The sequence below is a fragment of the Haliotis cracherodii genome, unplaced genomic scaffold (genome assembly GCF_022045235.1).
Source record: "Haliotis cracherodii isolate W230 unplaced genomic scaffold, xgHalCrac1.p SCAF_7, whole genome shotgun sequence".
In the NCBI taxonomy this organism is placed as follows: Eukaryota; Metazoa; Mollusca; class Gastropoda; order Lepetellida; family Haliotidae; genus Haliotis; species Haliotis cracherodii.
In genome coordinates this window covers 41,197,554-41,269,642 of record NW_027266330.1, presented here as the reverse complement: position 1 = coordinate 41,269,642, position 72,089 = coordinate 41,197,554, and the positions used below count along the sequence as shown (strand labels likewise).

The following is a 72,089-nucleotide window of genomic DNA, read 5'->3' as shown; positions in this document are numbered from 1 at the left end:
ACGTGTTCCTCCCCGTGTTGTGTTGAACTTTCAAGTGTATTCAAAATACTGCCAGGGCTCGAGTTGGGGATTAGCTATAATGGGAGCCAGTTTTGAAACAATCAAGTCGCAGAATAACAGCAACATATGTTATATTTGAAAATGTACGGTAACTTGTACAGAGTAATTCTCCGAGGGATGTAATATCTTACTGGGATACATACGGTACAGGTTATACCTGATGTTTAGTAAATATTTGACTAAGATTATGTTTCCTATCAATACAGACCTCGACAAGAAATTTTAATAATCGAATACGGAATACTTAAACATCATACACCTTGCACTCTCTTTCAAATAAAACTAAAGTATCATTCTGTGTTAATTGTCCATCCTATACCAGTATATCACGTCTGATTTAGAATTACCATAAAGTTGTATTTTCTGTAAATGTAAAGACACATTTAGAAGATTGTGTTTCTTGTAAGTTAATCATACCATGCATTATGACCTTGCTTCCTATACACCCACAATGGTCATAATGCATGGTGTTGTACAACATCATTAACTTACAAGAAACATAATCTGGTCTACTTTCTACTGGTTACCAGGAATATCAGAGGCCAAGCAAATGGTCGAGTCCAGTTAATCCCCACGTTCGCGTTATCTTCATGCTACAACCTTCCACGCGTACATTGTTGACATCAACACCTCGTGTGACCCTTTGTATATTTCGCCCTGTATAGAAAAGACATGGGAAACCAGTTTGTTTTAATTTTGTGGAATGAATAAAGTGTATAACGTATACTTATTGTAGTCATAGTTGCACCTTGTCCAGACACACTCACTGTGCCTGCAGCACACTTGATTCAAGAACTAACGCTACTGTTAATCCCAATCAATCAATCAATCAGTCAGTCAGTCAGTCAGTCAGTCAGTCAGTCAGCCAGCCAGCCAGCCAGCCACACTCACTCACTCACTCACTCACTCACTCACTCAATTGCGTGGTTGTAGGGTTTCCTGTTTTGCTGTTTTGTTGTTCTGGATTTAACACCAAACGCGAACCTGACGGCGCTGTAGGGGGATTCACTCATTCCAGGAATGGTGTCTGGGAATTTCGGTCTGGAGACTTTTGCATGAGAACAATACCTGCCGGGAAAGTGAGAAAACCTTGGGAAGATATTTCATATAGTTTTTGCATATTGTATATTGCATATATTCCATCAACATAATGGTTTTATCTGTTTTCATACTGTGTCCCGGTGAGTGGTTATTAACATAACGTATTCAGAAATCCGATGGTTTGAAGGGAAATGAACTATTCTGTTTATAATAATTCATAATGATCAGTGATGTGTGACTGGCGAGGGCAGTGGGGCTTGACGTGCAGCTGTTTGTAGATCAGAGACGCCCTCGCGGAGCTGGGGTTGACACAAAGGACACGTCTCCTGTTTGGCCATACACTACCCGCTGATCAGTGGAGTGTCCGAGGTAGGGATCGTTGTCTTTTACATAGAGAGGAAGTGCACAGGGATTACGGCTGGATACTATTCGATGTGACTTGACCCATATATAGTTAGTCAACTCATTTCTTTGTGCTCTGTTCGCTCTTTCAGATAGTCTATTCTCCCATGTGTAAATTAGCCACATTGTGATATTTCTCAGAGCAAATTCATGTTGCTATTATTTACATAGAAAGGCACGTTATTAACACGAGTTGTATAAATATATATTCATTATCAGATATGTACACAAGTGAGATGTTTTTCGATACAACAGATGTAAAGTATGAATAATCTAATACTTTTTTCAAATTTAAGATATATTCACAGAACATTTGACATGCTTTCCAAAGTACGCTGGTTCATTATTCCAGATTGTGTTGCAACGGACCCTTGTATTAGTGTTAACATCTCATTCTTTTCCAGAAGTTAAATTTTATCATAGCTTTCAACATAAATGCCACTCAAAGAAGTTTCAAAATCCAGTTTGTCAAAGATGGTGGAGGAGAATTCGTTTCGATAATTGATAAAATAAGTGTAAAAGTTCCTCTCTATTATAATCAGAGGTATGTCTGCCACATTCAGGACATTCTTCAGATGTAATGAGGAGATTTTTGGTAGAATGTCTCTGGCAAAGTTCATTTTCTGAATTTTATTTGTACACATTGTTACCGTAGTCATCGAAGTTACCGCCTTTGAATGTAGTCCGATATGTTTAAATAATCTGTGAAAGAAAATAAGCAATTTCTTTCGTGTAAAGGCGAGGAGATACAATCATCACTGTTACCCGTTCAGCTCGACGATCGGCGATTTATCCGATCCTGAAGTTGTTCACTCACCATCGATCATCAGAAGAAAAGAACACCAGTAGAGGATGAAAACACTCAGAGAATGAAAACACATCTGAATCTGGAACTTAAAAAACACAAAGATGAGAAAATTGTTGAATTCCAATGTATATCGATTGACCCGTCACCGACCCAATCCCGAGCACGAGATACACGCCTGAAACAACAACTACAACACACGCCACAACACAGGGGCCGTCATTACCGAGTTGAAGGCAACCCACGTGGCGGTGTTTACAAAACAATTTAAGGACCACGTGACTACGACAGGTCGCCCTCAACCAATCAGCACAGAGGATTCTCCAGCAGAGGTCACTCCGGGGGACACGACAACAAAGTAGTACGAATCGATATTAGGTGAAGTGTGGGTTTTGGAATTTTCTTGGTCAAGTTCTAAAAAACCTACACTGCGGTCAACATGTTTACTATCATGTGACATTGATATCACTGAACTGGCAGAGACACACATCACCTCGACAAACGAAATAAACTAAGATGGTTATTCGTGGTTTGGTAACAATGAAACTTTGCCCCATGCAAATTCGAAGTGTGTATCTGGTGGAATCTTTTTAATGAAATATACTTTATTAGATAATTTTAACGTCGGGTATTCGGCCAATTTGTATGAAGATATTTCATGTTTGAAATTAATCCTCAAGGGATTAAAAGCCTGTCTTTGTTATCTGGCCCCTGAAAATTCCACGCGCCACGCAAATGCAAACAACTTTTTCAACACACTTCTGCTACATATTTACCATTACTATCAACCTGGCGTAACTTTTACATGTGGTGACCTTAATAGTAGATGTGGAAACGTTACAGATTGTGTGGAAGGTGTTGACTTTTTTACCGAAATATGTTGTGTTAGAAAGTGTTATTAACTATCTAACAGACTTCCTTATCAGTGCCATCTGTTGTGTATTGAATGGAAGAATAATAACGACGATACTATATGACTATACTTATGTGTCGTCTAGGGGTCTGTCGGGAGTAGACTATTGTGTGTGTCCATATGAACAAGTAATGGGCTTCTCCGACTTTATAGTTACACGCCCCGACTCTTTCGTGGAGGCGACAGATTCTTTTGGCTTGACAAGTGCCGCATCTGTGCTGAAGCTAGACCACTCTGTTCTGCCTGGACAACTAAGCTGTGTATTGCCAACAGCGATACCATATTGCCATGTGACAGCATTGAGAACATTGCCATCACTAAATGTGACACGTCTAAGTCGCCGACAAACTTTCTGTCATCAGAGTCATGTTAGAAATTTTAAGTTTGGCACTAAACAATTTATCTCACACAACCAAAGAACAACGTGATATAAACAGCCTATATATGACATAGTCACAGATACAGTTCGAGCCGAGATGGAGCACAATGTACCTACAAGAAAATTCACCAAAACATCACTACACGATCAGAGACGAAAAGACATAGAGTAAAGAAAGGGTGGTGGAATGATAAACTTTCTACACTTTGGAATGACGTGTGAAGCTGAAGATGTATGGTGTAAGAGTAGGGGCCCATGTAGACACGGGTTGAAACATGTGTATGTATCAAAACGAAAGACAGGCGCAGAGGGCAAAATGTGACCACACAAGGCGTACTGCAGGAGCTGGATGATAGGTGCGATTCAAACAAACCTGATGTTTGGAAGAGAATATGTCGAGTAGGCGTTAGCTGTGACAGGATAAAAACAATCTCTATGGTAGTGACGTCACGGAGGTGTTGGAGACCTGGCGAACAGCTTATAGTGACCTTCTAACTTGTGCTAGTGCTAACTCAGACCAGTCAGTCCCACACAGTGAACACGAAGGGGACAGTGAATTTAATACCCAAATAACTCTGGAGGAAGTGAGATGTGCTGTGATTCAAGCAACATTGGGAAAATCACCGGGTTTTGATAATGTACCTGCAGGTGTTTTTAAAAATGACACTTGTTTTAACTTCCTACATAGACTGTTTTCTGCGTGTTTTGAGATTGGTGACGTACCCTCCAGCTGGACTGAGGGTATTATAAATCCTATCCCTGAATCCGGTGCAGGGGACACCAGCAGCCCCTGTCGTACCGGGGTAAAACCTTGAAACGTAAATTCTCCCTACGTGTTTGGATACAGGGACACAGGAACGGTTCACCACCCTTGTATATGAGACTTAAAAAGTAGTTTCGTGTTTGAAAAAAATTAAAGAATAGATAAAAGTATCAAAACATATTTAGGGTCTCGAAAATTCTTTATCGTACATTTGGATATGATTATATACAAAATCAACTTTAACAAAAAATATTCTTGAAAACTAGGAGACCGCTGTTGGAAGCGAAAAAATACATGCTGGTCAAACTCACTCTCCTACCCAGGGTTCCATGCGGCCGGCAGCCAGCCACAGGCCAGCGCCATGGGACGATTCGTCACATCTTTCACAGTCCATTTAAGATATTGCATATGCTTTTCATCCGTTTCATGTTTGACAAGTCTACATATTTTCATAAACAAATGTCACAGAATGAATACGGTTCATTAAGAAAGTATCTTAATATGTGAAAGTCTACTTGTTTTGCGTAGTTATCCTTTGTTTACATTGGTTGTACGGCTCGACGTGCTGTCATCGAAGCCCAACAGAAATGCCACATTGTGATATGCGCAGTTGTAGTAGCATATCTATAAAATTATGTAACGCAATATGCAAAGCGCCCCCGAATACTTGCATTAGTCCGCTTTGCGAAACGAACAGTCTGAATTGACGAGTTAAATGAGACATTTACAGTTCTTAACGAAGCATTTTCGAGAGAATAACAAATGGCAAGAAGTGATATTAACTCCATAAATAACCATCTGTCATTTTTTGTCTTGTCAATGTGGAATTAACGTAAAAGGGACGTTTGTGTACGGGCTCGACACAGGCGATAAAGGGAGACAATTTAAGGGAGGTAACTCTTGTATGACAAAAGTTCCGTTGAAGTGTTATGTTCGCTGCAGTGAAATATCAGGAGTTATGTTCATTGCAGTGAAATATCAAGGGTTATGTTCAGTGCAATGAAAATATCACTTTTCTCAACTTCAGAAAACTCAGTCTTTCACACTGACGTATATAATAATTAATAAACAGTGCCAAATTTTGCACTGAAGCTTATTGATTTAATATTTAAGGCTTGCCTTTAACAGAACACTTACAGATTATAGAGTTCATGTCAAACTTTGTGATCTTAATCTAGCTCATTTAAGAAAAAACACATAAACGCTGATTATCATATTCCTTTAAATAGAGCTGATGTTAGTTGTAGTGGTTATGTACAATGAAATTGTCGCAAGCAGGAAGTTAAACTGGAAGGGGGTGGGGGTGGGGGGGGTGGGGGGGTGGGGGTAAAAACTAAGTACCATTTACTTTTAAATATGAAGTTGGTTGTGAATTTTATGTAAATTGTAACATGTTTCGTCCATATAGGAGGGCACTGACCCTTTTAAAATGCAGTGTAGCTCCTCTAAAAGTTGAAACTGGCAGATATGATGGATGTCCTTTATGTGAAAGAATCTGTTTCTATTGTAAAGATTTTATTGAAGATGAATGTCCCTTTTTACTGCATTTCCACTACACTATGTTGAACATTTTAACCTTTTTAAGAAGTGTGCTCATTTTGAAGAAGGTTTAATGTCCTTTAACGATAAAGGTTAGGTTTCTACTGTTATACCCTGAACTGTCTTTTTTAACTGCCAAAACAGCCATAATATCCTCAAAAAGACGTGCTACCAATTTGTTTATCCCCACTTGGTATGAATTTCAATGTTATTGTTAACGGGTTTATCTAATACCCATTGTTTGTAGTTTTTTTTCTTTTATGCGTAACACAGTCTCCCGTAATCTGCATGGAAAACCTAAACTGTCATGTTACACCTGTCCACGTTTTATATATCAAAAGTTGAGATGAGGTTTCAATAAAATATCTGTCTGTCTGTCTGTCTGTCAGATAATACCCAATCAGTTGCACAATGAGTAGCAGTGTTCAGAGCAGCTTGTAGACCTGTAGGTGTGGCGCTCATCAAGGTAGTGTCAGGATTTTGGAGATGTGCTTTTCCGGGAACGATATTTCCTGTGGTAATCGTTTTTCCCCTACAAACAAAGAGCACACAACTTGAAGGGGTGATTTAACGGAAAGTATTCGATGGTATTAGAGCTTGATGATATATGTGTCCAAACTTCAACCTGCTACTTTGTTAGAAGCAGATCAAATTTTAAAAAAACAACATACATTGTGCTTCTAATAAAATAATCATCCTGATGTAAGGTTGTTTCCTAACAGCGCACGATGTAATGCACCCCGTCACTGGACAGCAACACTCGTATTCCCCTTGATGTGGTCGGTTAAAGGCCATGCATGAGTTACACGTATAAACAATCTCAGGTTCTTCTTAGGACTGGATTCAAATTGACAAGGCAGTGCAGATGATTGTCTCTGAAAATAAAAAAAATCGGTAAAAGAATATCAATAATATATAACGGAAGAAATGTATCATTGTCATGTGTTATGCCTCTCCAACTTCTTCACACCCCACCTTCTTCCAACACACTGTTCAATAGCTACCCAACACACTCCCCACCCTCTTCCAACACACTGTTCCATAGCTACCCAACACACTCCCCACCCTCCCCCAACACAATAGCTACCCAACACACTCCCCACCCTCTTCCACCACACTGTTCCATAGCTACCCAACACGCTCCCCACCCTCCCCCAACACAATAGCTACCCAACACACTCCCCACCCTCTTCCACCACACTGTTCCATAGCTACCCAACACACTCCCCACCCTCCCCCAACACAATAGCTACCCAACACACTCCCCACCCTCTTCCACCACACTGTTCCATAGCTACCCAACACGCTCCCCACCCTCCCCCAACACAATAGCTACCCAACACACTCCCCACCCTCCCCCAACACACTGTTCCAAAGCCACCAAAAACGCTCCCACCCTCTTCCAACACACTGTTCCATAGCTACCCAACACTCTCCCAACCCTCTTCCAACACACTATTCCATATCCACTGGAACACGCTCCCCACTCTCTCCCAACACACTATTCCATAGCTACCCAACACGCTCACCACCCTCTCCCAACACACTATTCCATAGCTACCCAACAAGCTCCCAACCCTCTTCCAACACACTATTCCATAGCTACCCAACACGCTCCCCACCCTCTCCCAACACACTATTCCATAGCTACCCAACAAGCTCCCCACCCTCTTCCAACACACTATTCCATAGCTACCCAACACGCTCCCCACCCTCTCCCAACACAATAGCTACCCAACACGCTCCCTACCTTCTCCCAACACAATAGCTACCCAACACTCTCCCAACCCTCTTCCAACACACTATTCCATAGCTACCCAACACTCTCCAGAACCTCTCCCAACACGCTATTCCATAGCTACCCAACACGCTCCCCACCCTCTCCCAACACAATAGCTACCCAACACGCTCCCCACCCTCTCCCAACACAATAGCTACCCAACACGCTCCCCACCCTCTCCCAACACAATAGCTACCCAACACGCTCCCCACCCTCTCCCAACACAATAGCTACCCAACACGCTCCCCACCCTCTCCCAACACAATAGCTACCCAACACGCTCCCCACCCTCTCCCAACACAATAGCTACCCAACACGCTCCCTACCTTCTCCCAACACAATAGCTACCCAACACTCTCCCAACCCTCTTCCAACACACTATTCCATAGCTACCCAACACTCTCCAGAACCTCTCCCAACACGCTATTCCATAGCTACCCAACACGCTCCCCACCCTCTCCCAACACAATAGCTACCCAACACGCTCCCTACCTTCTCCAAACACAATAGCTACCCAACACGCTCCCCACCCTCTCCCAACACAATAGCTACCCAACACGCTCCCCACCCTCTCCCAACACAATAGCTACCCAACACGCTCCCCACCCTCTTCCAAAACACTATTCCATTGGTACCCAACACGCTCCCCACCATCTCCCAACACACTATTCCATAGCTACCCAACACGCTCCCTACCTTCTCCCAACACAATAGGTACCCAACACGCTCCCCACCCTCTTCCAACACACTATTCCATAGCTACCCAACACGCTCCCCTCCCTCTCCCAACACACTATTCCATAGTTACCCAACACGCTCCCTACCTTCTCCCAACACAATAGGTACCCAACACGCTCCCCACCCTCTTCCAACACACTATTCCATAGCTACCCAACACGCTCCCCTCCCTCTCCCAACACACTATTCCATAGTTACCCAACACGCTCCCTACCTTCTCCCAACACAATAGGTACCCAACACGCTCCCCACCCTCTTCCAACACACTATTCCATAGCTACCCAACACGCTCCCCTCCCTCTCCCAACACACTATTCCATAGTTACCCAACACGCTCCCTACCTTCTCCCAACACAATAGGTACCCAACACGCTCCCCACCCTCTTCCAACACACTATTCCATAGCTACCCAACACGCTCCCCTCCCTCTCCCAACACACTATTCCATAGTTACCCAACACGCTCCCTACCTTCTCCCAACACAATAGGTACCCAACACGCTCCCCACCCTCTTCCAACACACTATTCCATAGCTACCCAACACTCTCCTCACCCTAGTCCACCACACTGTTCCATAGCTACCCAACACACTCCCCACCCTCCCCCAACACAATAGCTACCCAACACACTCCCCACCCTCTTCCACCACACTGTTCCATAGCTACCCAACACGCTCCCCACCCTCCCCCAACACAATAGCTACCCAACACACTCCCCACCCTCTTCCAACACACTGTTCCATAGCTACCCAACACACTCCCAACCCTCCCCCAACACAATAGGTACCCAACACGCTCCCCTCCCTCTCCCAACACACTATTCCATAGCTACCCAACACGCTCCCCACCCTCCCCCAACACAATAGCTACCCAACACACTCCCCACCCTCTTCCACCACACTGTTCCATAGCTACCCAACACGCTCCCCACCCTCCCCCAACACAATAGCTACCCAACACACTCCCCACCCTCCCCCAACACACTGTTCCAAAGCCACCAAAAACGCTCCCACCCTCTTCCAACACACTGTTCCATAGCTACCCAACACTCTCCCAACCCTCTTCCAACACACTATTCCATATCCACTGGAACACGCTCCCCACTCTCTCCCAACACACTATTCCATAGCTACCCAACACGCTCACCACCCTCTCCCAACACACTATTCCATAGCTACCCAACAAGCTCCCGACCCTCTTCCAACACACTATTCCATAGCTACCCAACACGCTCCCCACCCTCTCCCAACACACTATTCCATAGCTACCCAACAAGCTCCCCACCCTCTTCCAACACACTATTCCATAGCTACCCAACACGCTCCCCACCCTCTTCCAACACACTATTCCATAGCTACCCAACACGCTCCCCACCCTCTCCCAACACAATAGCTACCCAACACGCTCCCTACCTTCTCCCAACACAATAGCTACCCAACACTCTCCTAACCCTCTTCCAACACACTGTTCCATAGCTACCCAACACTCTCCAGAACCTCTCCCAACACGCTATTCCATAGCTACCCAACACGCTCCCCACCCTCTCCCAACACAATAGCTACCCAACACGCTCCCCACCCTCTCCCAACACAATAGCTACCCAACACGCTCCCCACCCTCTCCCAACACAATAGCTACCCAACACGCTCCCCACCCTCTCCCAACACAATAGCTACCCAACACGCTCCCCACCTTCTCCCAACACAATAGCTACCCAACACGCTCACCACCCTCTTCCAAAACACTATTCCATTGGTACCCAACACGCTCCCCACCATCTCCCAACACACTATTCCATAGCTACCCAACACGCTCCCTACCTTCTCCCAACACAATAGCTACCCAACACGCTCACCACCCTCTTCCAAAACACTATTCCATTGGTACCCAACACGCTCCCCACCATCTCCCAACACACTATTCCATAGCTACCCAACACGCTCCCTACCTTCTCCCAACACAATAGGTACCCAACACGCTCCCCACCCTCTTCCAACACACTATTCCATAGCTACCCAACACGCTCCCCTCCCTCTCCCAACACACTATTCCATAGTTACCCAACACGCTCCCTACCTTCTCCCAACACAATAGGTACCCAACACGCTCCCCACCCTCTTCCAACACACTATTCCATAGCTACCCAACACGCTCCCCTCCCTCTCCCAACACACTATTCCATAGCTACCCAACACACTCCCCACCCTCTCCCAACACACTATTCCATATCTACCCAACACGCTCCCCACCCTCTTCCAACACACTATTCCATAGCTTCCCAACACGCTCCCCACCATCTCCCAACACACTATTCAATAGCTACCCAAAACACTCCCCTCCCTCTCCAAACACACTGTTCCATAGTTACCCAAAACACTCCCCTCCCTCTCCCAACACACTATTCCATAGTTACCCAACACGCTCCCCTCCCTCTCCCAACACACTATTCCATAGCTACCCAACACGCTCACCACCATCTCCCAACACACTATTCCATAGCTACCCAACACGCTCCCCACCATCTCCCAACACACTATTCCATAGCTACCCAACACGCTTACCACCCTCTTCCAATACACTATTCCATACCTACCCAACACGCTCACCACCCTACTCCATAATTACCCTAAAATGCTCACCACCCTAACAAAACAAGCTCAATAAACACGCCGAACCACATTGCCCTGCTGACATATTGACACCCTACAGAACATTTTATAAGGTTAGGCTGGTATTGTATTGTGATGTATTGCCACCCTACAGACTATTGCCTTAGGGTAGGCTGGTGTTTTTACTGTGATGTAATGCCACCCTACAGACTATTGTCTTAGGGTAGGCTGGTGTTGTATTGTGATGTAATGCCGCCCGACAGACTATTGTCTTAGGGTAGGCTGGTGTTGTATTGTGATGTAATGCCACCCTACAGACTACTGTCTTAGGGTAGGCTGGTGTTGTATTGTGATGTAATGCCACCCTACAGACTATTGTCTTAGGGTAGGCTGGTGTTGTATTGTGACACATCAGCTCCACGTTTATCCTGCTAAATTGTAAATCTTACGTTTTTAAAAACTGTGCCTTATACGGTTTTGACCTCGTATTTCTGTCATCTGTAAATCCTGTTTTCGCGAAGAAGTCATGCTTCTACAATTCCTGTTTTCAGATGTCAACTAACGGGAGTATCGACCGTGGTTATGCATGGGTGATTCTGAGCGTCAGCTGGCTACAGGTGGTCATCGCGGGCATGTTGTACTATTCTACCGGCGTCATCATGACAGCTGTATTGGAGGAAATGGAAGAGGGAGTCGTAAAGACGTCGTGGGTTGGGTCCACGTTGTTAGGAACTGTGATGCTGACGGGTAAATACGTTTTTGGAGTGTAGAAAAATTCACAAAGGAACACTTCCACGACTTTAAGTCACGTTGATTTTGCAAAATAGTTTACACATTTCACACACAATGACTTACGTGGTATATATGCTGACACAGACACTACCGTCTTCCCCTTGAACGGCATGTTCTTATCTTTACAGGACCAGTCACAAGTTCACTTGTAAATTTGCTGGGTTGTCGCCTCTCGTCCATCATTGGTGGAATATTGATTCTGGCCGGCATGGTTAGCGCCTCTTTCGCCAACTCTATCAACATGCTCATTGCATCCTATGGCGTCGTTGTTGGTGAGATATTGGTGTCAAACATAAATTACAAGATTCAAAGTAAAAAATATTTTTAATACAGCATACAGATTCACTGAACAGGAGACTTACTAGTGTGATGCCTTGATTTGTTAACTCTCATTTCAGGTCTTGGGATGAGTTTCATGGAGACAGCAGCCATTGTAATCACCGGTCATTACTTCGTCAAATATCGCCCTCTAGCGGCCGGGATTCAGACGTCCGGTGCAGGGTGGGGAATGCTGATTGGCGCACCACTAGTGCGTCTTCTGTTGGACACTTTCGGTTTAAGTGGAATGTTTCTTATACTGGGCAGTGTTGGAGCCAATTCATGTGTGTGTGGAATGCTCATGCGACCATCGCCATTCGAAAATCAGAGATCATCAACAAGTGAAAACATTTTGCAGGAGGAAGACAACACAAATAGGCGAATAGTAAGCTGCTTTTTCAATCGATTCAGGGAGATTATATATGAATTTGGACAAATACTGTCCAACGTTAGTTTCCTTTTGTATGCCATATCCTTCGCAACATGGGGTTTTGGGGAATCCGCTTTCCAAATACATCTCCCCAATTATGTGGAATCAAAGGGAACAAGCCAACAGAGGTCGGCCATGTTATTTACAGCCATGGGAATTTCAAGCATGATCGCACGAGTACTGGGTGGGTTTGCTGCCAATGATCCTGCAATAGACTCTCTGATTCTGCACATGGGCACAGTCGGTGTTGCTGGTGTGGTCATCATGGTGTTTACATTGTTTTCTGACACTTATCTACAACAAGTCATATTTTCGTGTTTGTATGGCATTTATACTGGAGGACCAATAGCTTTGTTCAACCCCATCACCGCGGATCTAGTTGGAGTGAAACGGCTGGCAACTGGATATGGAGTCAAGAATCTCTTTGTTGGACTATCGCTACTGCTAGGACCTCCATTTGCAGGTGTGTTGACTCTGAAAGTCTTACTGATAACCATACCCATCAATGGAGTAATGCTGTATGTTTTCACTTATATCTGTGATTTATAATTGAATGTATGCCATAAACTTACACTCTTGAACTTCGCATACTGTTTCAATCAGCATACATTTCTGTACACGATTCATGTAGACGTTTGTTTATAGTATTGCTGAGAATACAGTGTTACTAAAACTTGAATGAATTTTGATCAGCTGACCGGCAGATGGATTTTCATTCTTTGTATCCTTCAGTGACTTTTACCCTGCAGGTATGGTGCTGGACGCCTCGGGGAGCTATGATGTCAGCTACTTGTGTTCAGGTGAGTCTCGGGGAGCTATGATGTCAGCTACTTGTGTTCAGGTGAGTATCGGGGAGCTGTGATGTTAGCTACTTGTGTTCAGGTGTGTCTCGGAGAGCTGTGATGTCAGCTACTTGTGTTCAGGTGAGTCTCGGAGAGCTATGATGTCAGCTACTAGTGTTCAGGTGAGTCTCGGAGAGCTATGATGTCTGCTACTAGTGTTCATGTGAGTCTCGGAGAGCTGTGATGTCAGCTACTAGTGTTCAGGTGAGTCTAGGAGAGCTATGATGTCTGCTACTTGTGTTCAGGTGAATCTCGGAGAGCTGTGATGTCAGCTACTTGTCTTCAGGTGTCTTTAGGAATCGGAACATAAGGCTCTTTCCGAATTAGTTTTATTTGATTTTGTGACCTTTTGAGATCTAGTGAGTGAGTGAGTGAGTATTTTAACAGTATTCCAGTTATATCACGGCTTGTCAGCTTTATGTGGGGGGAAAGCCCGAAGTGATGCATGTCTCTGACGTTTACCACTTTGGTGAAACCCACGAGCACGGGTATGGTGCTGACAAACCTAGAAACACAATCGGGGCGAACTGGGATTCGAACCCACAATCATAGGTTTCTGGCGTGCCCAAGGGACGTAACTTTGCGCGGCGGATCGCGGCGCCTTAGACGACTGAGCCACCCGTGCCCCCTTTAAGATCTAGAACACACATAGAGCTGTATATGCAAAACGCAATATCAGTGAACTATAATTCGGTACTTTTGTTGCAGGTGCTGCCCTTATTGTGGCTAGTCTGTTGTCTATTCCAATAGCTGCATTAAAAAAGACCAATCAAATCAAGCAACACACGGAGGCTGATATCAAGATGAACCCTGTATCTATTGAGGACGATAAAGATGAAACTAGCGCCAAATTAGAGCATCTTTTAACCAGTCGATTGGATTCTGTTGGGGAGAAGAGTGCTGACACTGCATAACAGGAGGAGCACATACGAAACAAGTTACTGTGTTGTTCAACTGGTCTTAACAACACTTTAGTTACACCACATGACGTCTTAGCTTCATGTGAGATGCGATCCAGAAGCAGTATATATCACAGACTGTATCATTTTGGCGAAACCCACGAGCACGGCTAGATATGGGAACAATCGGTTTGCCGGCATGATGTTGGTTGAAAGAGGGGTCAGTCTCAACACTTGAAAGTGGAATTGATGGTTGACGGAAAGCCCATGGATGTTTCTGAATTGATGCAAGAAGGTTGGATGGACAACCACAGCCCATAGTAGTGTTTGATACTACAAATTGTACTTTGGCTTTACGTGAATGAAAGCTATTTTAAAGGATTTCAAGTACAAATGTCGAGCAAGTAAGGGGAAGATAAAAACTTTAATTGGAATGCTATGCTGGGCTACACATGGTGTTAGGGGAGAAAGGACATTGTTCAGGCGGATGTTGGATCTTAGAATTCTGCGCCTGGTGCTTAATGTAAAACTAGAAGACAATGCCAGGGGGGATGTTTCGTGGTTTGAATTTCTGGAGCCGAAGGACGTCATTGAATTAAGCACTTCACATCTAAGAACCTATAGCAAGGCATTTAACCCCAACAAGAGGGTTGACATTTATACTGACAATACTACTTGAAGGCAGCAGTAATGGTAGTGCTATGGCAGTGTCAATGGTGTTTGATTTAAACGTATTTTATTCAGATTGAAATGGATTGGGAACAAGTTATCCAACTTAGGACTCCCTCTCCATGATATTTACAAAGCTTGTACAGTAAATCATATACAAGGAAAACAGAAAAGAAGATGAGTGTAAAGATAACAAGAAATGTACAAGAGAGAGAGACTAGTATATGTACATTAAAGTGTTACCCAAATCTCTTTGTATGACTTATAAACATTTGCACTGCTTTAAAGATGTGTTGATTTTCAATAATGGACAAACATTCATTTCCGTTTAACATCAAATTTAAATCTAAATTAACATTTTTGTTCACGGCGTTCTGTAAAATGTCCCAAATTATTATTAACATAGTTTTTCTTTGGTGGACGTACAATGGACACTTTAATAAATAATGATATGCATTTTCACATGGATCACCACATTGACATGTTGGATCACATTTTATCTCTATTCTGTATAAATCATAATTTAACTGGCTTTTCATGTATCTTAAATATTCAAGGAAAAATATGGAGGTGCAATGACTTGCTCTTTTTGTATGTATGTCTTGAATTGGGATGTAGATGTACAATTTCTACCTGCTGCAGGAATAGTGTTCCATAACCTTACAGTTGAGGGAATAAAAGAACACGTTGAGTGTTTTAATCTAGTATATGGAATCTCAATATTGTCTGAATTTTTAAATTATATGATATATTTGAACCTACAGTGGTTGGTAAAATGTCTTTAAGGTAAGTTGGGGCAATATTACTTTGTATTTTGTAGAACAAACATAGCTTGCGTTTCCTTTTTCGTTCTATTAACGTTTCCCATCCTGTTTCATAATACAGATGTGTGTGCGACGTATACTTTGGGAGCCCAGTAACAACTCTGGCAGCTTCTAGTTGGAGATTTTCTAACTGAGTTGATAATTCTATATTACACCCATCCCACACTTCACACGCATATTCGAAATGGGGTCTTATGAAGATTGTATATACTTTATTTAATGTATTTCTGTTCAATATGAATTTTAATTTTCTCATTGAATTTATCATTTGATGTTGACTTAATTATGTTATCTACGTGACAGGACCATTTTCCGTTTGATGCAAACGTTATACCCAAATGTTTATGATTTTGAACATTCTTAGCTTTACATTCATCAAAGTACAAGGTAAGGAGGTCTGATTCATCTTTTAAGGATAATATAACCGCTTCTGTTTTATCTGGGTTGTATTTAATTAACCAGCGTTTTGCCCAGTTACACAGCTTGCTCAGATTTAAATTTAGAGTTGATTCAACAAGTTGATTGTCTGGTGAAGAAAAGCCGAGTGCTGTATCGTCAGCAAAGAGTCCTGTTATACAATCTAATTCATCAGCAATGTCGTTAACAAACACAATGAATAAAAAGGGACCTAACACCGACCCCTGTGGAACGCCAGCCTTCAAAATCCTTGGCCTGGATAGAGCTCCGCTTACAAACACTGATTGAGTACGATTGCTTATGTAACTAGACAACCATTCAAGTAAGTTCCCTTTTATACCATACATTTCTAATTTGTACATAAGCCCTCTATGCCAGACACGATCAAATGCTTTTGACACATCGCAAAAAAACATGAAATTTTTCTCTCTATTATCTAAAGATATACAAATTTGATTATACAATTCAATTAATTGATGGACAGTGGAATGGCCTTTTTGAAAGCCCGACTGGTATTTATATAACAATTTATTGTCATGAAAGTAGTTATAAAAATGCTTAAATACAACTCTTTCAAACACTTTACCAATACAACTAATGAGTGATATTGGTCTGTAATTTGTCACAACTGAAGCACATACGAAACAAGTTACTGTGTTGTTCAACTGGTCTTAACAACACTTTAGTTACACCACATGACGTCTTAGCTTCATGTGAAATGCGATCCAGAAGCAGTATATATCGAAGACTGTATCATTTTGGCGAAACCCACGAGCACGGCTAGATATGGGAACACTCGGTTTGCCGGCATGATGTTGGTTGAAAGAGGGGTCAGTCTCAACACTTGAAAGTGGAATTGATGGTTGACGGAAAGCCCATGGATGTTTCTGAATTGATACAAGGAGGTTGGATGGACAACCACAGCCCATAGTAGTGTTTGATACTACAAATTGTACTTTGGCTTTACGTGAATGAAAGCTATTTTAAAGGATTTCAAGTACAAAATGTCGAGCAAGTAAGGGGAAGATAAAAACTTTAATTGGAATGCTATGCTGGGCTACACATGGTGTTAGGGGAGAAAGGACATTGTTCAGGCGGATGTTGGATCTTAGAATTCTGCGCCTGGTGCTTAATGTAAAACTAGAAGACAATGCCAGGGGGGATGTTTCGTGGTTTGAATATCTGGAGCCGAAGGACGTCATTGAATTAAGCACTTCACATCTAAGAACCTATAGCAAGGCACTTAACCCCAACAAGAGGGTTGACATTTATACTGACAATACTACTTGAAGGCAGCAGTAATGGTAGTGCTATGGCAGTGTCAATGGTGTTTGGGTTCCAAGATCAACACAACACTACTGTTATAGCTGTTTATGCGCCAGGTGCGAATAATGTTGCCACAGACACCTCGTCACGCGTACATGAAGATATAAAATTGTCCTTTTAGTATGATTTGGAAGAACACGCTCAACAAAACGCTTGCTGAAAGGCGCTTCAAACAAATAGTCGGCCCTGAAGGGAGGGGGAGTGTGTGCTGAAGGGCCCTGAAGGGAGGGGGAGTGTGTGCTGAAGGGCCCTGAAGGGAGGGGACGTGTGTGCTGAAGGGCCCTGAAGGGAGGGTGAGTGTGTGCTGAAGGGCCCTGAAGGGAGGGTGAGTGTGTGCTGAAGGGCCCTGAAGGGAGGGTGAGTGTGTGCTGAAGGGCCCTGAAGGGAGGGGACGTGTGTGCTGAAGGGCCCTGAAGGGAGGGTGAGTGTGTGCTGAAGGGCCCTGAAGGGAGGGGGAGTGTGTCCTGAAGGGCCCTGAAGGGAGGGGGAGTGTGTCCTGAAGGGCCCTGAAGGGAGGGTGAGTGTGTGCTGAAGGGCCCTGAAGGGAGGGTGAGTGTGTGCTGAAGGGCCCTGAAGGGAGGGGACGTGTGTGCTGAAGGGCCCTGAAGGGAGGGTGAGTGTGTGCTGAAGGGCCCTGAAGGGAGGGGGAGTGTGTCCTGAAGGGCCCTGAAGGGAGGGGGAGTGTGTACGTCATATACAAAACACGATAGAAACACGTCATATACAACACGATAGAAACACGTCATATGCAACACGATAGAAACACGTCATATACAACACGATAGAAACACATCATATACAACACACGATAGAAGCACGTCATATACAACACACGATAGAAACACGTCATATACAACACGATAGAAACACGTCACATACAACACGATAGAAACACGTCATATAAAACACGATAGAAACACGTCATATACAACACACGATAGAAACACGTCATATAACAACACGATAGAAACACGTCATATGCAACACGATAGAAACACGTCATATACAACACGATAGAAGCACGTCACATACAACACACGATAGAGACACGTCATATACAACACGATAGAAACACGTCATATACAACACGATAGAAACACGTCATATACAACACGATAGAAACACGTCATATACAACATGATAGAGACACGTCAAATACAACACATAGTGACATTGTGATAGTGTATGGTGGTACGTTATAAAGTTTTGAAGTAAGGTATATTTAATAAATGAGACTAAGAGCATTGTAGATGAAAAGAGGGCGCAGTGTGGACTGGACAGTATGCACGCGAGGCATAATTGTAGCAAGGCAGACGGGTATAGCTATGGACTTTGTACTCTCTCCCGCGGAAACAGCAGGCATGAAGATTTGGACTGCCGCTGTAGAAGCAGCAGCCAAGAACCCAGCGTTATTTCTTATTAATGTGTATCCCTCCGGCACCATGCCCACCAAACCTAGTTCACTGGACGAACAGTGATATTTACAAGAACAATTGTTACAAAATATAACTTGTGTTGCCCTCCCACCTCCGGCCCGTGTGTTATGCTACTGTGGGCAAAGCGATGGTGGAAAATGTACTTGCGTTGATGAAAAAATGCCGAAAGTGATAGCGAGAGTGAGCACGTTGCTTTTAGTAAGAGGAAGTGACGTAGGGCAGAGGAAATGACGTTGACGTAATTACAGGCTGTGGCTGGACACGGAAGTAGAGGGGATTACGTGTGAGAGGTTACGGGTGCTTGTTATATGAAACGGAAAATAGAAGTATTCATAGTGATTCTGCACATGTATACAGTTGGAAATATCGACGTGCTTACTCTTCATGTATAGAGGAGAATCTAAACGACATCGCCGCTGACCTAGTTGAAGAATGGCTGTTGCATATAGTTTAACAGTATCCCTCCAAGTTAATAATTCCATCACTTTCCATACAAGAAAGGAGATAGGACAATTTGTATTACGCAATCCTCATTGAACGTTATAATTTTATGCTTCTCGCTACTGTTCAGGTATACTTCATTGGTTCACTGTCTGATCTAACGTGACCACTCTTTTATTAATCTGTCCTGCAAAACAATTGTTACTTCCATTGTTTCACCTCTTAAGACCACACATGCGGCTAGTTAAAGTTAGTTTTTCAGAAAACCCTGAAACGAACCCTGTTTTATTGGCGGCAAGAAAGTAATTCAGGAAATTGAAACAATCGGTTCAGTGGTTTCAGTCAAGAAGTGCAAATGTCTCTGAATATGTTTAGTGTTTATTTTGCCTCTGCCGCTTGTAATAGTTCACACGGTGTTTACATTGAAGAGTCTGTACCGGTCAGCTGCCCATCTCTCCTGCTGCTTGGTAATGGCAGTGAACACAGAAGCTAGGGTCAGCGGGGAGAGGCATTGACCATGTACTTCGTTTGTTGTCTATGTTCAATCTGTACCAATAATCCACACTGTGCTGCCGACCTGTATACACGGAGAGTGGCACACGGCCTAGGTCTCGCTCAACGTATGCAGACAATTGTATTCCTAAGTATCCGATTTCAATGTCGTCAATGTTGGATATCCTGCTCAAGTTACAGACTGTAAAAGGAACGCGTATATGACCCACAGCATCCTAAACTATACCATGGGCGGATCTATGAACTTTCCTAAGTAATTGTCTCCAGCCTTCGAAGTCTAATACTTATATTAATGTTACACGACTTATTTGTAAACGAACTCCACCTCAAAGAGAGTCATGCTCAACGTGACATAGGAATGAATCGGTGCACAATGATAGTACACAATCTAAGGTGCCAGGGGTAAGCTCACACATTACCGCCTTTATGGTTTGAGAGCTCATTGTTTCCTTCACCAATAGTGACACTTTTGGAAGTCACTTGCCCAAGAAGAAGGCTGCAAAGAGTAGTTGATATAGCCAAAATATATTTTTATTTCATAGAAAACATGACATATGAATCTTAAAGCTTTTATTTGGATCCGATAGGATTAATTGGACGTAGGCCTAGGCAAGACGCACAGCATCTCAAAGAGAAGGTTCGCCGCAGTCAGCGCCGTTGTCCCTGCCATATCATAGGGAGGAGATACCTGTAATACAAACACTCTTATAGCATCTTAAATAACATCTTAACGGGAAGTCTATTGGTGTTCTGATCGACATACACTGATAGTAAACCCAATAAGACTCTGAAATGAGGATATCAGACCAGATACATTTATGCACCTATGAAAATACACGGAATGTGAGAGCCGAAGTAGTTTGTGATCTGGTGTGCTTGTTCGCCTATATGAAGAAGTCGTTCATACCTCAACGAGATCAGCTCCTACTATTTGGAGTCCCTGACATCCTCTGATGATCTGCAGGGCCTGAGACGGGGTGAGGCCAGCTATCTCAGGTGTACCTACAAGGTAATATTGAAATAATAACACACTGACAGAAGAAAGTCTTGTTTTTGATAGCAGCAGGTGTCGTTTTGAGAATGTCCTCATTCACCGGCTACAGGAACGTGAGCAATGTTCGCTTGTCAACAGTGAAGCCCCACCTCCAGTGCAGGATGTTTAACATGTAAGATGAAAATGGTTTGGTTTCTATTTCACATGGAAAATACAATTCCAAGCTTAGGTTGTGTGAATATTTCCTTGTTCATGGCCTCTCCAACACTGGCTAAAAAGATTTATTATTTCATCGGATATTGATGTGGATGGGCCATCTTGCGTGACGGTAATGAAAGAACGATGTTACCAAATATACGTTAGATCACGACGGAGGTACTTTGGACAGCGCCCTGACGTCAGTCCATTAAAGTGTACTTTATCGTAGAATAAAATACAGTCGGCGCCTTTGATGTTATCGCGAATCACCTTAGAAAGTATGGTTTTAAATATGACCCGAATTGTACATCTTCAAATACATGTTTTTGTTTACGCCGTAATATTCCAGCTATATAACGGCTGTCTTTAAACAGTCGTGTCTGGAACAGAAACCCAGTGACTGATATCATGAGCATCGATCCACGTAATTGGGATACGATGACATGCATCAACCAAGATAGTGAATCTGACCACCCGATCCCGTTAGTCGTCTCTTACGACTAGAATAGTCGCCTTTTACAGCAAGCTGTGGTTGACGAAGACCTATTCTACCCCGAACCATCACGGGTAATTTGGCTTACTAGATTAAGAACAAACCACATATTTCCTATTGGTAAAACATAAAGAGGAAAATATAATAAAATCTGTGTAATGTATAAAAATGTAATGAATTGCATTTCTTACTGGTATGTACATCAGCAATAGATAAACTGAAACCTTTTTATCAAGCTTCTCAATTCCCGATGTCTGTAACTTAACTTCTACTGTATCTGAAGAGCAACATTATTTTTGACGGTAAATAAACGTGGCATGTGTAACATAGTAGTGGTCCCTTGACCAAATATTTCTATACATAAAGTTACCTGTCCCGGGTGCATAGGCGGGATCTAAAGCATCAATGTCGAATGAGAGGTACACAGGGGCGCTCCCCATCATGGCGCGCACCTCACCCATCAGCTCCACCATTGACTTGGTCCAGCATTCCTCACCAGTCACAATGCGGAACCCCTGCCTCAGAAAATTTGGTGTCAAAAGCAAACGGTAAGAATGTAGAGGAATGAAGTTGATCTATTACTAAGACTAACGCGACCAGTATCAAGAGGGAAGGCACGGACGTACTTAGTTACTACGTTCCTGTTACACACCTGCAGCTTCGCCCAGTCGTAGTCACTGACACTGTAGCCAGAACCCCGGAGCCCGATCTGAATCACTCGGCTGCAGTCCAGACAACCCTCCTCCACAGCTCTCCTGAACGTTGTAGAATGCGTTATCTTCTCACCGTACATGCTGTCACTGGTGTCGGAGTGAGCATCCACGTGGATAAGGCCAACAGCACCATATCGAGCCTGTCATCACAAACGTGTCCATTACTTTAGTGTTATCACGGTCTTTGGGGGAATTAATAAGCGCTGGTTTGGTGCCTGACAAAGGAACATGATCAGGGCGAACCTGTGATCTGTACCCCCGCTCATAGGATACTTGCACGCAAAAGGGACTTTTGTCCCTTGTTTCAAAATACCATTACGATTTTTTTATAATCCTTGTGCTGAGTATTGCTGACATGCGCTTAGTCATATAATGGCTTGATGTACTGAACCAAAGTGTATCTCAGTTTCCTGCACTGTCTGAAGTACTAGTATATAGTATTTGCATGTTACAAAACTGGATAACAGAGCATGGAGTACAGAATGTCACTGAAAACATGTAAGCTTCATTCCTCGGAGTACAGAATGTCACTAGAAACATGTTACCTTCATTGCTTGGAGTAAAGAATGTCACTAGAAACATGTTACCTTCATTGCTTGGAGTAAAGAATGTCACTGAAGACATGTTACCTTCATTGCTTGGAGTACAGAATGTCACTGAAGACATATTACCTTCATTGCTTGGCGTACAGAATGTCACTGAAGACATGTTACCTTCATTGCTTGGTGTACAGAATGTCACTGAAGACATGTTACCTTCATTTTTGCTTGGCGTACAGAATGTCACTGTAGACATGTTACCTTCATTGCTTGGAGAACAGAATGTCACTGAAGACATGTTACCTTCATTGCCGGGAGTAAAGAGTGTCACTGAAGACATGTTACCTTCATTGCTTGGTGTACAGAATGTCACTGAAGTCATGTTACCTTCATTGCTTGGAGAACAGAATGTCACTGAAGACATGTTACCTTCATTTTTGCTTGGCGTACAGAATGTCACTGTAGACATGTTACCTTCATTGCTTGGAGAACAGAATGTCACTGAAGACATGTTACCTTCATTGCCGGGAGTAAAGAGTGTCACTGAAGACATGTTACCTTCATTGCTTGGTGTACAGAATGTCACTGAAGACATGTTACCTTCATTGCTTGGTGTACAGAATGTCACTGAAGACATGTTACCTTCATTGCTTGAAGTACAGAATGTCACTGAAGACATGTTACCTTCATTGCTTGGAGTACAGAATGTCACTGAAGACATGTTACCTTCATTGCTTGAAGTACAGAATGTCACTGTAGACATGTTACCTTCATTGCTCGGAGTACAGAATGTCACTGAAGACATGTTACCTTCATTGCTTGGCGTACAGAATGTCACTGAAGACATGTTACCTTCATTGCTTGGAGTACAGAATGTCACTGTAGACATGTTACCTTCATTGCTTGGAGTACAGAATGTCACTGAAGACATGTTACCTTCATTGCTTGGAGTCCAGGATATGTCACTGAAGACATGTTACCTTCATTGCTGGGAGTAAAGAATGTCACTAGAAACATGTTACCCTCATTGCCAGGAGTAAAGAATGTCACTAGAAACATGTTACCCTCATTGTTTTGAGTACAGAATGTCACTGAAGACATATTACCTTCATTGCTTGGCGTACAGAATGTCACTGAAGACATGTTACCTTCATTGCTTGGAGTACAGGATATGTCACTGAAGAAATGTTACCTTCATTGCTTGGAGTACAGGATATGTCACTGAAGAAATGTTACCTTCATTGCTTGGAGTACAGGATATGTCACTGAAGACATGTTACCTTCATTGCTTGGAGTACAGGATATGTCACTGAAGACATGTTACCTTCATTGCTTGGAGTACAGGATATGTCACTGAAGAAATGTTACCTTCATTACTTGGAGTACTGGATATGTCACTGAAGACATGTTACCTTCATTGCTTGGAGTACAGGATTTGTCACTGAAGACATGTTACCTTCATTGCTTGGAGTACAGGATATGTCACTGAAGACATGTTACCTTCATTGCTTGGAGTACAGGATATGTCAGTGTATGATCTCCTCCCATAGTAAGAGGCCGGCAGCCAGATGCTATGATAGAGCCAATGCCGTCCCGGATATTGTCGCATGCCTTCTTTAGGTTGAACATGTTTATTCTTATGTCCCCAGCATCCGCCACTCTGAGATAACGAAACGGATCCACACCTACAAGTAGTCATCATAATTAAAGCTTAATGCAGTGTCATGTCTCAATTTCTCTCATTCATTTTCGGTGACCTAAAACATCCACTGGGTATCAATACAGATTGATACCCTAGTTCACTAACTTGGTCGTCAGTAGTTATTGATTGACCTAGTTCACTCAACTGGTAGTCAGTACAGACTGAATGGCCCAGTTCCCTCAACTGGTTGACAGTGAAGACTGAATGATACCAAGTTCACTCAACTGGTCGTCAGTACAGACTGAATACTTAAGTTCACTAACTTGGTCGTCAGTAGCTATTGAATGACCTAGTTCACTGAATCACAATGTTCACTCAACTGGTTGCCAGTACAGACTGAATGACCTAGTTCACTCAACTGGTTGTCAGTACAGACTGAATGACCTAGTTCACACTCCTGGTTGTCAGGACAGACTGAATGGCCCAGTTCACTCAACTGGTTGTCAGTGCAGACTGAATGACCAAGTTCACTCAACTGGTTGTCAGTACAGACTGAATGACCTAGTTCACTCAACTGGTTGTCAGTACAGACTGAATGACCTAGTTAACACTCCTGGTTGTCAGTACAGACTGAATGACCTAGTTCACTCAACTGGTTGTCAGTACAGACTGAATGACCTAGTTCACACTCCTGGTTGTCAGTACAGACTGAATGACCTAGTTAACACTCCTGGTTGTCAGTACAGACTGAATGGCCCAGTTCACTCAACTGGTTGTCAGTACAGACTGAATGACCTAGTTCACTCAACTGGTTGTCAGTACAGACTGAATGGCCAAGTTCACTCAACTGGTTGTCAGTACAGACTGAATGACCTAGTTCACTCAACTGGTTGTCAGTACGGACTGAATAACCAAGTTCATTCAACTGGTTGTCAGTGCAGACTGAATGACCTAGTTCATTCAACAGGTTGTCAGGACAGACTGAATGGCCCAGTTCACTCAACTGGTTGTCAGTACAGACTGAATGACCTAGTTCACACTCCTGGTTGTCAGTGCAGACTGAATGGCCCAGTTCACTCAACTGGTTGTCAGTACGGACTGAATAACCAAGTTCATTCAACTGGTTGTCAGTACGGACTGAATGACCAAGTTCATTCAACTGGTTGTCAGTGCAGACTGAATGACCTAGTTCATTCAACAGGTTGTCAGTACAGACTTTTTGGGCTTGTCAACTTAACTGGTTGTCAGTACAGACTGAATGGCCAAGTTCACTCAACTGGTTGTCAGTACAGACTGAATGACCTAGTTCACTCAACTGGTTGTCAGTACAGACTGAATGACCTAGTTCACTCAACTGGTTGTCAGTACAGACTGAATGACCTAGTTCACTCAACTGGTTGTCAGTACAGACTGAATGACCTAGTTCATTCAACTGGTTGTCAGTACAGACTGAATGACCTAGTTCATTCAACTGGTTGTCAGTACAGACTGAATAACCTAGTTCACTCAACTGGTTGTCAGTACAGACTGAATGACCTAGTTCACACTCCTGGTTGTCAGTACAGACTGAATGACCTAGTTCACTCAACTGGTTGTCAGTACAGACTGAATGATCAAGTTCATTCAACTGGTTGTCAGTGCAGACTGAATGACCTAGTTCATTCAACAGGTTGTCAGTGCAGACTTTTTGGGCTTGTCAACTTAACTGGTTGTCAGTACAGACTGAATGGCCTAGTTCACTCAACTGATTGTCAGTACAGACTGAATGACCTAGTTCACTATTTTTTTCATAAGCTGAGATCGCTATTATCAACACTATTCCATAAACCCTTACCAAATTAGAACAATCCAAACTAAAGTGGTCCAAATTGGATGTTATGCATTAAGTTCTCACCACCTTGGTCTAGGTTGTATAACTTTAGCACACTTGTAATTAATGATTGAAACTAGTCTCAAAAATGCCCATCGGGAAAAGTGGACTTCAAATCAGCAAAACTCAACGTAAGATGTATTTAATAATGGAAACTAAATTGGAATTTGAAAAATATGTCATAAATCTTAAATCAGAACAATAGATGATTTGCCGACATTTGTTGAAATTCCGAACCTCAGATCAGAATCTACCTGATGAAACGGGAGGAAATATATTATTTTCGCATCTGAAATGCACAAACTGTGATATGGTTGATGCTGGAGATCCTCTGCAAATTTCTTGAACACCAAAGAACGTTTTCTTACTCTGAATCTATTTTGATAATTCAAATATGTACTCCCTATTCAATTACAATGTGTCAAAGCTAAGCCAGTATATCAATTCTGTTACAAAATAGTAATGACTTCAAATGTTGTTATGTCAGTTTCTGCATGTAAATATATATTATGTAAATGTAGAAACGTCCACTTTAGTCAGTACAAATTTACAGTACAGATTGTTGATAGGTCTCATGTATGATTCCAAACATATTTTACACGTGTATGTCATGAAACATGTGAGTAGTTTTAGAGGGACCTTGTTGGAGTTGCCTGTTACCATTATATATGTCGTACACACGACAAGAAGGCTGAGGAGGTGTCTCACCTGTCCCCATGTTCGTCCTGCGGAGGAGGGCAGATTCAGTACGTATTTGTCTTGGCCCAAACCGTGTACCAGACCTGTTGGAAGCCCCGGCATCAAGCGGAATGCCAACAAAGCAGGCGTCAAGTTCTACAAGAGGAAAGAACTTTCATTAAAGAGAAGGCTGAAATTGTCGCTGTAGCCAGCACAATACCATGGTGTACATTAATAACAAAGTCTGCTTTACATGCTCACTCTGAAATTACGAATCTTTAATAAATCTGTATATTGCGTGGTATATTGAGGACAATGAGATCAACGATCTATGACAGTACAGGAAAATGACGACGTCTCTCTTACATTTACTCACTAACGTAGAGTGTGTGACTATGAGATGATGATATTGCTCAGTGATGTCGAGAGAATCGAGACGAAAGCCTGTAGCACCGTGATTCTATGTGTTCATCTAAACTAGAAGTTCTGGTCAAAATTTAAACATGAAATTGTAGGTCTCATGCTGTGACTAGGCACTCCCACAAGTGGAACCCACGGTTCATTCAAACACTCGGTGACTTGGTTGATGCATATTATCGCATTACGTGGATCGATGCTCATGATATCAATTACTGGATTTTCTGGTCCAGGCACGATTGTTTACACTCCGCCGTTATACAGGTGGAATATTGCGGCAATAAACAATAAACAAACGTAAGAGCCAGCGTTAATCTTGATTACCTTCGACACATGATGGTTGACTGTGATTGAGCATACAGCCCACTTGTACAGTTTCTCTGTACAACCCAAATCGTTGCTACTCTACTTCTCAAAGGAGGACATATGTTGTATATCTTTGAGGGGGATACGGGCTGAAGTCTTACCATTTGATTTATTAGAGACATAATCGATATATCTTGTATATATTTATAGTTGTTGATGAACTCACAGTTCCGTGAGTTATTATCTGTACAAGAAAGCATTAAACTCAAACTAAATATATATAAACTCATCATCATATGTTAAACCTCTCTGCACAGCAATGGAAAGGAAATGTGAATGTATATCTGTATGTTTGATATCAGTGATTGATATATCTTGGTAAGTGCATGTGTATGAGTGTTTGATGTCAGTGATTGGTGTATCTAGGTAAGTGCTTGTGTATGAGTGTTTGATATCAGCGATTGATGCATCTAGGTAAGTGCATGTGTATGAGTGTTTGATGTCAGTGATTGATGTATCTAGGTAAGTGCATGTGTATGAGTGTTTGATATCAGTGATTGATGCATCTAGGTAAGTGCATGTGTATGAGTGTTTGATATCAGTGATTGTTGTATCTAGGTAAGTGCATGTGTATGAGTGTTTGATGTCAGTGATTGATGTATCTAGGTAAGTGCATGTGTATGAGTGTTTGATATCAGTGATTGTTGTATCTAGGTAAGTGCATGTGTATGAGTGTTTGATGTCAGTGATTGGTGTATCTAGGTAAGTGCATGTGTATGAGTGTTTGATGTCAGTGATTGATGTATCTAGGTAAGTGCATGTGTATGAGTGTTTGATGTCAGTGATTGATGTATCTAGGTAAGTGCATGTGTATGAGTGTTTGATGTCAGTGATTGATACATCTAGGTAAGTGCATGTGTATGAGTGTTTGATGTCAGTGATTGGTGTATCTAGGTAAGTGCATGTGTGTGAGTGTTTGATGTCAGTGATTGATGTATCTAGGTAAGTGCATGTGTATGAGTGTTTGATGTCAGTGATTGGTGCATCTAGGTAAGTGCATGTGTGTGAGTGTTTGATGTCAGTGATTGATGTATCTAGGTAAGTGCATGTGTATGAGTGTTTGATGTCAGTGATTGATGTATCTAGGTAAGTGCATGTGTGTGAGTGTTTGATGTCAGTGATTGATGTATCTAGGTAAGTGCATGTGTGTGAGTGTTTGATGTCAGTGATTGATGTATCTAGGTAAGTGCATGTGTATGAGTGTTTGATATCAGTGATTGATACATCTAGGTAAGTGCATGTGTATGAGTGTTTGATGTCAGTGATTGGTGCATCTAGGTAAGTGCATGTGTGTGAGTGTTTGATGTCAGTGATTGATGTATATCTAGGTAAGTGCATGTGTATGAGTGTTTGATGTCAGTGATTGATGTATCTAGGTAAGTGCATGTGTGTGAGTGTTTGATGTCAGTGATTGATGTATCTAGGTAAGTGCATGTGTATGAGTGTTTGATGTCAGTGATTGATGTATCTAGGTAAGTGCATGTGTATGAGTGTTTGATATCAGTGATTGATACATCTTGGTAAGTGCATGTGTATGAGTGTTTGATGTCAGTGATTGGTGTATCTAGGTAAGTGCATGTGTGTGAGTGTTTGATGTCAGTGATTGATGTATCTAGGTAAGTGCATGTGTATGAGTGTTTGATGTCAGTGATTGGTGCATCTAGGTAAGTGCATGTGTGTGAGTGTTTGATGTCAGTGATTAATGTATCTAGGTAAGTGCATGTGTATGAGTGTTTGATGTCAGTGATTGATGTATCTAGGTAAGTGCATGTGTATGAGTGTTTGATGTCAGTGATTGATGTATCTAGGTAAGTGCATGTGTATGAGTGTTTGATGTCAGTGATTGATGTATCTAGGTAAGTGCATGTGTATGAGTGTTTGATGTTAGTGGTTGTTGTGACTGTAATACTTCCTAAAGTTACATACAGTGAGCTCATTATCACTTTATAATTGTATTAATATATTTTGTATCCGTGTAGATTGATGTATTGTATAGATACGTGCAGTACTAAACGGATTTAACAGGAGTGATATCTTTTAATGAAAGTGATATCTATAAAATCAAAGAGTAGCTGTAACAGATTGTATATATTTATTAGTTTATATTTTATATTTGCTTATGTTGTTGTACATCATTGTTTCAGGCTGACTACATGTCACTACTGTTACAATACATTTGAAAAAGGCAACAGATTGTCAACAGGAGAGACATGATAAATGATCATTTCCATGCAAAAATATTTCCAGGACTTGTAGTTCTAAATCGGTACATATTACACTTTGGACTCGGTCGTTCTGTATTTTACCCAATGACATTGCACAACCACACAATGGCGGCCTGATCACAGATGCTGACCTGGTTTCCTAATGCAAGACATAGGCCTACCCAACATAACGTGTTTAAGATAGGACGTCGGGTGACAAGACACTTACACTCAGGTGTAAGTAACATAGAAAAACCGAGGCAGACCTGTGGCGTCCCCTTGAACAGGCAGTCTCATCATGGAGGCGATGCCTCCTGGTCGAGGCATAGCATTGCCTGACAGTGGCTCATTGAAGGGCTGGGTGGATCTGCTGCTGCTGCTGCTGCTGCTGCCTTGAATAGCGAGTCTAGTGGCTGTAGCGAGACGGCTCCGGGTGTGATATGCTGCACTCAACATGTCGGCCTTCAGTGGAATGCAACTACTGATACGATAAAAGCAATTGGTCACGCTATACTTTCGAGTAAGGCTTATGTGAGAAGAATTAATTTACCAAAGCAAATTTATCCCACGCTAGTCGTAGCACAACTTGATAAGCTGGTTGTGTTCACGTGTGATGTAGTCACCACAATCCGGGTTCTTTTATTGCGAACGTATAAGTTTACATTACAAGACATATATGATTAACTGTCCACATTCTCCACCAGTACACGTCGATGCATACGTACAATCGCAACTCGTGCAGCGATGTATTTGCTTTGCCATGAACACAACAGTTGGCTGTGGGGAGGATACTCTTCGAGATGGTATCAGAACCACTCACTCCACAACGTCTAAGTTGACATAGAATGAAATTATTATTCATCGACACCAATTATTTGTAGTTGATGCTTTAAGATATTTGGACTTGTCATCTCCGGGACATTCAACACGGGTATTTAGCAGCGAAGGTAACAAAGATCAGTTCATTGACCTAAACCTGGTTAACAACATTCTTCTTTCCTGAATTCCTACAGTCCGTGGACCTATTTAGATTTACTGTTGTTTCCCTGATTCTTTGTGGTGAAGAGACGTTGGGGTAGTCTAGGGGTTAAAGGGTGCGCTCGTCAAGCCGAAGACCCCAGTTTGATTCCCCACATGAGTACAATGGGCGAAACCAATTTCTGGTATCCACGGCCGTGATATTGCTGGAATATTGATAAATGCGGTGTAAAACCACACTCACTCTATTTGGTATAACACACATTTGTCAAGTCAGTAAGTCAAATGCAAGTATTTTCTACATATACACATTGTATTTATGAATATATACTTAACAGCAAAAGAAACGAAAGTTCCAAAATGTTTGAAATTGTGTAAGTGTGCCCATTCCATTTTGTAAGAATTGATTGGAAAATGCCGAAATGATGACAGATGAACTAACTGATGTCATGCAACAAGGCGCCCATTCCACACATGCACACGAACATAAGCAACCGAAACGAAGAACTGTACATCGTGGTCCGGGATGAAAACACACGTGTTCATTTTCACTCTGAGGTATATTACATTAAGGTGGGTGTCAAACACCGGTTCAATATTCACTCCAGAAGGTCTATAGCTGAAAAGAGGAATGGCCCTTGGGATGCTGCAGGTCTGTAACTCTGCAACTGCTGTAGCCAGACAGTTGGGATGTCTTCGCACCACTGATAAAATGTCACCAGCAAATTCCGTCCGTTGCTGATCGACCCAGAGTGACAACGCCGGCACAAGATAACTTCCCTTGTTTGTTGCACCTCCTAAACTGCACTTGGCCAACAGGACAACGCACGTCTTCATATAGCAAGGTGTTGATGGCGTATCTGGCTCAGAACAGCATCAACAATCTTCCAGGGCCACCTATGGCTCCTATTGAACATGCTTGGGACGAAAATTGGACGTCTGATTGAAGCGGGTAGACAACCAACCACTCTCGTGTTTTCGTCCTGTCGCAATCATGGTTATGCTGTGTTGTGTTGAGTCATGTATTACATTCTGCATTGCCTTGTACCATCTGTTGTGTAGTACCGTGTGTTGTGTTGTTGGTGTGTAGTTCCATGTGTTGTGTTGCTTGGTGTCTTGTTCCACGTGTTGTGTAGATCCATGTGTTGTGTTGTTTGGTGTGTAATTCCATGTGTTGTGTAGCTCCGTGTATTGTGTTGTTTGGTGTGTTGTGCCATGTGTTGTGTTGTTTGGTGTCTTGTTCCACGTGTTGTGTAGCTCCGTGTATTGTGTTGTTTGGTGTGTTGTGCCATGTGTTGTGTTGTTTGGTGTCTTGTTCCATGTATTGTGGAGTTCCATGTGTTGTTTGGTGTCTTGTTCCATGTATTGTGGAGCTCCATGTGTTGTTTGGTGTCTTGTTCCATGTATTGTGGAGTTCCATGTGTTGTTTGGTGTCTTGTTCCATGTATTGTGGAGTTCCATGTGTTGTTTGGTGTCTTGTTCCATGTATTGTGGAGTTCCATGTGTTGTTTGGTGTCTTGTTCCATGTATTGTGGAGCTCCACGTGTTGTTTGGTGTGTTGTGCCATGTGTTGTGTTGTTTGGTGTCTTGTTCCTTGTATTGTGGAGTTCATGTGTTGTTTGGTGTGTTGTTCCATGTATTGTGGAGCTCCATGTGTTGTTTGGTGTACTGTGCCATGTGTTGTGTTGTTTGGTGTACTGTGCCATGTGTTGTGTTGTTTGGTGTCTTGTTCCATGTATTGTGGAGTTCATGTGTTGTTTGGTGTCTTGTTCCATGTATTGTGGAGTTCCATGTGTTGTTTGGTGTACTGTGCCATGTGTTGTGTTATTTGGTGTACTGTGCCATGTGTTGTGTTGTTTGGTGTCTTGTTCCATGTATTGTGGAGTTCCATGTGTTGTTTGGTGTCTTGTTCCATGTATTGTGGAGTTCATGTGTTGTTTGGTGTCTTGTTCCATGTATTGTGGAGTTCATGTGTTGTTTGGTGTACTGTGCCATGTGTTGTGTTGTTTGGTGTCTTGTTCCATGTATTGTGGAGTTCCATGTGTTGTTTGGTGTCTTGTTCCATGTATTGTGGAGTTCCATGTGTTGTTTGGTGTCTTGTTCCATGTATTGTGGAGTTCCATGTGTTGTTTGGTGTCTTGTTCCAGGTATTGTGGAGTTCATGTGTTGTTTGGTGTACTGTGCCATGTGTTGTGTTGTTTGGTGTACTGTGCCATGTGTTGTTTGGTGTCTTGTTCCATGTATTGTGGAGTTCATGTGTTGTTTGGTGTCTTGTTCCATGTATTGTGGAGTTCATGTGTTGTTTGGTGTACTGTGCCATGTGTTGTGTTGTTTGGTGTCTTGTTCCATGTATTGTGGAGTTCATGTGTTGTTTGGTGTCTTGTTTCATGTATTGTGGAGTCCATGTGTTGTTTGGTGTACTGTGCCATGTGTTGTGTTGTTTGGTGTCTTGTTCCATGTATTGTGGAGTTCATGTGTTGTTTGGTGTACTGTGCCATGTGTTGTGTTGTTTGGTGTACTGTGCCATGTGTTGATTGGTGTGTTGTTCCATGTATTGTGGAGTTCATGTGTTGTTTGGTGTCTTGTTCCATGTATTGTGGAGTTCCATGTGTTGTTTGGTGTACTGTGCCATGTGTTGTGTTGTTTGGTGTCTTGTTCCTTGTATTGTGGAGTTCATGTGTTGTTTGGTGTCTTGTTTCATGTATTGTGGAGTTCATGTGTTGTTTGGTGTCTTGTTCCAGGTATTGTGGAGTTCCATGTGTTGTTTGGTGTACTGTGCCATGTGTTGTGTTGTTTGGTGTCTTGTTCCTTGTATTGTGGAGTTCATGTGTTGTTTGGTGTCTTGTTCCATGTATTGTGGAGTTCATGTGTTGTTTGGTGTACTGTGCCATGTGTTGTGTTGTTTGGTGTCTTGTTCCATGTATTGTGGAGTTCATGTGTTGTTTGGTGTCTTGTTTCATGTATTGTGGAGTTCATGTGTTGTTTGGTGTGTTGTTCCATGTATTGTGGAGTTCATGTGTTGATTGGTGTGTTGTGCCATGTATTGTGGAGTTCATGTGTTGTTTGGTGTCTTGTTTCATGTATTGTGGAGTTCATGTGTTGTTTGGTGTACTGTGCCATGTGTTGTGTTGTTTGGTGTCTTGTTCCATGTATTGTGGAGTTCATGTGTTGTTTGGTGTCTTGTTTCATGTATTGTGGAGTTCATGTGTTGTTTGGTGTACTGTGCCATGTGTTGTGTTGTTTGGTGTCTTGTTCCATGTATTGTGGAGTTCATGTGTTGTTTGGTGTCTTGTTCCATGTATTGTGGAGTTCCATGTGTTGTTTGGTGTGTTGTTCCATGTATTGTGGAGTTCATGTGTTGTTTGGTGTGTTGTTCCATGTATTGTGGAGTTCATGTGTTGTTTGGTGTCTTGTTCCATGTATTGTGGAGTTCCATGTGTTGTTTGGTGTCTTGATCCTTGTATTGTGGAGTTCCATGTGTTGTTTGGTGTCTTGTTCCAGGTATTGTGGAGTTCCATGTGTTGTTTGGTGTACTGTGCCATGTGTTGTGATGTTTGGTGTGTTGTGCCATGTATTGTGGAGTTCCATGTTTTGTTTGGTGTACTGTGCCATGTGTTGTGATGTTTGGTGTGTTGTGCCATGTATTGTGGAGTTCCATGTGTTGTTTGGTGTACTGTGCCATGTGTTGTGTTGTTTGGTGTGTTGTTCCATGTATTGTGGAGTTCATGTGTTGTTTGGTGTGTTGTTCCATGTATTGTGGAGTTCATGTGTTGATTGGTGTGTTGTGCCATGTATTGTGGAGTTCATGTGTTGTTTGGTGTCTTGTTTCATGTATTGTGGAGTTCATGTGTTGTTTGGTGTACTGTGCCATGTGTTGTGTTGTTTGGTGTCTTGTTCCATGTATTGTGGAGTTCATGTGTTGTTTGGTGTCTTGTTCCATGTATTGTGGAGTTCATGTGTTGTTTGGTGTACTGTGCCATGTGTTGTGTTGTTTGGTGTACTGTGCCATGTGTTGTGTTGTTTGGTGTACTGTGCCATGTGTTGTTTGGTGTCTTGTTCCATGTATTGTGGAGTTCCATGTGTTGTTTGGTGTCTTGTTCCATGTATTGTGGAGTTCATGTGTTGTTTGGTGTCTTGTTCCAGGTATTGTGGAGTTCATGTGTTGTTTGGTGTACTGTGCCATGTGTTGTGTTGTTTGGTGTCGTGTTTCATGTATTGTGTGGTTCATGGGTTGTTTGGTGTACTGTGCCATGTGTTGTGTTGTTTGGTGTCTTGTTCCATGTATTGTGGAGTTCATGTGTTGTTTGGTGTCTTGTTCCATGTATTGTGGAGTTCCATGTGTTGTTTGGTGTGTTGTTCCATGTATTGTGGAGTTCATGTGTTGTTTGGTGTGTTGTGCCATGTATTGTGGAGTTCATGTGTTGTTTGGTGTCTTGTTCCATGTATTGTGGAGTTCCATGTGTTGTTTGGTGTCTTGATCCTTGTATTGTGGAGTTCCATGTGTTGTTTGGTGTCTTGTTCCAGGTATTGTGGAGTTCCATGTTTTGTTTGGTGTACTGTGCCATGTGTTGTGATGTTTGGTGTGTTGTGCCATGTATTGTGGAGTTCCATGTGTTGTTTGGTGTACTGTGCCATGTGTTGTGTTGTTTGGTGTGTTGTTCCATGTATTGTGGAGTTCATGTGTTGTTTGGTGTGTTGTTCCATGTATTGTGGAGTTCATGTGTTGATTGGTGTGTTGTGCCATGTATTGTGGAGTTCATGTGTTGTTTGGTGTCTTGTTTCATGTATTGTGGAGTTCATGTGTTGTTTGGTGTACTGTGCCATGTGTTGTGTTGTTTGGTGTCTTGTTCCATGTATTGTGGAGTTCATGTGTTGTTTGGTGTCTTGTTTCATGTATTGTGGAGTTCATGTGTTGTTTGGTGTACTGTGCCATGTGTTGTGTTGTTTGGTGTCTTGTTCCATGTATTGTGGAGTTCATGTGTTGTTTGGTGTCTTGTTCCATGTATTGTGGAGTTCCATGTGTTGTTTGGTGTCTTGTTCCATGTATTGTGGAGTTCATGTGTTGTTTGGTGTGTTGTTCCATGTATTGTGGAGTTCATGTGTTGTTTGGTGTCTTGTTCCATGTATTGTGGAGTTCCATGTGTTGTTTGGTGTCTTGATCCTTGTATTGTGGAGTTCCATGTGTTGTTTGGTGTCTTGTTCCAGGTATTGTGGAGTTCCATGTGTTGTTTGGTGTACTGTGCCATGTGTTGTGATGTTTGGTGTGTTGTGCCATGTATTGTGGAGTTCCATGTTTTGTTTGGTGTACTGTGCCATGTGTTGTGTTGTTTGGTGTGTTGTTCCATGTATTGTGGAGTTCATGTGTTGTTTGGTGTGTTGTTCCATGTATTGTGGAGTTCATGTGTTGATTGGTGTGTTGTGCCATGTATTGTGGAGTTCATGTGTTGTTTGGTGTCTTGTTTCATGTATTGTGGAGTTCATGTGTTGTTTGGTGTACTGTGCCATGTGTTGTGTTGTTTGGTGTCTTGTTCCATGTATTGTGGAGTTCATGTGTTGTTTGGTGTCTTGTTCCATGTATTGTGGAGTTCATGTGTTGTTTGGTGTACTGTGCCATGTGTTGTGTTGTTTGGTGTACTGTGCCATGTGTTGTGTTGTTTGGTGTACTGTGCCATGTGTTGTTTGGTGTCTTGTTCCATGTATTGTGGAGTTCATGTGTTGTTTGGTGTCTTGTTCCATGTATTGTGGAGTTCATGTGTTGTTTGGTGTCTTGTTCCATGTATTGTGGAGTTCCATGTGTTGTTTGGTGTCTTGTTCCATGTATTGTGGAGTTCATGTGTTGTTTGGTGTCTTGTTCCATGTATTGTGGAGTTCATGTGTTGTTTGGTGTACTGTGCCATGTGTTGTGTTGTTTGGTGTCTTGTTCCATGTATTGTGGAGTTCATGTGTTGTTTGGTGTCTTGTTCCATGTATTGTGGAGTTCATGTGTTGTTTGGTGTGTTGTGCCATGTATTGTGGAGTTCCATGTTTTGTTTGGTGTACTGTGCCATGTGTTGTGTTGTTTGGTGTGTTGTTCCATGTATTGTGGAGTTCATGTGTTGTTTGGTGTGTTGTTCCATGTATTGTGGAGTTCATGTGTTGATTGGTGTGTTGTGCCATGTATTGTGGAGTTCATGTGTTGTTTGGTGTCTTGTTTCATGTATTGTGGAGTTCATGTGTTGTTTGGTGTACTGTGCCATGTGTTGTGTTGTTTGGTGTCTTGTTCCATGTATTGTGGAGTTCATGTGTTGTTTGGTGTCTTGTTCCATGTATTGTGGAGTTCATGTGTTGTTTGGTGTACTGTGCCATGTGTTGTGTTGTTTGGTGTACTGTGCCATGTGTTGTGTTGTTTGGTGTACTGTGCCATGTGTTGTGTTGTTTGGTGTACTGTGCCATGTGTTGTTTGGTGTCTTGTTCCATGTATTGTGGAGTTCATGTGTTGTTTGGTGTCTTGTTCCATGTATTGTGGAGTTCATGTGTTGTTTGGTGTCTTGTTCCATGTATTGTGGAGTTCCATGTGTTGTTTGGTGTCTTGTTCCATGTATTGTGGAGTTCATGTGTTGTTTGGTGTCTTGTTCCATGTATTGTGGAGTTCATGTGTTGTTTGGTGTACTGTGCCATGTGTTGTGTTGTTTGGTGTCGTGTTTCATGTATTGTGTGGTTCATGGGTTGTTTGGTGTACTGTGCCATGTGTTGTGTTGTTTGGTGTCTTGTTCCATGTATTGTGGAGTTCATGTGTTGTTTGGTGTCTTGTTCCATGTATTGTGGAGTTCCATGTGTTGTTTGGTGTGTTGTTCCATGTATTGTGGAGTTCATGTGTTGTTTGGTGTGTTGTGCCATGTATTGTGGAGTTCATGTGTTGTTTGGTGTCTTGTTCCATGTATTGTGGAGTTCCATGTGTTGTTTGGTGTCTTGATCCTTGTATTGTGGAGTTCCATGTGTTGTTTGGTGTCTTGTTCCAGGTATTGTGGAGTTCCATGTGTTGTTTGGTGTACTGTGCCATGTGTTGTGATGTTTGGTGTGTTGTGCCATGTATTGTGGAGTTCCATGTTTTGTTTGGTGTACTGTGCCATGTGTTGTGATGTTTGGTGTGTTGTGCCATGTATTGTGGAGTTCCATGTGTTGTTTGGTGTACTGTGCCATGTGTTGTGTTGTTTGGTGTCTTGTTCCATGTATTGTGGAGTTCATGTGTTGTTTGGTGTCTTGTTTCATGTATTGTGGAGTTCATGTGTTGTTTGGTGTATTGTTCCATGTATTGTGGAGTTCATGTGTTGATTGGTGTGTTGTGCCATGTATTGTGGAGTTCATGTGTTGTTTGGTGTCTTGTTTCATGTATTGTGGAGTTCATGTGTTGTTTGGTGTACTGTGCCATGTGTTGTGTTGTTTGGTGTCTTGTTCCATGTATTGTGGAGTTCATGTGTTGTTTGGTGTCTTGTTTCATGTATTGTGGAGTTCATGTGTTGTTTGGTGTACTGTGCCATGTGTTGTGTTGTTTGGTGTCTTGTTCCATGTATTGTGGAGTTCATGTGTTGTTTGGTGTCTTGTTCCATGTATTGTGGAGTTCCATGTGTTGTTTGGTGTCTTGTTCCATGTATTGTGGAGTTCATGTGTTGTTTGGTGTGTTGTTCCATGTATTGTGGAGTTCCATGTGTTGTTTGGTGTGTTGTTCCATGTATTGTGGAGTTCATGTGTTGTTTGGTGTGTTGTTCCATGTATTGTGGAGTTCATGTGTTGTTTGGTGTCTTGTTCCATGTATTGTGGAGTTCCATGTGTTGTTTGGTGTCTTGATCCTTGTATTGTGGAGTTCCATGTGTTGTTTGGTGTCTTGTTCCAGGTATTGTGGAGTTCCATGTGTTGTTTGGTGTACTGTGCCATGTGTTGTGATGTTTGGTGTGTTGTGCCATGTATTGTGGAGTTCCATGTTTTGTTTGGTGTACTGTGCCATGTGTTGTGATGTTTGGTGTGTTGTGCCATGTATTGTGGAGTTCCATGTGTTGTTTGGTGTACTGTGCCATGTGTTGTGATGTTTGGTGTGTTCTTTCAAGCGTTGCGCAGTGCCGTATGTTTATTTCACGCTGTATACATGTGGCATCGCGTTACATGGAATTAGAAGCACTGGGAAGTATAACTACTTGCGAAATTCAAATGTCCGATAACTAAAGATATTACAATCAAATCTTATGACTGAAAATCTTCATTGGCATCGTGTCATGTGCAGTAATTCTGTGACACTTTGTCGGCTTCGGAATGAACTCAATCCAGGCCAGCGCGTGTCAATATAGATACATTTCCACTTCCAAGCACTGTCCCTGGGCATGGCACCCGTGTGACCCTTCCGGTACCATCGCTGCCACTATGCAGTGTACAGGCGGCGAGTACAAGAATCGGTAACATTCCCATTCAAAGCTTAAATATTGGGACATTTATATCTTTGGGAATGCCATTATAGTGTAGTGGGGGAGGGGGGGGGGGGTGGGGAGCACTTTGCAGCAACGAAGGTCGACCTTCCAAAATCTGCCTGGCTGGATATCCAGGGTGAAAAGATGATCTTCACACATCCGCTGGTCTTGATTTTATGTGAGATGATGAGTGAGACACAACCTTGCCCCCTCGTATAGTCTATATAGATTGGTCGAGCTGTTCTGGTAGATTTCAGATTACACTTGACTCCAAAAGCACCTAACTATAGTAACTTCTTACATCAAAGAGTACTACATTCCTAAAAACTAACTATTGTCAAAATACAATGCTATGAAACAATACAGAAACAATGTAATTGCAATTATAACATTGTTTAACAATAAATTACACTGCCATGTAACAATATTTTATATAGATGCTATCATTTTGAAAAAAAAGAAATTGGCAAGGAATATCACTGATTCACTGTTAGATGTCATGACTGAATTTGTACTTTCATGGAAAACGTTAACAAAAATAGTGTACACATATTATATGCTTTCATTACAATACCTTCAGGGAGGAATGTCAAATCGACTGTTTATCCATGTATATAGAAGTATATCTTAATACATACAAACAAGATAGTAAGACCAGTTTAATATTCAAACACTGTGGGAATTCCCAAGTAGCCTTTGTTTGCCGTTGTGGGTGGGGTGGTCAGTTTGGTGGGTGAATATGGTGATTGCGTGCCATCGTACCTGAACGGCGTGGATCGTTGCTTACAGTATCAATGACTGGCTGGCCTGGTCAGGTCTCCATTAGGTAGTCAAGTAAAGACATGTAGCTGAATACAAAATATGTGCTTGGTATGAAATACATAGTTAACAGCTTTTGCATAGTTGGTATTTAATCATTTAAATTGCACAGGATACCCGTCAGATATTGTGTGTTACAAGCTCATTATCATTGTCTAATTATGTTTGTTCAGTGGGGATCATAAAATGTTCTAAATGGATCACCGGGACAAAAGTGTATAATTTCCGAGTGACCGCGGGAACCAGTGAATAGCTTCTAAGAGAGCACTGAAAACAGTCTACCGTTGTGAGGAGCTTGATAATGTCACGCGCCTACCAAGACGGGGCTTTTATCTACCTATATGATGAGCAGGCAAACAGCTAAGCTGGTTCCCGGCTCCATATACGCGTCGTCAACTTGATGATAGAGACGGGGGCTCAGCTTAGCTAAAAGCGCTACGCTTACGTCGCGTGTCAACGGCGGAAACAGTTTTACTCCTACAAAGTAATCTGACAGGCAGTCTGTATCTTGGTAAAATCTCCCTGATTCAACCTAGTATATTATGCTCTGTCATCACTGCGCCGAAGTGTGGTAGACCATTAGCTGGGTCCCGTCTCTTCCGCAAGTTGACGACCAGAAAAAGGGAGCCGGGAGCTCCTCGCAGCGATAATCCGTTCGCGGGGCTCTCTATTACTATCGCGATGTCACCGAGCGTGTAACGAAGGTGTCACGCGCTGGGAAGGAGCTTGTGTTCGCTGTGTCAAGTCTCGTTTAACGAGCTCACGAGATCAGTTGTTATGCCAACGGCGTCAAAATGGCGACAGGTGTTCGGAACACAAAACCGTCGGTGAGAAGTATTTTTGTATATTTTTTCATGGAATATTGAAATTGACTTTGAGACAGTGCTACATTATGAATACGCAATCTCATCATAAGGAGTGAAATGAACTGCCAACTCGTAACAAAACAGTGTCAAATAGAAAGAAAAGCAGTGCTTTAGATCTAATAACATGTCATACAATGATACATTCATGATACACTATGTCCCAGTCTCTGTTACAGGAAGAGTTGACAATGATAGACGTGAGACACACGTCAGATAGTGTGTGTTACAAGCTTATTATCATTGTCTAGTTATGTTTGTTCCGTGAGGATCACAAAATATTTTAAATGGATCAGGTTGCAAGGATTATTCTGAAAATTTTTACCTATGAAAGAAAATCTCCCCTGCGTGGGATGAGATTTTGTATATTATCATCTTTAACTCCCTGGATGCCAGAGGGACATGTCCCTCCTCTACAACCCTCACTTTGAAGTCAAATAAAATTCAAAATACATCACCCACACAGATACACTTCACAGTTTTGAATAAGGTGGGAAATTCCCTGTTCAATGATATCATCCACTGGCATTTTAGGCCAAGCAAAAGTACTGAAAATGACCTCTGAAAATTAGGTACATCGTAAATGTCGCCATTTTTTACGCATTACTAAATCACCACTCACTGCGTTATTTACAGCATGTTTCGAAATCTAAATTTTGGATATTTACTCGGAGAAATGAATTTCAAAAATAGCATATTAGTGATCACGGGTATCTGTCTTTTATGAGAATCACCAATGATCATTCCAAAACGTCTCTGATAATCCTAGAATCGTTTAAAATGTTTTGGAAAATATGCAAACTCGAAGGCCGAAGTGAACTTTCCGCCATATTGGATAGTGTTTACAAAATCACGTTTCACATACACTGGTTATGAGACACCTGTAACATCCGGAGCTCCAGATAAGCTGCGTATCTGCGTAAAATATGCAGTAAAATAATATCCAAGCGTATCAAATAAGCAACGAACATTACAGATACGCTACAAAAATAAAGCTTGTGCGTATCATGAAAATGTTGTGAATTGACCCTGCGTATTCGATTGGCAAATCAGCAACATATTTTGAAATTATAAACGGGCATTCCGTCAACCTTGCCAAACTCTACGATGACAGTTACATCATGATCATTTGCCATCACACTTTCTTGTGGAAGTATCGTGGTATTTTGGAGTCCTATAAAGTTCTCGGACCCACACAACACCAGTTTGCAGGGACTAGATGAATAGTGTTTTTAAATATTTAACTTAAATACCCACATGTGTAAAAACTAGTGGGTAACAGAAATTTGAATACCCAGATAGAATTACTGATACCCTGTGATTTTAAAATGCATGGGTAAAATACCCACAACACCAAAAGCTTATCTGGAGCTCTGAACATCACATATATTTCAAACTTAGCTGCGATACATACATCCTTGAATTCCTCATACATTTTAGAATCAAATGACTAATGGTCTTTGTCACCAATACAAGTGCCTAGATTAAATCAAGCAAAATAAGTAAGGTGTGAAAACGAATGCTGTACTCGAAAAACTGCACTTGTTTGAAATGTGAACTAAGCAAAATTCAGATTTTACACATTGTAGCATTTGTATTCTGAGCTATCCATTTGTCTATTCGTTCAAGATATTGGCTCAACATATTTTCAGAATATGGGAATGAATTAGGGAATTTAAAATAGATAAATTGCAATGATTTGATATTTTCAACAGAAATTGTCAAAGTTACCATCCTGTGTGACGCCATCACTGACGCAAAATCATGCACAATGACAACGGTATTTATCAGAATTTCTGACTATTTCCGTTGGTTTCAATGAAAAATATAACTACAAATAACAGTACATAGATTGTCAGAATGTTTCTGACTACTTACATGTCACATTTATGTATATGCGATCCCTGAATCAACATAAGTCCCCTGGTAAAATCCTGCATACTGTTGACAGTGAACACGCCATTTTGTAAAAGTCGGTCACCGGTAGTGATGTCATGCGTCAACATTGTTGTACAGATTTGGTAATTCTTTTGAGGTGAAAGCCCTTGAATGAGAGTGCACATGATCAATGTATCATGCTGTTTACAGTTTTAGTAATGATGTAGATTTTGCATATCTTTTATACATTTTTTCACACAGTTAATTTCACTTTGGATGTTTGTCAACGTTCAAAATGATATCATAGGTAAATATAGGCCACAACATGTATGAACGAACCTTTGATAATCTCCTGTTTGTTTGAAAATGGTTTACATAAGAATTGATAGGATTATAGTGTCGAATACGATATTTCTTTCCTTTGAACAAGTGTTACAAGATGAAGTGTAAATATAATTGCAGCATGTACATATTTCTTATTATAATATAAGTTCATATAACCAATGTCCATGAACAGCTATTTCATTTTATTTTATTTTATAACTAAAACTGAAAATATTACTTTAACAAAATGGATAATATTATTCGTTAAAATATATGCACACATTTCTGAAAGAATTGTCTTGGTTTTGGAATTGTTTATTATGTCATTTGATACACAGAACAGTGATATCCAACGATTCACCAGGTGCGCGTTAGTCACAAACAATTTACAAATTTTGCATTACATAATCAATGGGTTCATTCTTTTTTCAATATCATGATCACAGAATATTAAATTGTTTACTTTAATTCTCCAGGAATTTTAAAAAGTATAAAAATAAAACCCATGCCATGTACCCCGTTGGTTTAACCTTATACGATTATCCTGATAATTCAATACCATTAGAGCTTTCTTCGCTTCTTTTATTGTATATTTCTGAGATGAAGAGAAATAATAACATAATAATGAACAAATATATGTCCAATATTGAATATAATTTTGGTTGTTTTGAAATATTCTTTGGGTTATTTCATTGATTGATGCCAAACAGGTGCGTGTCTTGTCCAATTAAGATACATGATAAACTATCTAATTGATTATCTATTCAAGACATTATTTACTTGGTAAAAGCAGTCCTTTTATGTTGTGTCGAAAAAGTGTCAAATTCCGTTTTACACATCGAGATTTTCCAAACCATGAACGAAAATTAGGGGAGATATATATTAATCAAAATACCAGTGTCACCTTTCTCCGACGTTATCAAAGACATAAAACCAGCCATGACGTAAAATAGAATTGTGTTATTTTTTTTGTATTTCATTACATTTGATGATAAGGCTAGTGCTCCATTAATAATGATGCAACATTAGTCAAATTACACTTAAACATTCAGGAGAATGTTGGAATCTAAGGATAAAGTTTTATCTTAGATAGGGCCATCCACTTCTCTATTACCTACATATACAGTTTCAATATTGATATAAGTGTTGGAATAGCTTGGTTCTTCGTGAACAAAACACCATGAACATATATTGTCTTTACCCACAGCTAATTCTCACCAAGTGACCTGAGTTACAATAAACTAGTGCTAAGGATAGCGGAGTTATGACCCCTTTCTTTGTACGTGTGGAACCTCTCTGTCGCCTTTTGACATAGAGAAAAATCAGTTTTCGTCATTTGCAACATGCTATATATATGTATATAACTCCATTTGATATATGGTTATGTCGTTCAGATATTTGGCAGTGTTTTGTTTGCTCACAGTTTCCGTAAAGCTTATTTAAAAAAAAATCATTGAACAGTACTTTTATCGGTGTACAAAAGCGGAGAACTTCACTGTTTTTCAACGCAGAATAAATTCTCAGACAACGCTAAGAAGTGTCTTTTTTTAAAACCGGTTTAATATTTGCAGTTTAATTTACACCATCAAATAGGAAATTTAATAATCTCCACCTCTGCGTAACTTTATAGCCAGAGGTAGATCTAGTGCCGTGTGAGTGCAATTCTCGCACAACCTTAACTTTTCCGATCTTAGGAAAATGTGCGTCAGAAAAAAACCTTGGCATCCAGAGGGTTAAACAGTGGAAACTGTATTTGATTTTCGGTATTTGTGACTCGAATTATGTTGCAATTAATGTTACTAGATGATATATATATATATATATATATATATATCATTGGATATCCTATTTTCAAACATGAATGATTCCACTGCGAATATTTAAAAAAATTGTGAGTATTACTGGATTATGCGCATTGTCAAATGAAATAAAATACCACTTACATTATTATTCATGTATTTCTGTTCATTGTCAAATTTAGGAGGAAATACATTAATCTTTATGAATATCTTTAGGAGAAATTATTTGTGAGTACAATTAGCAGACGCGTTTACCACGATCACCTGTTCATTTCGTTGGCATGCCGAAGACAACAGTTATCAAATTTCTAGGTCTTTGACAATGTGTGTTTATATCGTAATTTAATATATTCAAAGTGATAAGATGAAATAGCGACTGTTGTAAATAGTGTTACAGTTTGCTGGCAAATATATACCGGGTATATTGTTTACTTTCCAGAATGAGATGAAACGAGGTGTTTCTGTCACTTTCTTGTCTGAAGGGTTACCGTATCAAAGGAACTATTATGTAACTTCAATTAACCAGAATTGCAGTTTATCATATGTTCATAATACAATGCATATTGTTCCAGGTTAAGTCATATATTCCCCACAGAAGGAGGCGTGTTGGATGAGTAACCAGGAGGCAGGAGACTGTTGACATTCACTATGTTTATGAGTGACATTTGAATGATTATGTTACAATTTTCCATTTTTATGGACAAAACTGGAAGCAAACGTATCATAGCATATGCTGAACTCTAAATTCTTGCTGTTTGGCCACTAGGAATAGTTCAAAATTTGTAATTCTCATATGGTGGCCATAATTCTTGCACGGGCAAACATTCGTGAAAACTCTTCCACCAGTGGTGTCTTATCTAAAGGCTAAGCGAATATCATCTAAAGTACAATTTATATATTATTATTGAGAAAGAGTTGTAGGTATAAGTATTTAGTTTTTGTTTTGCTGTCATTCCAAAATCGAAATTTGCCCATGATTGTGTTTTTCTCTCTTGATTTCTGCTGGAATTTAAGTGACAAAATATATGTTTCATAACTTTGGCATTGTAAATCACTATTTTAAATGGAATAAGATTTTCGTGTTTATGTTGTAAAAAACAAACCCTTGTTTTGCCAATCAGGGATCAATAATGTTTCACACTCCATCTTTGTCAGCTGATGCAAAGCTCCATGCAGCGATATAGGAATCAGTTTTGCACAGTAAGAGATAGCATGCAGTGTTGCAACTTGCTGTTTCGATTGACAACTTTTGACGATTGAATTAACTATTGTGTAAGTTTATATTGATATTTTTAGGTATGGTAGATATTCAAGCAATGCAACATTTTCGATATTTGTAGGAGAAAATGAGAGTGCCAACTGATGCAGCTGAAACTATTGAATGTGTAACAGTTAGATGTACATGATTCAAACACGCTGAATGAATGTTGATACAATATGTATGACAACTATGCACGAATATCGTGGAAGTCACTCCCTGAGGTTGATTGTGTATAATCATGCCCAAGGGGCAATCACAGGGACATTGGTCATAATATCAATCGCTGGTTTGTCTGGTTGAGACTTGATTATTTACAAGCCACCCTCAATCATGTGGAGTCTGTGCCGAGTCTACTAGCCTGTTAATGTTAATATATGGAATACAAATAGCTGAACTTACCAGACCGAACAGAATTTTACTAGATTCAGGCTTCAGACTGGGCCTAGTGGCTAGGTTGCAGACTGAATGTTGAGAGCTTGAATATTGCTGAGTGCAGCATTAAACAACAAGCAAGCAAATATGGTTATGTGAATGTTCCCATCAAGTAGTGCATGACAATAAATTAAATGTGGAACATGTATGTTAAGAAAAGTAGGAGTGAAATTCTGCATAGAGTATGTACAGATGGGAAGTGTATTTCTACTTCAACTGCTTGAATAGATCAGCAAAGAAAAAGAAGAACTTTTTAAATGTGCATATATATTTAGGCTTACATTTCTATACTATTGATTGTTACACACTCATAATAGAATAAAATAATGCACACGCTCTCTAGGTTTCACCTATTTGGTATCCGTATTATGCAGATCATTTAAGGAAGAGAATTTATGGATGTCAACTTCTTTATTATGAGGAACACAATGTTTTGGAGTATATGCTTACTCCTTCGAAACGTTGTGTTCCTCATAATAAAGAAGTTGACATCCATAAATTCTCTTCCTCATGTGTATCACTTCTAAATGCCTTTCAAAGACTAGATTTATCATTTTGTTTCATAACAGCAGTAAGGTAATGCTAGCCTTAATAGTTATCAGGCTGGATTATGCTTAAAGTTCCGAAACATTAAACAGAAATAAGAACAAGAATTGAGTAGTTGTATCAAGTATTGTGTTGTCAGGTGTAAATAAGCAGTGCATCAATACAATGGTGAAACATGACAACTCCTGTGAGAACGTACAATAATGTGTACCTGATGTCACCTATGGGTAGGCTGCTCGGGCGCCACGGAACCTGGAATCCCAACCGGGCTGATACTGGAATCTCATCATCATGATGTTACACAACCAAACCAACAATTTCACAATATTGTCATGACGTAGATGTAGGATATCCATTATTCTAATGGGTACCTAACGTTTAATGTTTTGACACTATTTACATTGATGGTCAATGACATGACATGAATATGATGTGTTGCCACTGACATTAAATATTGGTTACAAGATTAGATAACAAGGAGTTCTTTCAAATAAGCAACATTTCACCTCCATCCTAGCAAACCTCACTAACACAAGTGTGTGGATTGTTACTGAAACAAGAAATTATTTTCTATCACTGTGAATGTGACTCAAATACATGCATCTAGAAATGGGATATTGTAGGGCAGAAACATATACGAAAGAGGGCACTGTGAATGTTAGACTATTTATAGCTAACTGGGTGAACTAGAAAATCTGCTGGAGCTTGTTGTTGAACAGTTTGATTTAACATCAGTTTAAATCAGTTATTATTCACATGATTTGGACCAGTGTAACTTGTGATGTAAAGTATCTTATGTATTGAGACACAGGGGTTGTAAATCTATGTGTTGTATTGCAGAGGTAGAAACTAATGTCTTCAGTCCACTAGTCCTTATAATGATAACATAGTAAAACCCTTAAAAATGGCAAATTGTTACTAGTCATTAGGATATCTTAACTATTGGGCAGTTTGGCAAGGACTACAAGAATAGTGCCAATTTCTAATGCTGTATTGTTCAGTGAGCCTTGTATATACATACAGTACTGTTACTGCATCGCCCTATCGTTACACCACTTGCACTCATATAGGGTACACGTAATATTACGTGTGACAAGACCAGGCAAATCATTCAAGTTTAGACTTTTACTGGACAGTTCTTCATAGCTTAATGAGTGTGGTGGATATACTACTTATTGCAAAAAAGCTTCATTAAAAGAACCAAAAACAATTTGTGGTGTACTTCCTTTTCTGCCCAATGTATAATTTCTTTGGTCTTGATTTGGCATCAGCACTGTTACTTAGCTAATTATCATCACCTTGCCCAATGGCTTGAAAAAGAATGTTTGCCATCTACCCCACCCCCATTTCCATTAAGATATAGATACCGATCTGGCTGGAAATACTTCACCCTCCGTATGGCCAGTTCATATAAAATATCAAAGACTACATTAACAATTTAAAATTCATATCATCTTGTACTTGTTGTTTACAAGACCTGGAGTATACGGACTGAAATATAAGGATCTTACGTGTGCATCACGTGAAACCAGAGGATATTCCATTGTAAGAATGGTTATGGTTTTCATCCAGGAAAGTTGTTTACTTTTGGTAAAAGTACTACATATCATATATGTGGTAGATACTAGCGGAGACCCTCTATCAGCATTGAGACTACACGTCGGTATAACATACCATTCTCAGTCTCGACTAGAGATATTTCATTTGGAACTCACTGTGCACATGTACATCAGAATGAAACGGCATCATAAAGTTGCGATAAAAAAATGAGGTAACTGAAGTCACACGGAAAGATAGATGTTGTGCATTCTGTCATCTGCATTTCCAGTACCTACAGACAAATGTCTGGCAGTGAAATGTTACTTTCTGTCATTTTCATCAATTCTGAAAACGGTGAATTCTTCAGCTACAATTATTCTTCAACAAGACCGTACAGACGATAGATAATATATGTAGACAGGTAAATTCCTTTTTAAAATTAAATTGAAGAGACAGGGAAATGCAGGTTTTTTCCCATGGAAAACTGACTGCCATTTGGTGCAAAGAAAATCTAATTGTGAGTGTGAGGGAATCAATATTGATCAAATACCACAATACGTGTTAAGATGATAAAAGACTTTATTGTCCTCACACCATTTCGCATTGGGGGCTCCTCTCACTATTAGGGCAATGGTCTTCCAAATCCCTCCACCCGACATTTGATTAAATATTGTGGCATATGATAAACAGCCTCTCCATAAAACAGCATGGAATTGTGTATCAATATTCTTTGGTAATTGAGTGTCTAGGGTAACTAAATTTACCTGCTCCACACCCATGGCAGTTTTATCCTTTTCAATTCTAAGGAGATCTTCCCTCATGTGTTATCAGTTGGGTAAGTACTCTGGTTTTAACACTGTAAAGTGTAACCTCTATATGACAAGCTGTATATCATATCAGGGTCCATATTTTTGGACTCAAGTACCGAGGATACGAAACTGTACTCGCACTTGAGTTCCCGATAACACATATCTGAGAAAGACAGCTTATAGATAACATAACTTCAGCAAGTAGTATGTAGATCAGCTATTAAATATTAAGCTGTTACATGTGTGTGTTACATTTTCGTTATTGCTGTTTTCCAAAACAAATTGATCTACATACCTAGTCGTGACTCATTGCAGCTAAGTGCTAATCAGTAGGCTTAGTAGGCTATGCATCACTATCTCCCATGGACAATAGAGTGCGACTGCCCAACATCTCTTTTAACATTTCATCAAAGTTATCAATCACACCCGAGGGATTGATGCATGCCAAGAAAAGAAGAGGAATGATTGACAATATCCACAAGAGGATCTTCTCGCTAGTCCCCAACAACACAAATACACATGGCAGAGGTGAATGGAATAAAGGATTGGGACACCATCAATACAGTTGTGCTTTGTGGCGACCTTGGTCTGGGAACCCGACAGAGATGTCACGGAGACTGTCTTACTTCCAACACCCTTCCATAATGGTGGAGAGAGAGCAGTTGATTAGTAGGGCCATGGTAGGAGGGACTGCTGGGGTATCATGAGGATTGGACATAACAGGTGGATACAATCCAGCAAAGGTGTAAGCCCGGATGATCGAGCGGAGCCAGGAGGAGATCATGGTACCGGAAACTTCGGTCGAAGCTGCACTTGAGAGCTGAATGAATAGTCTCTTCCGGATGTGCCAAAAGTAGTTTTGCAGTCGCAATGTAGAGCACTCAAAGCGGACATTAGGAGAGATCTTCCAGATTATCAGGGCCTAGGATGGATGCCAGGGACGGAATTGTAAAGAGTCAACCTGGTTGTCCCGGAAGCTGGTTTTTCGCTATAATCCCAGCAAAGGCCCAGAACAACCTATCCATTTTCTAACTGTTCGAACTGGACTCTGTTAACATCCAGAGCATGGACCTCACTAACATATGCAGCAGATGCAAGCGCCAGTAAAAAGTGAATCAAAGTGATCAACTCAAACTCTTTATCAACAAGTGGTTCATATTCAGCCGAAGTCAAACGACAATAAGTAAAGCACGCCAAATGGCTCGCCATAGCTCCGTCTGTACTGATTACAACATAAGCAGGTTTGTTATAACCCAGAGAAAAATCCTGACACGCTACGCAAACATCCCTGCGCCGGGCATTAAATACTGTATCCTTTCCTAGACTGGTATCCTCTCCTATCTGGCCACACAAGGCTTGTAGTGCAGCGATGATAGCAAGCCCTACACAGCAGACAAACTAGTCTATGTTCTTGCCTCACACTTGGTGAAAAACTCGACACACCTCCCTCACGTGACAAACTGAAAAAACTGTATTGCAGATGAGCAAAAATGGTGTCCTGAGTTCCGAAGAAATAACAGTGTACGTGCAGCCAGTTCCCTTTTAGAATGTATGATGTGACTGGTGTCTTAGCAAGTTGATCAGGTGATATCTGATGCATGTAAATAAGTCGAAATATCAAATCTGTCGATCACACTAATAAAAATGTGTGCAAGAATGAATAGGTAAGGGAGGGAGAAGCCAATATAGACAGTCATACAGACTCCAAACCAACAAAATTACTCCCATCCAGATGATGCGTAAGTGAAAGAGTGAGTGAGTGACTGTGGTTAATCGTTGATTTTAGCAAAACTCCCAATAAGATCACGTTGATTCTTCTATAAGCATCAATGCAAGAGAATAACCAGTCTTGCACATAAAGGTTGATGGGTGGTCAGCTGAACAAAGGATGACTGTAGAAGGAGATCGTGTTTTCTCATGCACCCAGGCAGTGGTTATCGAAGAGGCGGGAAAAATTGGCTGCGAAGAATGAAGTGATGATGGAAACCCAAGGAGAAGGGTGTCAGTGTCACTGCCCTTGATGATCAACATACCAGCCAGCGCAGGATCAACATCCAGAGGAACAGGAACGGCTGAACAAAGAGGAACGGTGTGTAAAGGAACCAGCACGGAGATTGTATTGGCAAAAGGAGGTACTACCAGTAGCTGGGAACAATTCCTGAGGGCAGAGGTCACTGGCAGGAATGATTCTAGGTTCGGTGCCAGACCATTAGCCCTGTCTCGAAACGGAGTTGATCGTGAGCATCTCGGAGATTGGTGATCCACACAAGCAACTGACGGAGAAAAACATCTACGAGAAGGAGCAGGAGGTCGAGGCACTTCACTCTAAAGATGATCAAAGGGTTGTTCCCTATGCGGAGAGCGGTATAATCAGTCCGGGAGAGAAAGTTAGGATTGGACGGAGCATAAGGATAACCATGCCAAGAAGGATACGATTCCAAGTGCGATGGGTAGCTCTCCCAGCCATGTGGGTGGTCTGCATATTTGCTTAACGAATGGAGATCCCAAGCGCGCAAATCCTGTTGATGATGACAATTGTAGGAGCAAGAACAATTCCGTTGATGATGTCAATCCATGTATAATCTGGAGGACTGGGAACGACCCAAAGTATAGAAGAACGTTCGAGTCTATAGGAATCGGTAGTGTCCCTGCGAGAGTATTGATCCCAAGAAGGTCAGTCAAACCCCATTTGACAGACAGCGCAATCTTTCGCCGCCCCCCCCCCCCCCCCCCCCCCCCCCCCAGTTTTGGGACAGTGGAGAAGAGATCGCTTGTCAAAACACATGAGATTTACCTGTTTGTGGTAATGGATCAGTCCTAATAGATCTAATCCTCTCTATTAAGATCAAGTAAATAAAGTCCTTTGAAGTTAATGTTTATGATTGATCTACACAGATAGAATAGGATTGTACACTGATTTGTTTTTCAACTTAAACTTCTCCACACTTCTCATTTCAGCATCGCATCTCAATTAAAATGTTTTAAAAAGGTGTATATGCTGGCAGATATATCTGAATTTGTCAGGTGGAGGCAAACTCTGGATGGAGACAGGTTCTTGCTATTTACGAATGGTGATGAAGACATGATGGCGGTCTTTGCAACTGATGCACAGCTGCGAGCTCCATAGGCAGCAGAAGTTATCTACATGGACAGGACTTGCCAGTCGTTATTTGTAGAATCAACTTTATATCATTCCTGGCAGAGTAGGATCATCATGTTATCCTCTTGTGTATGCAAGTATGTTTCCAGTATGTGGAGAACTACCAGGATGATCCAGAGGTTGAGAAGTGCCTCGGCCTTGCCCCTTCTTCCCATCCGTCAAGTTGTTAAATTATTTGACTTATTTGTGTGACTATTAAAACCTATGAGAAAGAATGAAAGTTGAAATTGGATTGACTCTTGTTAACTCTTGCCAGGTGATAAGAGGGGTAAACACTGAAGTGCCACCAGTCGTTCCAATTGTTGATTCCGCCCTAGGCAGGAGACTGAATCTCTTTTGGACGATTCTCAAGGAAGATTACATACTCAACATCTCTGTAACGGTAACCGTCTAGACGTAGAGTTAACCCCACTGTTGACCACAGCTCCTCCGCCTTGGAAATGCCCAAGAAAGCAACATCTGCTATTAAAATCCAACATAGACATACTGTTGGTGAAAAGAGCTGTAGAGATTGTACACACCCCAGAGTTAACACCAGGGTTTTATTCTCACATCTTTCTGGTACCTGAGAAGTGATCCACAATCTCTCCATGTTCAATGAGCGTGATCTGAAATATCCACCTTATTTCCGCCTCACCACATTGAGACTGCTCAGAACCAGCATCAATGCATTTGATTCCTTGATCAGTCTACCTGCATATACCTATCCATCCCTCCGACCACAGGTTCCTCAGGTTCCAGTTCAATAGAGTTCACTACCAATGGGCAGTTCTCCCATTTGGCATTTCAGTGGCCCCGTCGCTATTGACAGAAATAATGAAGCCCATAACTGCGTTTCTACACCTGAGGAACATTTGGTTCGAGTCGTACATAGAGTCATCAACACATACTGACGTTAGTACGCCATCGAGAATTTATCAGACAACTACTGTATCAACAAGGCGAAGTCGGAGTTAACGCCATCTTATCTGCTCCAGTTCATAGGAGGCCTGTTCCAGACAGACCAGGATCCCTATCAGACCGAGGTGACAGATGGCTCAAGATTGTACACCTCTTGTCACCTGCACTACACCAAACACACGCTTCATCAATGGCGAGTGTTACTCACTTTGGCACAGGACTTAACCACCAGAGGCCGATTACAACTGCTCCCAATCCAACAATTACTGAACCCTTACATCAGACGTCAGGATCCACTCAAGGCCATCACTCTACTGGTCCATCTTAAGCCTTACTTCAGTTGGTGGATGGTAGAGTTGAATATCTTAGGAGGAGTCTCTTTATCTGTGTTATCCCCGAAAATACATCTGTTCGTAGACGCCTCCCTTCAGGGCAGGGTTGCCCACCTGCAAGGCCAGACAGCCTCTGGGCTATGGTCCGGCGCTCATCAAAATTGGCACTTAAACAATCGTGAGTTGGAAATTCTGGCCATCTCTCATTGGCAGAATCAGCTACAGTTCGCACAGCTTGCAATATCCAAAGACAACAGCACTGTGGTGCATGCGCAGTCAGGGAAAACGCACTACCCCTCTCTTTTTCAAAAGAAATTCAGGTTCTTCCATCAAGTCGATCGTCTGGAACTACAATTCATAGTTCAGCACATCCCCGGATGTCGGAACATACTGGCCAGTGCATTATCTTGTGGTCCAACCTGCTCATCAACCCTCGCAGCAAATTGCCCCATTACCAGTCTGCAAGCTTAAATCTACCAGAGGATTAAATGATGACAAGTGGGGGTCGTTCGAGGCAAGGCAAAAAACCAAGATCTCACAACTGCGTCACCACAATTCCTAGCGGAATACCTCCTACATTTGTGTATCAAGAAACACTTGAAAGGTAGCACCATTACTACATATTTGGTAACACTTAACTTAAATCGCAAAATGACCAAGGTCCCGGAACTACAGGACCTACTACGCACATTCAGGCTTGAGGATCAGAGGGCCAAGTTCCGTCACCCTGCTTGTCTTATATTTTTGTGAGGTGTCTGACAAATGGTGTATGATCTGGACTAATCCATTTTACCACTTGGGTAACAGGCATTGGACATTGGGAGAACTCAGCCGTGGCATTTGTGATTTTAAGGTATCTGACAAATAGGGTGTCTGACAAATGAGGTGAGACCCGAAGGTCTATACCCAAATCGACGATACTGAGAGTCGATCCCGAGAGTGGCCAGGCGAACCAGAATGCCGATCCTGAGACAGTTGATCCTGAGGCGAGCATCCTTACATGAGGGATCCTTAGAGTGTTGATTGTGCGATTGACTTTGTTTTACTCTTGTAAGAAGCGTGAGACCAATCATACTGTCGATCCTTAGAGGAGCGCTAATCCTTAGATGAGCATCGATCCTGAGGGCGGCGAACTTCCGATGATCGTGTTGATCCTTAGGGGTGGGCTGATCCTTCTAAAACCAAACCTCCAATCCTAATCGTGAGAGTGCTGATCTTGGTAGAGGGATTCTGTGGACATTGAATCCTCTGATCGCTGATTCTGAGGACGTCCAGATGAGCCTGAGTGTCGATCCTGCGAAAGACAATCGAGGTGTAGACGATGAGTTTGAGCAACTTCCCTCTTTTGAACCGGAAGATCAAACGAAATAAAAAAAACAGCACCAGAGATCATCTGGGTCATCACTGCAGGTGAAGTGACGCAATCTGAAGCAGAGCATTCAGCAATGTCAGCAATAATACACATTTGCGAAGAAGACTATGTAAGCCTAATCATAGACACCCTGGAACTTACTGTGAAGGGAGGGTTGGAGTGGACAATCCTTGAACAACCAAGACTTCTGTTGCTTAAACCAGGCACACGTCTGTAACAGCTGGCGGAACCGATGCCGATACAGACGAATCCTCCAGAATAGACTGCTTGTCAAGGGTAGCACGGATGTCATCATCTTCGACAGAGAGCACAAGTAAGGCTGATTCCAGAGGCTTCAAACCCATGGAGGAGACTGACTTCTTAGATTTCTTAGTAGTCATCTTCTTAGCCTTCTTTGTCTTGGGGGGGCGGTCGGGGAGCCTTGTGGTTAAAGCGTTCGCTCATCACGCCGAAGACCCGGGTTCGATTCCCGACATGGGTACAATGTGTGAAGCCCATTTGTGGTGTCCCCCGCCATGATATTGCTGGAATATTGCTAAAAGCGGCGTAAAACCATACTCACTCACTAACTCACTCTTTGTCTTGGAACCATGGTAAATTTCTCTACGCCGACATTTATGCAGGTAGATAGTGAAGGAATCGTCAGAGCGATGGATGCAAAGGGGACATTGTGAAGAAGAGCTGCTGTGACCCAGGCAGTCATAACAATGGTTGTGTGGGTCGGATGGTGAAAAAGTCTGCCTGCACACCAAACAAAAGAAACATGTGTTTCTTTTTCATCCATGATATCTTATTTGCGAAGAAACACGACGTGGTTGTTGGGTAGTGTAACCACAAAAATCAAAACAAAACTGTATTCTGTAACACGCAACCACAGTAACTCTGTGTGGAATTAGAAAGAGAATGATTTGGTAAGGGTAGGCATGTAACTTTGGGGTGGGTCACAGCGCACAGGATTTCAGTGAATTTAGTTACCAATTGTTTGGGTGGTGACCATGGTGATGCTGGGAAATGTTTGGGTGAATTGTATTTTCAAAGCTGGAAACTTTGATCAAGCACGTTTCCACATAGGATCGAAATAAAAAAAAATGCATAGTGTATGATAGGATAAGTGTATAAATATACAATTTATTGTAAAATTTACAATATGAAACATTAGACAGCTTGCCTACTATATATCGTCGCCCATAATCACCATGTTCACACACACACACATATTACATTCCAGAAGTAGTGTCAATTCACCTTTATACACGCTTTTTCACGGAAACAAATACAAATAGCTTTGTCTGCAAGGACTGTACATCTTTATGAGCTATCTTTTTCGTTTTCACCTAGCATAGAGAAATTCCTCAAACCATATGAAGGTTAATGAGGTAGGGCTGGGACAGGTAACTCAGGTACTCGGGTACTCGGGTCGGGTGGGTACTGAGTAGGACCCGGGTTCCCACAGGACTACCCGGACCCGTTGTTACATGGTTACATGCCAAAATTAAGTGTCCAATGTTCACATTTCTTCATGGCTATGAACACGTTCCTTCTGACTTATATATGTTTGAACAAAGCTAAAACTTCAGTCAACTTCAGTGTATGCATGACCACATCGTTTTATACATGTATCTAAATACATTCTGCCAGGGCAACTGTCAAACTATTCCCAATCAGACATTTTGTACCTATCTCTTGACACCAACAGCGGGTACCCGGGAAGGGTCAGATAATAGGGGTGTGGGTACCCGGGTAGTAAATCTTGACTCATCACAGCCCGATAATGAGGCCAGTTTTTCCAGACTAGGAATCTGACTGGACTTTTTCATACAAAGTAGTTACACAATCAGGCTGTCTTGTTACATTACACCTTCTAGGTGTATGGCAGATGGGGGAATGTGACTAAACTGTTGAGTTTATTTAAGTATGGACCAGTGGTCCCCATTTATCTAAGCCTGGCTGCAGTACTGTAGCTCTGCTTCATTTGGACCAAACACTCATACTTCATTCTTCTGTTGTAGTTGGTGACCATTGTTCCAGGGTTGAAATCAACTGGGAAGACAGGAGGGAAGCTGTTGCGTCGCCCCCAGGTCCCTAAGCCTCTGCCCCCACTGTCTCCGTGTCCCTCTCCTAAAACAGACAGCTGCTTCAGTCCAGGCAAAACCTATGAAGCATACAATGAAGTGGATTCCCTGCGGTGTGACTCACAAGAGATGGATTTTTACCAGTCAATGTCACCAATTCCAAGCGGGGCCCCAAGTCTGGTGTCACCGCCCCCCTCAGAGTCTGTCCCCACCAGGAGAACATTCAGGATGAACACATACACTTCTCCTGAAAGTCACGGCACATCCTTTATCAGTAGAGATGATCTGAAGTATGTTTTGGATCCTCTTTTTCGAGGTCGCAGCACAGTGGGGACATATATTGATGGAAAAAGATTAACAAAACCTTTCAAACCCCGAGGGCCTGACCCGTTCCCACCCAGAGAACCAAGAACAATTAATGAGGTGTGGTTTGACTGTGAGCCTGATGAGATGAGATACTATCAGCCACCTACATTTACGCTTGATAACTTTTTAAGGCATGTTGCAAGGATGAACCATGTGCCAATGAGGAGAGTTAAAGAAACTGTGTGTTCTAAGCACAATTATAAAAAACTCACTAAATTACTGGCAGAAACGCACATATACCCACCGGTTCAACAAACTGTGCATCAAGTGACGTTCACCCCGGAAGGTTAGTATACATGTTGCAGGTAGTCACATATACATCTACATAATGCTGCATCCAGCATTAGTCAAGACTACTACAAGCAGCCACAAGCACGTACGTTGCATGTAGTCACATATACATCTACATAATGCTGCATCCAGCATTAGTCAAGACTACTACAAGCAGCCACAAGCACGCACGTTGCATGTAGTCACATATACATCTACATAATGCTGCATCCAGCATTAGTCAAGACTACTACAAGCAGCCACAAGCACGCACGTTGCATGTAGTCACATATACATCTACATAATGCTGCATCCAGCATTAGTCAAGACTACTACAAGCAGCCACAAGCACGCACGTTGCATGTAGTCACATATACATCTACATAACGCTGCATCCAGCAGGTATTAAATTTGTACAATTTGTGAGAAATAGTTTCATACATCAAACAATATGAGAAATAGTTTTATGCAGCAGGAAGAATGAGAAATAGTTTTATGTAGCAGACAGGATGAGAAATAGTTTTATGCATCAGTTACATGGTTAATCCGAGTGAATGAGTATCTGCACCTGGCTGTCAACAGGTCAGAATGTGCCTGCATGTGAACCGCGCATCCCCCAGCGCCAGCTGTTGTATGAGATGGCAGCAATGATCAAGTCCCATGTACGAGAACTCATCAATACAGAGGTGAAAACAGTCATCAAACAAATGCCAAAGTACAGCCCTTCCTACCAGAGTGACAAAATGCCTCACACAGAAATCATTCTGTATGAAGATGACACTGCTGAGAGACTGAGCTTCATATCCAAGAAGAAAGTGTGAGTAGCAGTAGTAGTAGTGAAGATGTGGGTCTGTGTGGGCCGAGGTTTGCAAGTATGATTGAGGTTGATGGCACCTTAAGAAGGCATCAAACATGACAAGCTGCTCTATTTATCTATTAAAACCACATCTTTTTTTCTTGTTTGGAAAAAAGAAAGTGAAAAATGGTTCAGTTGTATCCTACCACATTGCTCCCATTCTCCCAATCTTTGAGAGAGGTCACAGCAGGGTAGGCATGTACCGGTAACTAAAGTTTTCATTCAGCATGTGAATGGAGACCTTAGATTTTTGTGGGAGATGAGTTACTTCATCAAAATATATACTTTGTTTTGTCTTGAGATTTGTCCCAGCTAGTTATTTGCCCACTGAGGCAGCACAGGAGTTGCTGTGCAGAGCTTCTGCTCTCAGGTGTGCCAGTATAGGGTTGTGCTCTCATACTGATGCTTGATTTTTCAGTACATGGATGTGGAAATATCATCAAACACCTGATGTCATCAGTTTTTCCTCTCACATTAAACTCACATGCATAATGCTGTGATATAACTGAGAGTATGTTCAAGCAGTGAAACCCAACTTATATCTGATCTGCTTACTTAGAAATTGGCTAAGATGTGCTCGAAATAAACAGATACATTTGGATATGCTGCCTAAATAAAAAAGTTCACTGTGCAGGCACAGTCTCAGGTACCTACCTACATGAGTAGGGCATAATTGCATGCCACATTCAATAGGGAACAAGACATTGATGTGTGGAGTTTGGGAAATATTAATTTTATCATGATTGTTTGTGCATGTTAATGAAATAGGCTGAATGTCATATTTTTAGTGATATATTTGTTCTCATATATTCAAGCGGATGGAGAAAAGAATAAGAATTCAATTATATTATAATTTTGAAACTTCTAGTCGAGCTTGTTCTGTGTTTCATGCTTGTGTAAAATATTAAACTATGAACTTTCCAGAGATTCTGAACTGCCAGCCTCGGATGCAGTCTTCCATTCAGCACAGACCCAGTACTTCCAGGGCTCAGGGAGGAGTCGCTCGCCCTTCAGTAAGTCTGTTCACTGGATGGGGCCACTTGGCACTGCATGTTTACCTCAAACATGTATCGTACATATATAAAGGTGCTATGCCATCAAACTGCTACCAGAAGATATATTTTTCGCCCCTGAAATAATTTTAATGTCTTTTGGATAATAATAATGATAATATGATATGGATTCTTACACATAGTGCTTAAAAGCTAAAAGAGGGGAGCTAACCTCGGTGAGCCGGGCATATAAGATTCAACTTGGGGACATCGCAATCAGAACACAGAAATTTCCACCTTCTATATTAATCAATAAAGTTAGTTGATCAAAAGCAGATGAAATACTTTCATATTCTAGTTAAAGTATAATAATCTAACTCTAAATAATTTGTTACCTATCTTTACATGTTCAGTGTTGAAATATTCTATAACACACATATGTTCTGTTTCAAAGGTGGATCCAGCATCCAAAAGGGAGGGGTCCAAAATATCAAAATGCTCTCTCAGTTAATTTTACTGCCTACAACATACTACAGTTTGTTTTCAAAAGGGCTGGGGAGGGGGAGGTGGCGAGTCTGGACCCCTGGATCCCCCCCCCCCCCCCCGCTGGATCCGCCTATGTGTGTAGCTGTAAATGCTTTTGACCAACTGTAATGCTTTGCTCACAGCTGTGCCGGATGACGGAGTTATCTCCCCTTCAGAACTAGCCATTCTGGACTCTCTGATCAGTGGAGGGACAGCACTCAGCCTCAAGGTGAGAACGCAGGTCTGCTGGTGTCACTAGATGTGTCTTTATCACCATAAGTTAATTAGTTTTACTGATAAGTCTAACTGATTAGTTAAATGTTACGAATGTAGAAATATGGATAAAATAATAACTTGCCTATTTCAAACCCCATCAGTGAGTTTATCTTTTCTGGTTAGAAAAAGAATAACCTCCCGAGTATTGTAAGCTATTTGTCACAGTTTGTTTTACTTTAAGAAGTTGACCTCACTGGTAAATTCTGAAGAGTTTGTTTTGCCCTCCTGTTAGGCTTAAAAAAAAGAAAATAATTGGTTCTCAGGCAATGAGTTTTGAAAATATAGAGCGGGTGGGCAGTGGTTTTTTTTTTTGCTTGTTCAAACTTATATGTAACCAAATAAACAGTTGTGTACCATCAACCTGGGAAAGGCCTCCCTACATATACAAGCATACAAACTTCTATTGCCGCATTACCATAACATGAGATCCACAGTAAAGCTGTGCATGTAAAGGGAAGTAACTCCATGCTATATTGGATGGCATTTTTTAAAATTATTTGGATTTTAAAAAATAAAAATAAAATGCAAAAAAAGAATTGGCGCCTGACTTTCTGATGATGCCTGAGAACCAAGACTGTTATTTTTTTAGCCTTAACGTTGGCCTGACTAAGTTATGGCGAAAAATGGATTGTTTATTGCTAAAGACTCTTGTAATATATAAATAAATTGTAATATAAGAAAGACAAAATAATGGCATCAATTTCATAACCATGTTACTTACAGCACCTTACACATGCTGAAGACATTCAGATGCTTGTACATGGAAGCTTGCATGTTGTAGGCCCATTTCATATCAGAAGTGCCTGATGTGACACCTTTAGTGAAGACTGTCACCTACCTCAACCTGTCCTTCAATGACTTCAGAGTGGGTATCTTGCAATATCTGTTGGTCACAATTTAACACATGATTGATTTAGTGCCTTACACATTGACTTTGGTACTGCTTGTGATGGATGCATCTGGAGGGAAGTGGGTGCAAGTGATGTGTTAGCATCTAACTAAATGTACCTTGTTGGATGCTGTTGAAATGTTTGACTGTAAGTGAAGTATCTATACACCTGGAATTTAATTAAGCACCACCCATATTTTCATGATGAGTCAATTTACTTTTCATGAAGTAAACAATGGCATTTTCTCAGTATTGCTGGCATTTTGAAGAAAGACGTTAGATTCACCAAGAACAATGTGGAAATTACTGTTGTCACTCAGTAAATACTGTACTGCTTCAAACCAGTCTGTATCAACAGGATCCTTAACCAATGTCAGTAGATGCACGAAACACAGTTCTCGTCAATACGTGGTGTAACCATTCTACACACAAACGACTGCCGCCAGACGCCTCCTCATTCCAGGAATCAGACGTGGCACTTGACATTGAGGTTTTCTACCCCATTCTGCATGAAAAGCAGCAGCAAGTTCACATAAATTGTGGACGGATGGCTCTGTCTGTCAAACTTGACAGCCTAAAATGTTCAATTGGGTTAAGATTGGGACTTCGTGCTGGCCAAGGAAGTGTCTCTATGGCATTCTGACGCAAGCATTCCTGTACAGCATGTGATTTGTGATATCTAGCATTATCACCCATGAACATGAACACAGGTCTATTGTCAAAATGAGGAAGGGGTGGGGTGGGGGGAGGTGATACCTGCCATCTCCAGGATGTTATGCTGATATCGAGGTCCATTCAGATTACCCTGCACATTGATCAAGTGAAGTTTACAATTGAATGAAACACATCCCATCTACATTACCAATCCCTCACCACATGTATGGATTGTTAGAATGTTGTGTGCAGCCATGGCACATGTAAAAGTCCAGTTTCCTCCCTTGTCGGTTTGATTGCGCCACCAGTGGCTATAACAAGTTCTGTCCTTTTTATTGCCCTCCTATTGACCGATCCTCATCACGTATCACTTGCATTTGCTTCAAACCAAATGGCAGCGCCCAATCAAAACAACCTGATCGATAATCAAGATCTAAATCGTAAAAAAATTAGACTTACTTCGCGAAGTGCATGAAATCACGTGAGCACTTTGATTAAAAACATGGAAATACTTTGGAAATATCTGTTAACGCCGAGTTAGCAGTACACATGCTTTACAAAACCTGCAATCAGCCAAAATGTGCATGGCTGTTGATGAACCGGATATCAATTTCGTTAACCGATTTTGATTGGACTATGCATAGACTTGTTAGTCCAGCCAAAATATAACTCCATATTTCCAGCCTAGTTCAGCAAAGGTGGAAACTGGACTTCCAGTCAGTTAACTCGCTTGCCTCGGGAAGATGTGGCTGTATTTGCCTACCTCCAGACACGTGTACGGCATCTACCACATGTATAACAGAAACTGACTCTCATCAGGAAAAGGGACTCTTCGATATGATGCAGTATTCCAGGTCAGATGTTGATAAGACCATATGAAACAAGCCACTTTATGGGCCTGAGTTAACAAGGGATGTTAGATTGGTCTTCTGGCTCTGTATCCAGCTGTTTTTGGACAATTTCTGATGGTTCTGGTTGAAATAGCTTTGCCTGGTAGCAACTGTACTGTTGTCAAATTGATGTCGTCTTAAGAGCGTTAATAATGCTGCATCTTCTCTCCTGGATGTCTTGCTAGGCTGACCTGGGCATGGCTGTCGGTAACTTCATTTGTTTTTCGGTATTTCTGCAGTAATCTTGAAATTACAGTATGGGGACGTCCAAGTTGATGTACAATTTCCTTACTAGACATTCCTGCATTTTTTATTCCAGTAATCCCACTAACCCCTGGATCCATTCCCATGGTTCTCGCAATCTCAAATTACCCGCCCTTGATTTTTGCCAGTTTGATACTAGCTATACTAGGTCTAACGTATACGTACCAATTATGTTGGGTTGGCCAGTCCCATTTATTATGAGTTTGAGGTAGATTCAATTGAGAGAGATTCAATTTGAAAAATAATTGACATGCAAAAGAAAGTCCTCTAAAAAAATGATGATGGAAAGGATGTCTTTTGGTCCATCCAAAACTGGGGTGTCTTTGGTTTTTAGGTAATACAAGTCACCTCTCTTACCCTTTCCCTTTCCCTTATGTCCATGTGGGATTTTTCGTTTAATTGAAAAACAGAGGTGTGTAATTTGAAATTGCGAGAACCATGGGAATGAATGGATCCAGGGATTAGTGTAGGTTTACCAAAATGCTATCCCTGGTGGCATCGAGGATGGTGCTTTACATGCAGTGTGAGCAACAAGACCACTGACAGTGGTATTAGCAGTGATGTGGGAAGAGGGCCATCCTACCTAATATATGGATACAACTTAACCATTTTCCAAACTTTTAATTCTGTGTCATTTTGATTTTGGTGGTGCTTGATTAATTTCTAGGTGTTACCGTTATGTTGTCTATACCTTGTAGGATGCTCTGAAACGCTCTGCTTGGTGTGGAATGTAATCTGGTGGTTTCTGTTGAAGGGCTTGCCCCTGGAGGTTCTGGAGATGAGTGAGTTAGAAGTGCTGAAACTGAGGAATAACCCCCTGATAGAGCTTCCCCAAGACATTAACAAGCTGAGCAAACTGAGGACATTAGTCGTGTCCTTCTGTCTCATGTCCTCCCTGCCCATCAGGTATGTTGTACCCCAGGGTAGTGTAATGACAGTCATCCTTCACGGCCTGTTTCTTGTACAGATCTAGAAGGAACTGTGTCTAATTCAATCCTACTTCTTAAAGCAAATCCAACATTCTTAAAAATCGGCCAGCAGAGATAAGTTTTGTGATAACTCCAACTCTTGCTATGCTAATGAACACTGGAATACTTACTTTACTTTGTTGAACTTAGAAATGTATTCCTGATTTACATGCAACTGTAATTATTAAAGATACTTAAGTTTTGTGCTACTATTTCAATTAAGTTGTTTGACCCATATATATGTTTGGGTTAGTCATGGTTATTGAAACAGAACAACAAAAACAGGGGATAATATTAAGGCAGACAACTACTTTTTATGTTGTCTGCATTTTCTTTGCATTCAGCCTCTTTGACATGACATCCATAGAACATCTTGATATCTCCTACAACAGAATCACCTTCATTCCAAATGAAATCTGCAAACTAAGGTAACAGTAGCTTTTTTTTCACTTCTAATGAAACATTGTAGTTAGTTTCTACCTAATACAACATCACTGCACTCTATTTCTATGCTCTTTTGTTCCCTGGTGATGTCTATGTTGGAACAAGAATTTTGGTTTGGTAGATTTGTGTTTATAATAATTTGAAGGAAAGTATACAGCTTTGTTTTTAACTTTTATAATTTAAGATATATAACATGTCTGCCTTGATTAACTGTTTTAAATGTCCTATATGTGTCTGTGAACAGAAAACTACTGGAGTTGAATGTGGAGGGGAACCAGCTCCCTGCGCTGCCAGGATCTGCCTGTAGCCTTAGTCTACGCTCTGTCAATGTCAGGAACAACCTCATGCACCCACTCTTCTGGCGGGATAGCACCAAGAACCAACCACAGGTACCTCCACAACACAGTGGGACGTCAGACATATCATATTGTTTGGCAACATGAGGGAGATACAGACTATAGTGGGGCAACATGAGGGAGATACAGACTATAGTAGGGCAACATGAGGAGATACAGCCTAGAGTGGGGCAACATGAGGGAGATACAGACTATAGTGGGGCAACATGAGGGAAATACGGACTATAGTGGGGCAACATGAGGGAGATACAGACTATAGTGGGGCAACATGAGGGAAATACAGACTATAGTGGGGCAACATGAGGGAGATACAGACTATAGTGGGGCAACATGAGGGAAATACAGACTATAGTGGGGCAACATGAGGGAAATACAGACTATAGTGGGGCAACATGAGGGAGATACAGACTATAGTGGGGCAACATGAGGGAGATACAGACTATAGTGGGGCAACATGAGGGAGATACAGACTATAGTGGGGCAACATGAGGGAGATACAGACTATAGTGGGGCAACATGAGGGAGATACAGACTATAGTGGGGCAACATGAGGGAGATACAGACTTTAGTAGGGGAAACATGAGGGAAATACAGACTATAGAGGGACAACAAGAGGGAGATACAGACTATAGTGGGGCAACATGAGGGAGATACAGACTATAGTGGGGCAACATGAGGGAGATACAGACTTTAGTAGGGGAAACATGAGGGAAATACAGACTATAGAGGGACAACAAGAGGGAGATACAGACTTCAGTGGAGCAACATGAGGGAGATACAGACTATAGTGGGGAGGGAAATACAGACTATAGTGGGGCAACATGAGGTAGATACAGACTTCAGTGGAGCAACATGAGGGAGATGCAGACTATAGTGGGGCAACATGAGGGAGATACAGACAAAAGTGGGGCAACATGAGGGAGATACAGACTATAGTGGGGAGGGAGATACAGACTATAGTGGGGCAACATGAGGGAGATACAGACTATAGTGGGGCAACATGAGGGAGATACAGACTATAGTGGGGCAACATGAGGGAGATACAGACAAAAGTGGGGCAACATGAGGGAGATACAGACTATAGTGGGGCAACATGAGGGAGATACAGACTATAGTGGGGCAACATGAGGGAGATACAGACTATAGTGGGGAGGGAGATGCAGACTATAGTGGGGCAACATGAGGGAGATACAGACTATAGTGGGGCAACATGAGGGAGATACAGACTATAATGGGGCAACATGAGGGAGATACAGACTATAGTGGGGAGGGAGATACAGACTATAGTGGGGCAACATGAGGGAGATACAGACTATAGTGGGGCAACATGAGGGAGATACAGACTATAGTGGGGCAACATGAGGGAGATACAGACTATAGTGGGGAGGGAGATACAGACTATAGTGGGGCAACATGAGGGAGATACAGACTATAGTGGGGCAACATGAGGGAGATACAGACTATAGTGGGGAGGGAGATGCAGACTATAGTGGGGCAACATGAGGGAGATACAGACTATAGTGGGGCAACATGAGGGAGATACAGACTATACTGGGGCAACATGAGGGAGATACAGACAAAAGTGGGGCAACATGAGGGAGATACAGACTATAGTGGGGAGGGAGATACAGACTATAGTGGGGCAACATGAGGGAGATACAGACTATAGTGGGGCAACATGAGGGAGATACAGACTATAGTGGGGCAACATGAGGGAGATACAGACAAAAGTGGGGCAACATGAGGGAGATACAGACTATAGTGGGGCAACATGAGGGAGAAACAGACTATAGTGGGGCAACATGAGGGAGATACAGACTATAGTGGGGCAACATGAGGGAGATACAGACTATAGTGGGGAGGGAGATGCAGACTATAGTGGGGCAACATGAGGGAGATACAGACTATAGTGGGGCAACATGAGGGAGATACAGACTATAGTGGGGCAACATGAGGGAGATACAGACTATAGTGGGGAGGGAGATACAGACTATAGTGGGGCAACATGAGGGAGATACAGACTATAGTGGGGCAACATGAGGGAGATACAGACTATAGTGGGGCAACATGAGGGAGATACAGACTATAGTGGGGAGGGAGATACAGACTATAGTGGGGCAACATGAGGGAGATACAGACTATAGTGGGGCAACATGAGGGAGATACAGACTATAGTGGGGCAACATGAGGGAGATACAGACTATAGTGGGGCAACAAGAGGGAGATACAGACTATAGTGGGGCAACATGAGGGAGATACAGACTATAGTGGGGCAACATGAGGGAGATACAGACTACAGTGGGGCAACATGACGGAGATACAGACTATAGTGTGGCAACATGAGGGAAATATGTGGTGGAATGTGTTGGAAATTGGAAATAATGAAACTGATTATAATATGTGGTAACATTGATAGAATGTTTGATTGAATGTTGATGGTGCTTCCAGAGGCTGATCGACCTTGCTGCCCTGGCCATTCACAACTCGGAGTTGGTTGAGACAGCCCTGCCCCAGGCTGTGTGTTCAGTATTACAGAGGTGAGATGCTACATTATAGACACAATCCAATCAGGACAATATTAGATATTTCTTTGTCTGTAATGTGTATGTGATTGTCTGGAGCATCAACCCTATTATGACGAACTTCTTTTACTGATGAAGACAGGGTTAACTTCTGCATTTCAGTTTCTTTATTCAATACAACGTTTAAGGACAGATGCTACCTTTATCAAACACATGATCAACAATTAGGCACTACATGGTTACAGAATCATATAGCAAATATTACACTTGGCAAAATTAGAGCATAGGTTGGTTTATAAAAAAAACTCCTCCAAAAGAGAAGAATGTGTTTATTTAGAGAAATTTACTTCTTTTTCAGCAAAGATACCTGTGACTGCTGTAGAGGGGCGCTTTTTGGCCCTGGTCTGAGGATAATTCGACCAGTCACTAACATATTTGGAGTGAAGAACTTGCCTTTTTTGTTTCGATCGTGTTCTACATTGTGTCTGTTTTTGTTCAGGCACAGCACAGACACACTAGCCCAGATGCTGTATGGTGATGATGCCATAAAGGGCCTGTGAACATGGCACCAGCACACACACCAGACATATACAGTTTGGCCTTCTCATGTAGGGAATATATGGCAAATGCATGTCAGATATGACAACAGTAATCATGCAGAAAAGATCAACTGTGGAGATGTTTGTGAAGGTAAAAGGAAAATCTTGGCAGTATCTAAGTTTATGTTAGATTGAACATGATACTTTCAGAAAAAAAAGATTAGCTTTTGATGAATGTGACATATTATACTTGTCAGAAGTGTTTGAAGTCAAAATGAGGATGTTTGACACTTGAAGATTGTTTATAAAATAATGCTTGTTAATAACATTGTTGTCATCTATCATAACCAGTCCTGAACAGGATGCAGGCAAGTGTAACACTTGGTGCTAACAATAAGGGGACTAATGGAGAGGTACTTATTTATATCAATTATCAACGTCCAACAAACCTCCTCAACCTGGTGTGTCTTCTGGCTTTCACATATGCCATATTTTCATAGAATTGATTATCCTTTATTAAATTATCAAAAAAATGATTAAGAAACTGAATTACATGCAAATACCTATGGTATTTAAAAACTTTTAAAAAGCTTGTACATTATGTCCCTTTCAACAAACTTTAAGGATATATACCAGTATTGCTGCAGGTATTTGGTGCCTGAGGTTGTCTTTGCCAGTTAAATGCTACTGCTTCATCGTCAGCTATTGTCTCAACAACTACACAGTCTCCGTGAGGATATTCAGTTTCCATAATGAACCAAGTTGACTAGTATCATGATGCCAGCTTCTGTAAACATCTTCTCCACAGAAGCTACTGGAGCTGAAACTTGTTCACACCTGAATTTGGTCAAGAAGTTCAAATTCAATTTGAAAATGAAATCTTGCCTGCATATTCCCTATAGTGACATCATAGTTGGTTGAAATCATCATGATTTTCTGTTGTGAAAGTTATTTTGTAAAACAAATCATTTCGAAAGCTGAAATTGTCAGTATAAAAAAATGGAGGTGGAAAGTGGCTGCAGTGTTGAATTTTGACATTTCATCGAAAAAATAAATTGTACCAAAAACTTCTTGAAAAAATAATTATGTTTTAAACTGCTGAAGATAGAGCAACTTTCTGCCACAAAAGTAACATTGTTGCAAGGTGTTTATCTTATAAAAATATTCAGTTGTAATTAATATCTGGTCCATACAAAATCCCAAATACACAAACTAAACGATACCAATTTAAAAAGAGGTCAACATGCACATACATTTGTATATAGAAGCCAGTGTCCCTGCTAAATGTTGCCACGCAAGTTTGTTAGCTGTTGATTCTCAAATTGAAAAAAATCTGTACGTTCAGCACTAGATTATGAAATCAGTAAATACCCAAACAGATCAATGAACAATTAACAAATTATACAGAAAAACACAGGATTAGGTTACAATCATAAAAGGTAATACAATGACTTTAAAGTTGAATTATCTTTTAAAAGGTATCAGCTACACCCCAGACATACACCTTTTTTAGGTATATTGTTTTTGCTAATGATAACAATTATGCCAATAATTAGTCTGATTCGATCGCTGGCTAACAAGGGCAACGCCATACTTATCTGTCAACATGTAGTACATACTTCACCTTCCATATTTGCATATTTATCCTAAGGTGTTTTCTTCAATAATTGTTTTACAGACTCGCCACCAGTAAAAATCAAGAAAGTAAAAGAAAAGAAAATTCTCAATTAGAGGAGGTTGTTTTTATTACCGTTGAGTCTGAAAACTCATTAAGCAATAACCATGGACGTATATAGGTTATATAGGTCCTTGCAATAACATATATGAATACTTGTTTTCATGTCCGGACATAAGAAAACTCGCCACGACACAAAAAACGCGCCCACGCTTTGCAATCTGAAAAAATACCTGATAGTGAATCTTTATTCAGCCTTTCTAAAACTTTATATGAAGTTTCGGCAGATGATGTCTTTGATATGGACAGCCTAGTGATGTAAACATTGAAGAAAACATAATACTTATTAAGTTAATGCAGCTATAACAGGAGCTGAAATCATAAACTGTGTTCAGAATTTGAAGAATAACAAAGCTGCTGGTCATGATGGAAAAAGGTGATTCCTATTTGTAAATACTTTGGTGTTACCTTTTAATTCTTTTGTCCAAATTCACTATAGCAAAGCAATGAAAGCAGTGCCTCCATGGTCTAGTGGTAGAGCGTCTGCCTGGACAGATAAAGGTCTAATCATCTAAATTATCTTTCCATGTATATAAGTTATTGTTATTGCAGGAAAACGTTCGGCAAGTCTTATTTAAGTTTCAAACTTGTAGCCATAGCTTATCTGTAGAACCTGGGAGATGGAGAAACATTGAACGGAAAGAAAGTGTCAACTTTATAAACTATCTGACACAGGTGGTGAATTCCATTATTAGTTTATTTGTCCACCTTAAAAAATGAAAGAAAACAATTGTTACACAGATTGTACTACCTTAAACCCAATACGTATAAAATGAACTTACTCTTCATTAATCAACACTAGGAACATTGAGAAAATTGTCCATTTTTCGTAAAACCCTCGTGTCATTGTTTAAACCCATCAAGTAATTCTTTCGCTTTGTAATTGCTTGTGCATATATTGTTACCTCGGTGAATCTGCTGAAAGGATGTACCCTCTAATGCCGGGTAGCGGCCTGAGTGTACAGTAAAGCTCCGGTCAGACAGGCAGTGGACCTTTGTAAGTGCGGCAAGTCCTGCTGGTAGCTGCACCGTACTAGAGACACTGGGTGGGTTGTTCCCACACAGCTATGAGAAGTAAATACGAGCTACTTCCGCTGTGATGGAAAGCCAAGCTGGAGATAGGCAGTAGTTTGAAAAAATATCTGTTTTTGGTGTTAAACACATCTCCAACGAACAAGAGATAACAAACCTGGTCAATGAAAAGGTGAGATTTGTGATAAAACGTCTGATACAATGATTTACCATTTAAGTTGTATTTCCTGTACTGCTTGGCATTGTTTTATAAGAATAGTTTAAGATTACTGTGTAATTGCTCAAAAACTAAGCTGGCACCTTTTCTCCCAGATCCACCGTTGATTCAATTAAGAAATACCAAAAAATGTAACTTAAAATAATTTTGATGCAATGATCTGTAGAAATTGTGTCTGAAACTATTTGTACCAGGAATAATACATTCCAGTATCATCTTATGTTAGTTGCAGCTATTTTTTAAATAAAATAATAATGACAACCATAAGTGTAGCACTATTTATGTTGTTGGATATATTTTACGTACGGAAGTTTGGCGAGTCACCGTGGAGGCTTCCCGCGTATTTGCCAATTCGATCGTGAAAACTATGTTAGTGGTCAATAGTCAAATTACAACACATATAATATGTTTATAAAGAGTCAAAGTATGGCATTTATGATGTATGTATCCATTTATTGTCAACTTAGGTTCGTTTCAAGGCGCCAACAGCGATAATCTGATCGTGGTTGTTAAACGGTGAGTTGCTGCAACTGCCGATCAGTTCACACACGATTTCGCCGAAATTAGTGTACTGGTAATCAATATTGTATGTAATATTGAATATATACTGAACCGCAAAAGAAACTTCACCCCAAGTCACATTGCAAGAAAATTTGTCATTTAAATATCTGGGGAATTTTTGTCAAAGTTTCTAAAATTTAACATTACCATGTCCTTACATTTACC

At 41.3% G+C, this 72,089-nt stretch overlaps 3 protein-coding genes across 4 annotated transcripts; 2 read left to right on the top strand and 1 right to left on the bottom strand.

Moving 5' to 3' along the window:
• The first annotated feature begins 11,579 nt into the window (after window positions 1-11,579).
• On the top strand, window positions 11,580-14,324 carry LOC139448488 (monocarboxylate transporter 12-like). The gene is made up of 5 exons (XM_071230036.1): window positions 11,580-11,775; window positions 11,949-12,092; window positions 12,219-13,031; window positions 13,318-13,368; window positions 14,119-14,324. Exons 1-5 carry the CDS (start codon window positions 11,580-11,582, stop codon window positions 14,322-14,324), a joined length of 1,410 nt encoding a protein of 469 aa, XP_071086137.1.
• A 6,136-nt stretch (window positions 14,325-20,460) lies between these two features.
• Window positions 20,461-49,812, bottom strand: LOC139447347 (guanidinobutyrase-like). Its single transcript, XM_071228652.1, has 8 exons — window positions 49,688-49,812; window positions 30,316-30,530; window positions 27,093-27,218; window positions 24,373-24,557; window positions 22,273-22,473; window positions 21,991-22,135; window positions 20,843-20,937; window positions 20,461-20,623 (listed from the first exon to the last, which is right to left on the bottom strand). Exons 2-8 carry the CDS (start codon window positions 30,503-30,505, stop codon window positions 20,525-20,527), a joined length of 1,041 nt encoding a protein of 346 aa, XP_071084753.1. The 5' UTR covers window positions 30,506-30,530; window positions 49,688-49,812; the 3' UTR covers window positions 20,461-20,524.
• Window positions 41,072-68,826, top strand: LOC139447345 (leucine-rich repeat-containing protein 63-like). Of its 2 annotated transcripts, none has more exons than XM_071228651.1 (11): window positions 41,072-41,108; window positions 57,506-58,220; window positions 58,787-59,021; window positions 59,985-60,073; window positions 60,721-60,806; window positions 61,635-61,718; window positions 64,305-64,456; window positions 64,863-64,946; window positions 65,207-65,351; window positions 67,767-67,855; window positions 68,340-68,826. In XM_071228651.1, the coding sequence occupies exons 1-11, from the start codon at window positions 41,076-41,078 to the stop codon at window positions 68,398-68,400; spliced, it is 1,773 nt and encodes a 590-aa protein (XP_071084752.1). In that variant the 5' UTR covers window positions 41,072-41,075; the 3' UTR covers window positions 68,401-68,826. The 2 variants fall into 2 exon arrangements, with proteins under 2 accessions (XP_071084752.1, XP_071084751.1); XM_071228650.1 differs by having other exon boundaries at window positions 68,199-68,826.
• The last annotated feature ends 3,263 nt before the right edge of the window (window positions 68,827-72,089 follow it).

Coding starts and splice junctions, on each gene's coding strand:
- LOC139447347 (XM_071228652.1), bottom strand. CDS start 30,505: ATGTTGAGTGCAGCATATCACACCCGGAGCCGTCTCGCTACAGCCACT. Junction 24,558..27,092: donor CAGGACGAACATGGGGACAG/GTGAGACACCTC, acceptor GACTACTTGTAG/GTGTGGATCCGTTTCGTTAT. Junction 20,938..21,990: donor CGCCTATGCACCCGGGACAG/GTAACTTTATGT, acceptor ATTACCTTGTAG/GTACACCTGAGATAGCTGGC.
- LOC139448488 (XM_071230036.1), top strand. CDS start 11,580: ATGTCAACTAACGGGAGTATCGACCGTGGTTATGCATGGGTGATTCTG. Junction 11,776..11,948: donor AGGAACTGTGATGCTGACGG/GTAAATACGTTT, acceptor TTATCTTTACAG/GACCAGTCACAAGTTCACTT. Junction 13,369..14,118: donor TGTCAGCTACTTGTGTTCAG/GTGAGTCTCGGG, acceptor CTTTTGTTGCAG/GTGCTGCCCTTATTGTGGCT.
- LOC139447345 (XM_071228650.1), top strand. CDS start 41,076: ATGGCGACAGGTGTTCGGAACACAAAACCGTCG. Junction 58,221..58,786: donor AGTGACGTTCACCCCGGAAG/GTTAGTATACAT, acceptor GGCTGTCAACAG/GTCAGAATGTGCCTGCATGT. Junction 61,719..64,304: donor TGTCCTTCAATGACTTCAGA/GTGGGTATCTTG, acceptor TTTCTGTTGAAG/GGCTTGCCCCTGGAGGTTCT.